Source organism: Neophocaena asiaeorientalis, unplaced genomic scaffold (assembly GCF_003031525.2).
Source record: "Neophocaena asiaeorientalis asiaeorientalis breed wild unplaced genomic scaffold, Neophocaena_asiaeorientalis_V1.1 scaffold91, whole genome shotgun sequence".
Lineage (NCBI taxonomy): Eukaryota > Metazoa > Chordata > Mammalia > Artiodactyla > Phocoenidae > Neophocaena > Neophocaena asiaeorientalis.
In genome coordinates, this window is record NW_020173198.1 from 4,610,605 (window position 1) to 4,682,289 (window position 71,685).

Genomic DNA, 71,685 nt, shown 5'->3' on the forward strand with positions numbered 1-71,685 from the left:
CTTGGCACAGTCAGCTACAAGAAGTGAGGTGACTTGGTCACAGGAGGGCATAAATGGACATCAGACTTTGTTAACACCTAGGTAGCAGCATCACAATGCAGTTAACAGGTGTTACCAGAACTCCAGAGGCAAAGGCTATAGAACCCAGAAGGGTTATTATCCAGGCATCAAGATGAGGGTAGAGATTATTCAATACGCTAGCTCAAGCAAATTTTGCCTGAAGGCTTGTTTGCAGCTGTTGTAGCTCAAGGTATCTTGTCAAGGTCATCTTTCCATTCTGGTATTTCCAACCTCCCTCTTTTAAGAAATTTATCTACTCGGGTCACTCTGGTCCATTGCCTGTACTCTATTCCCACTTACCTCTAGAACCTCTTTCCTTTATCAAGTCAATTCCTGCTCATTCCTCAAGCTTAACTAAATTTCAATCCCCTCCAGAAAGTTTACTGTGACCACTTCCAAATCCTCTGAACTGATAGCTCTCATTACCTGATACAATCAGGTGGAATTATACACTGTCTTATGACACCTATTATGCTACAGCCTTGTAGGAGAGCAAACATCACTAGTTTTACCTGTATAGCATTCTTTATCCCTTCTTCTGGGAGCAATATCCACCCGATTTTTCTCTGGGGAAAGAAGCCCTTCCAAACTCTTGGTCCATATGGCTGTTGAAGGAGGTCATCAAAAGGATGTGATCACCAGTTGACCCTTGAGCTGGCCCAGGGCAACCAGAGGCTCCTCACCCCTCTCCCCTTCCCTCGAAATGTACATTCTGCCCACAGTCCCACAGTGGGAGCCCTTTCAAGGATGCAGCCTTGAGATAGTAATGTGTTGTTGAGCCCATCTAGACTGAACACATGACTGAATCCAGTTAAGGTCTCTATATAGACTTTTTTAGGATTCTGGCGGGTGCAGACACCTACTCATCTTGTGGCCACCCAAGACAAGCCTTGTATATAAGTTCCCTCATGTGCTCCTAGGCCCTGTAGAGTGTGGAGATCCTTCAAATGCTCCTGCCCCTCATCCTGGGGAGGGGCCTGTGGCCTGTAGAGAGGGGAGTGGGGGAAATTCCCGTTGATGCCTGGTATACAGATGGGTCTAGCTGGGGCAACCCATCCACATGGACTGCAGGCGCTATCCAGCCCAACACTGGAGGGAAACAGGAATGACCTGCAGCTGCCAGAGGGCTGAACTCAGCAGTTTGTTGATCACCCTTGAGTCCCGGCCGTTAACCTTTTGCACTTTCAGTTGGGCTGTTCTACCGGGATTGACCCTACGGCTTAGAAAATGGGAAGCTGAGGGGCGGATGATCATGAATAAAACCTTGTGGGGTCAGGATACGTGGAAAGACATTTGCCTGCAAGAGCCTGGCTCAGTCCTCAATATCCTCCACATTCCAGCTCGGAGGTGCTGACACCCCAGGCAACCAGCAAGCTGATGCTGTAACCCAGGTACAAGCCCTAGCAGCTGATCCTTTAGTAGATACAGCAGATTGGGCGCCCAGAAAAAGTGGCTACTGTGGTGCCTGAGTGCGGTGGTACACTGCCAAGGATGCCTGAACACCCTTGAAATACAGTGACTGGAAAATACAGTGACTCAATGCAGTAAAAGCATGACCTGTGTGTTCTAAATAATACCCAAGACAACTGCCAAAGTCTAGGGTCATCCACTGGAGTTCCCCACTGTTGAGGGACTGGAAAATTGATTCTACTGGTCCCCCGCACTGAGTGAGGGCTCTCAGTGTGCCTCGGTTTGTGTGGATACTGGGTCTGGCCTAAGCCAAACTTCCCTCTGTCACCATGCAAACCAGGAAGCCACCACTAGGGGATTAGAGAAACTGACTACCCTGTGCAGACACCTTCGTCAAATAAACAGTGATCAATGGTTACATTTCAAAGGTCATGATAAGCAAGACTGGGAAAAGAACATGACATCGAATGGAGGTTCCATCTCCCCTGTAAGCCACAGGCGGCAGCAGTGGTAAAAAGAAAGACTGAAATATTAAAGCAGCAGATTAAATCACTCACAGGTAAAACCACCTTGGCCAGGTGGACTAAAGTACTGTCCCAGCTTTTAATACATTTGAATGATCAGCCAGTAGGGCCTTTCACCCCATTTGCCAGACTGGGGACCCCTGCCAAGACACTCAGTACCCTAAAGGTAGGCAGTCGCAGGAGACAGACATTGCCCTGACTCCCACTGAGGATCAACATGCTGTGCTGCTGAGAACACCAAGCCCCATCACACCTGGGGAAGGTGTTATCTACTGGAATTTGCAATGGGACGTCCCACTGGGATGGTAAATTACTTCACACCCCTGGGTAAGGGGAAACTACTCAGTCTCCACCAGGACCCTGTTGTCTTGCTGCAAGCCCGAACTGCGGAAACACACTCTACCTGGGATGGAACACGCACCATTGAAAGAGGGGAGAAGGTGGGGTCCTGGTCCGGCATATCCCACCGCCAGTCCATCTCCTCACGCCTGACAGTCTGCCTCTCCAGAAGCACGAGCAGGTCAAGTTCCTAAAGCTGCAACCACATCAACATCCAAGGGTCAGGCCACAGGTATAGTTCTTATAGAAAGGGAAGACCCCCCCATACAAATTCCTACGACATATCTGTCTTTTTGACCTTAGACTTCTGCTGCTCCTGTGGTGTCCGGTCACAGGATGGGCACCTGATGGAGATACCTTTCTACAGTGGGCCCACTTGTATGCCCAGCAAAGGAGTCACTCCACCTATGAGGTATGTGGGCAGCTGCCCCTCTCAGCTCGTCAGGACATGCATGGTGGGTGTCATCACTCCAGGGAGGGGACTGGAAGGCCCTAAAGCAGTACATTAAGAAAGGGCAAGCCAGTAGTGGGAAGCAGCCGCATAGCACAGGGAGATCAGCTCGGTGCTTTGTGACCGCCTGGAGGGGTGGGATAGGGAGGATGGGAGGAAGGGAGACGCAAGAGGGAAGAGATATGGGAACATATGTATAACTGATTCACTTTGTTATAAAGCGGAAACTAACACACCATTGTAAAGCAATTATACTCCAATAAAGATGAAAAAAAAAAAAAAAGGGCAAGCCAGGACTAGTACTCTTAATTCATCTGATATCACAAATATTGATCCAGAACCCTGGCCTGTGGCACCCACGATCAATAACACTGGGTATGGGTACTCTTTTTCAGTCACTCAAACTACACAGGCAGTCCATCAAACTGGTGACAGGAAGGGCCCTAAAAATACTACCATCAGAGCCATGGGTGGCTGCAAGCAGATTTGGGATGGGTTCATGTGGGTCACCTCAGGTTGTGGACATTTAAGCACCTGGGCAACTCTATGTTGGTAACAGAAAAATCACTCTAAAAAGAACCAACCCAATTGCATCAGGAATAGGGGATGGATATCACTGGAACTGTGTGGTCACACCACCCAGATACTTATTGGGTGGCCCCAAATGGGACCCAATGGTTGTGTGGCTCAGATCTTTGGCCATGGCTTCTACCTGTGGTTGGGCTGCTGCACCCTGGGTTTTCCTGAGCCCAGGGGAGAATCCAACCACAGTAACAAAAACTGCCAACCTCTCTCTCCTCAAGGCCAGATGGGCACGTTCTGTTTTCCACTGGTACGATCATTTGGCCTCCACTTTGTCCCCTCCATTGGCCTGAAGGACAGCATAGCACACATAGAAGCCCTTACTAAGTTCACCCAGCAAGCTTTCAATGACAGCCAGCAAAGCCTGTCCTTACTGAACACTGAAATGTGTCTAGTGAGAAAAGCCATCCTACAAAAGAGGATGGCCTTGGACGTTATTGCTGCCTCACAAGGAGGCACCTGTGCCGTTATCCAAACAGGATGTTGTGTGTTCATACCTGATGAGTCAGCTAATGTATCATCTTTATTAAACCACGTGAGGACACAAGTGATTGCCCTGAGTGATCAGACCCCCAGCTTAGGGAGGTTAACAAATCAATGGTTCAGGTCATGGGACTCTCAGTGGAAAAAAATTATTACCTATTTTGGGAATCACTTTCCTGATCTGTTTTCTCCTGCATGTGCCTCTATGGCTGCTGTGGCATCTGCCTCCAGTGCAGCCAGACAGCCGCCCAATGAGCCACCTCCATGATAGTGACACCCCTTTGCTGACCACTCAGGGCCCACTGTGGAAATAGGGGCCGGGTGGAGTGTTGGAGAAGGTCACCAAGAGAACGTGACCGCCAGTTGACCCACAAGCTGGTCCCAGGTAAGCACAGGCTCCTCACCCACTTCCCTGTCCTTGGATCCTTGGAATGTACATTCTGCCCACAGTGGGAGCCATTTCAAGGACACAGCCTTGAGAGAGTAATGTGTTGTGTTTTTTTAAATAAATTTATTTATTTATTTTTGGCTGTGTTGGGTCCTTGTTGCTGTGTGTGGGCTTTCTCTAGTTGAGGTGAGCAGGGGCTACTCTTCATTGCGGTGCACGGGCTTCTCATTGTTGTGGCTTCTCTTGTTGTGGAGCATGGGCTCTAGGTGTGCAGGCTTCAGTAGTTGTGGCACACGGGCTTCAGCAGTTGTGGCACATGGGCTCAGTAGTTGTGGCTTGCAGGCTCTAGAGCACAGGCTCAGTAGTTGCGGCACACGGGCTTAGCTGCTCCGCGGCATGTGGGATCTTCCCGGGCCAGGGCTCGAACCCACGTCCCTTGCATTGGCAGGCAGATTCTTAACCACTACGCCACCAGGGAAGCCCAGTAATGTGTTATTGAGACCATCTTGACAGTATTCATGACTGAACCCTGTTAAAGTCTCTATATAAACTTTTAAGATTCTGGGGGGTGACTTCAGAGATCTACTCATCTTGTGGCCACCCAAGATATGCCTCATATATAAGTTCCCTTGCTTGTTATCCCTGCCATCTACCAATCTGGAGTGACTGCCTCTTTTCAGTCTCCTTGTACAGGGACCAGTTTATGAACTAGAAGTGGCTCAGAGAGCTCAGCTCCAGGAAGGGACACGAGGCCCAGGCCTGACCAATCAGGTTCTCCATCCCCCCAGTCACAATGATTGGTTCAGGAATTGGCACATAACCCAAATCAACCAACGCCATGAACATCAGCCCCAAAGTTTTTGCTGGAACTATTGGAAAAAAAAAAGGAAGGGGTACTCTCTTTCAAAAGACCAGCAGCTACCCATATGGTGACGAGAACCTTCACGAAAATAAAGCCAACTCAGAAGAAAGGAGAGCTGAATAAAGGGAAGAATCAGATGCCTGAGGGCATGATCTGGATCTGTGGATACAGCTATGCCTAAACTTAAACTTTCCTTGGACATTTCAGTTATATGAGAAGACAAATTCCCTTCACTCAACAAATACTTATTGAAGGCCTACTGTTCTGGACACTAAAACACATCAGTTAACATTTTTTTAACTTAATATGGTATAAACCTAGATTTCTTCATTTGTAACTGAAATAGCTCTTGTCAAAAAAGACTTCATGTTGCTTAATTCTTGCACTGTCATTTAACATCCTTCATGTGGATGCCTCTTTTTCCCAAGTAGATCATGAATTCATGAATAGAGACCCTATATTATATTTCTCTGTATCACCAACTGTGATATGTACATAGTACATAATTAACAAATTATTTGTTAAATCAATAAAAGGCTATTACCCCTGGTGTTGTTGACTCAAATAGTGTAACTCAGAAGAAATGTCCAAGGAGACTTGCCAGTGAGTTCTGATTAGACCCTGGTGATTAGGAGGTATCTGTGCTCCCTGAGCACAAACATGGCATAATGATGGAATCAACACTGATCCACAAAAAAATAATGTATCAGAGGACTGATTCAAGATGTCAGAACATATGCATATGCCTATCTGCTCTCAGTCCAAATTCCTAGAAATGACCCAAGAAAAGATATTGGTAAATGACAAATACATAACATTAATAAAAATCAAGAAAAAGTACAGCAAAGGACCATAAATCCTGAACAGAAGGAAAAGAGGTAAAAAATGGGCAGAAAGGGGGCTTCCCTGGTGGCGCAGTGGTTGAGAGTCCGCCTGCCGATGCAGGGGACACGGGTTCGTGCCCCGGTCTGGGAAGATCCCACATGCAGCGGAGCAGCTGGGTCCGTGAGCCATGGCCGCTGAGCCTGCGTGTCCGGAGCCTGTGAGAGGCCCACGTACCGCAAAAAAAAAAAGGGTAGAAAGGGATTAGCTGTGAAGATGGGAGTGGTTTCAGGGATGGTCCACATTCAAAACAGGAAGCAGTGGATACCGAATGGTGAATGGAGTAATCGCAGACCTGAGTTCAGAGCAGTCAACTCACTCACTGAGATTCTTATGCCACTGGGGAGTAGGTAGCAACCACTTTTTCCTACAGAATAAAGCAGTGACTCTGAACACAAAGGAGGAAGACACAGGACATTGCCAAAAGTATCTTGCAGCTCCCAGGAGAGACAAGAAACATTCAAACCAGAAGAAAACTACCAGCTCACTCTACCTGGCAGCACACCAAGTCCCTTCTAACATTGAAGATAAGCTGATAAATCAAAGTCATCATCAATAGGTGAATATCAAATGTCAATCTCAAACATGGAGGGGGGGACAAGAACCCCCCAAAATATTACAAAATCTAGTCCATTCTAGTTAACTATCCTCCTCTTATTTAATCTCTCGACAGCCTTTAATAAAAATGGCCACTCCCTTCCTGAAACCCCTATTTTCCTTGGCTTCCATGACATCACACTCAAGTGGTTTTCCTTCTACTTTGGTGACTTCTACTTAGTCTTCTATGCTAGATTCTTCTATTAGTTAGCTAGCTGCTGTAACAAAATACCACAAACTGAGTGGCACAGCAGGTGTCAGCAGAGCCACATTCCCTCTGAAGGCTCTGTTCCAGGCCTCTCTCCTAGCTTCCAGCATAACTCCAATCTTCATGTGGACTTCTTGCAGTGTGTGTGTCTGTTTTCAAAGTTCCCCTTTTTATGAGGACACCAGTCATAATGGACTAGGGGCCTACCCTAGTCCAGTATGATGTCATCTTAACCTAACTAATTACATCTTCAATGACCCTATTTCCAAATAAGGTCACATTCTGAGGTACTGGGGGTTATGACTTCAACATATGAATTTCGGGGGGACATAATTCAACCCATGAAAATTCTCCTCCTCCACGGTCTGCTAAATGATGGCATGCTCTAGGGCATGGGCCTACCTTCTCTTCCCTTCTGTACTTATACTCTTTTCCTATATGTTCTCATCAAGTTTGATGGCTTTTAATATATGATAATGACCTCCAGGTTTATAGCTCCACCCATGGCCTCCCCCTTGAGGTATACCCACCTGTCTACTTGACACATATCTAATAGAGATCTCAAAATTATCGCATCCAAATCAGAACTAATCTTTTTCCCACCACCACTCCACTCCAAAAAACAGGTCGCTACCAGTTCTCCCCACATCAAAAACTGTAGTGCCATCAACCCAAATACCCTCAAACAAAAAATCTAGGAGCCATCCTCAATTCCTCTCTTTCTCTTATGCTCCATAACCAAGCTATTCCAAGTCCTGACAGTTCTACATTCAAAACATAAGGAACACATCCATTTCTCTCCACCTGTGTTGTCACTCCCAAGTCCAAGTCACCATTACCTTTTGCCAGAACTAAATCCAGAAGCCCATATCTGGCCACACTTCCTTCATTCTTGCCTCACTCCAATTCACTCTCAACATCATCCAGGGTGATTTTGTTAAAGTGTACATCAGATCTTGTCGCTCACTCGTTTAAAATCCTTAAATGTCCACTTTGAGAATCAATTACCGTGGCCTGCTAGGCTCTCGCGACATGGTCTGGCCCCTGCCCAGCACTGCATTTCACTCTGGTCCCATCCCTTCCCTTGCTCACTATGCTCCAGCCACACTGGTCTCCTTTCAGTTTTTAGAACACTCCACACTTTCCTGCCTTCGATGGCAAGGTCTTCATTCTCTTGCTATTTCCCCTTCCAGAAATGCTCTTCTACAAGCTGCACATCTATGGTTCCATCTCACCCTTCAGACTCCAGCTCAAAAATCAAACCTTAGAGAAACGTTTCATTGATCAGCCTTTCTAAAGTAACCTCTGCCTAGTTACAGTCTGTCCCATCATCCTATTTATTTTCTTCTTAGTATTTATAACAACCTGATATTATCTTGTTTACTTATATGTTTCCTTGTATGTTATTTTTCTCCTTCTCCAATCTCCATCTAGAATGTAAGCTCCTTAAGGGCAAGATTCATGTATGTCTTTCACCACTGTGTCCAGTATTCAACACTTTACCTGAAACATAATTAGCTTCTATATGTGCTTAATGGATGGGTGGATGAATAGAAAAATTAATAGACCCTAGAAATCATCTTACTCAAGTTGCTGTATGCTGAGTACTCTCTCAGCATCCTCTTTCCATAGTGGATCTAGCCCAGGAGTCTATAAGGGAGAGAACTCTCCCAAAGATACAGAGATGCCCTCACCTTCCTACAGAAATGGGCACACTTTCTATTGCCTTCATCATAAAGTCCAAATTCTCTCCAGCACGCGTGCCCAACTTCATCTTCCACCACTGCCTTCCCCCGTGCTAAGTTCACGGCACACTAACTTCATACCATTACGTGAAAATACCAGTCATGCTCATGACCTTGCCTCTCTTTGGAATGCCTCTCTATCCCCCTCCTGCTAAACATCACTCAGCTTCCCTCTATAAAGCTTTGTCTGGTAGCCAAAGAGGTTATACTCTGTACTATCACAGGCCTCATGCATCCCTCCACCACCACATTTATTCTAATATATGATAATTCTATGACTAATTTCCCCCATTTTACTGTTAATACTTTGAGTAAAAGGGTTATGTCTTATGTCTCTGTCTATCCCACTAGTGCCTAGCATGGTGCCTTAGAGAGAGATACAGAAAAAAAATGTTGACTATTATATATGCATATTAAGAAATAATTTTTTAAGAGAATTTTTCATTATTGTATTGCTCAATGGGGTGAAAAGAACTGGAACATATTAATGGTTGTTATTCTGTCAACTATCTGACCACCATTAGTGAACCAGTGGGAGAGGCAATTTTTAGTTTATGAAATGGAAATTTATTTCAATTAGTTATAATGTGGTTAAGAAATCACATTTGAAAATATTTATACTATGTCTGAAATAGACACACTAATACACACATACTCAACCTTTTCCCTTTTCACTCTCAGCTTGGATTTTTTTTAACGGAGCATAAGCACTGACAGCAATTCTTGGAACTGTTTAATGTATATTTAATGTTCACTTTTATGGTAACCCTACATTAAATCCCATTGGCCAAAAGCAAGTTATAGCTCTTCTGGTTGCTGGCCAAAGGCTGGTGGATCAGCACCATGGACAGAGGGAAATGGTGCCAAAGGTCAATCTAAGGCTACTTGTAAAATAACAGCTGTGACAGCAGATGTACTACCAACGAGAGACTGGTGTGAATGTTCCCCTGGGGATCATGGGAAGAGCGTGACATCAGGGTTGGGGTCAACTCAGAGGCTGGGGTCTTAAGAAAACAACCACTCCTCCAAGATGTCTCTGAGTAGCATGATCTGCTTCATTTATTGACCCATATCGATTTCAACAATTTTTCAACCATTTGCTCTTCTGTTCCCAAGGTGCCAACATTTCCAAGCTGAAGTAAACATAATACCTAACTAGAAACTATGAAGGACATTTGTTCTTTTTACCTGTCCAGCATCTATGACCCTTTTTTTCCTTTGCAAACCACCTTTCAAACAAATAAACTGTTCTTAAAAGATGACACTAAGGAATTGTTCATGCTATGGGGAAGCGTTTGTGATTATATTGAAGTTATGTTTAAGATGGAAGCCCCTGTCTTTTAGCAGTACATTCTGACAGCTACAAATGAAATAATATGATGTCTGGGATTTGTTTCAAAATAATCCAGGATCAGGGGAGTAGATAGAGATAAAGGAAGACAAGTTTGGCCATGAATTGCTAATTGTTAAAGCTCGAGCATGAGAACACAAGAGTTAATTCTCTCTACTCTTTTATATGTTTGAAAATTTCTATTAAACATATACATATACATGTGTGTGCATGTAACACTGAGAGGCCACAAAAAAATAAAAATAACAATGATTCCTGAAGAATGTATAATCCTGCACCTAAGAGATAATGCAGAGCAAGCTTTAATACCCTCTACTCCAAGAGGAGCTTTAAGGAGACTAAGCTATAACTGTCCCCTGCAGACTTGAGATTTCTGTCTCGCTCAAGATCATATGATGGACTAGGGAGTTCAGATGTCTAGGGATGTTCACTTTATTCTGGAGCAAGATGTCTCAGGAGAGTAGTTTCTAAGAAATGAAACCTTTCATGCACCTCCCCTGACAAGAGGCAGCTGGGGGCAGCTTGCAGTTGCAGGGGCTGAGGCTGAGGCTGAGTGTAGGGAACGGGTCCCTGGTTGTGATGATGGGCCCACGGTCAACACCTAAAGTCTGGGGTCAGAACTAAAACAACAACAAAGCATTCTTTAAACATAAGATGGGCTAGATAAGTAGAGGGAGTCGAGATATGATGCCAAGTACATAGGGAGAGGAGCTAAAACATGAAGAGGGTGGACAGGTACAAAAGGAAGACATACCTAAATATTTCCTGGATTGGGGGAGGGGGTTGGGGGGCTTTTCATGTAGTACCCACATCAGAAGCAAATAAGGAGCCAACACAGACACTGGTGGATAAAATAAGAAAGTGAATGTAAATTTGCTTCAAAATCTGTGGAACTGTGCACATATGGCAAGAATTACTCAGAGCTTATGGACAGCAGATGAGGTTGAGTGCCTACTATGTGCAAGGCATTGCTCTAAGCACCTGGCACACAACAGTTAAGTAAATAAAGTGCTGCTTCATTGAGCTAACAGAGAGATAGATAAATGTATTTGCCAATTATTTAAAAGTGTGATGATTTCACCTGGCTTTTTCCTTTAGAGAGAAAAGATGGCCTCCAGCTAGAAAAGATGGCCTCCAGCTCACTGCAATCCCCACTATTCCCCATTCCCTACTGTCTTTTTTAAAAAAATATATTTATTTATTTATTTTTGTCTGCATTGGGTCTTCGTTGCCGCGCGAGGGCTTTCTCTAGTTGTGGCGAGAGGGGGGGGCTACTCTTCGTTGTGGTGTGTAGGCTTCTCATTGCCGCTAGAGCTCAGGCTCAGTAATAGTGGCTCACGGGCTTAGTTGCTCTGTGGCATGTGGGATCTTCCCGGACCAGGGCTCGAATCCGTGTCTCCTGCATTATTAGCAGGTGGATTCTTAACCCCTGCACCACCAGGGAAGCCCTCCCTACTGTCTTATACTCTACTTCACTCAATTATGTTGTTTGCCTGAGCCCTGCAGCCTTTCGAGTTTGTGACCCCTGCCCGTCCCTGAGGTGCTTGTGACACTTGCCTCTCCTAAAAACACCAAATGGCTCAAGGAGCATATAAAAGACCCTGTTCTTAGCCGACTCAGAATCGTGGGTTGCCACTTAGTCTAAAGTAACCTTGGGCGGATACATCACCTCACTGAGCTGTCGATGTCCTTAACTCTAAAACGGATGTAATCTTACCTGTTTTATAGGATTTCTGTGAGGATTAGACCTTGCCTAGTCAGCTCTTACTCCTCCTTTGGATCTCATCCCTAGCTTTACCTCTTCAAAGAAACTTTCCCAGACCTCCTAAGTCAACTCCCTCTAATATACACAGATTCTAAGCATCATGTACTCGCCGGCAGTACCTGCCGCAGTTACAACTGTACACTAGTTTGTAGATTATTTGATTAACACGTGCCTCTCTCACCAGACTGAAAGCTCAAAAGTGGCAAAGGATGCTGTGTTTTTTGTTTGTTTTGTTTTTCTCACCACCTATCACCATGTCTAGCAAAAAAAAAAAAAAAAGTGACCAAAGAAATGAAATAAAGGAAAGTAAGCTTGTAGACAGCTGTGTAAAGACAACTTCTGGCATGTACTAGCTGCCCAATAGATTGTCACCTAATGCCTCTTGGCTGCTAGAATTTGCATGTCAAGTTTTAACTAAGACTTTCTCAGAAAAAAAAGTCACTAAGTTTTATTTTTTTAATAGTCTATCTACCCGCCAACCCCAGAACTGGGATTTTTGCTTTGCCCTCTGATATAAGCCAAATGCCTAAAACTGCCTGGCACCTAATCAGTAAAGGGATGGAGGGAAGAAGGGAGGGATGGGCGGGCACAGTTCTGGGGTTTCAGAAGTTGAGAGACTGGACAGCTCCTCCTGCCACCACCAGGAGGAAGCTGGGGCCTGGTCGGAGGAACCCTGAGCCAGAGATGACATCCTCTCCCAACAGTTTTAGCTACACCGACTTCCCCGGTGCCTGGGGCAGTAAGAGCCCCCGAGGCGAAGAGCAGACCCCGCTGCTCCGCAGGCAACGGACGGGGGCATTCATGGATGGGGACATTCACAGATGCGAACATTCACATATGCTCCCCCAGAGGAGGGCGAGGGGCGGTACCGTGTCCCTCCGCGAGGGCCGCTGTCCCGCCGAGGGTCGCCGCCTATAGCAGCCCTTCCAGCACGCGACCGTTCGCAGCGCGTGACAGAAACCTCCGCCAGGCAAACGAGTTCTCACACCCCGCGTCAGAAAGGATTTCGCGCCACCTCCTCATTAGCGCTCCTCAACCTCACAGTCTCTCCCCGCCTCCCAGAATCTCCGGCTGACGGAGAACGCCCACTCCCCTTTCTCACACTGTTCCACAGTCTCTTGCAAAGTGCCTGCAATGCGTCCGTCCGCCCCGGGGAAGAGCCGCCGAAACCCTTCTCATTATTAAAGTGTTTCAGCAGCGCATCGGTGCGCTGCGCGCTCTCGCGAGAGTCCACCGCGCCGCCCCCTCCCCCCAGCCCCTCGCCGACAAGGAAGCCTCTGCTGAGCCCCGCGGCGCGCGGGCGCGAGTGGCGCATGCGTGGCTGCTGCTCCCAGCGCCCCCCGCGCAGTCCGGGAACAGAGCAGACGAGGCTGCGAGGAGGATCGTGCAGCCGCCACCCTACGAATCGTTGTTTGGTCCCCGCCGCTTTTCTCCCCTTAGGGACAGGACCTATTCGCGGCTTTCCTCAGCGTGTGGAGGTTTCCTGAGGACGGCCCGGGCCACCCTGGCCCAGAAGAGCCGGGCGCTGGCCTCGGATAACGTCGGCCCCCACCAGCAACCCGCAGCGGCCTGGGCGCGCTGCCGTGCCCCGAGCCTCGAACCCGGGGTCGGGCGGGGCCTACGCATCCGGCCCCACCCACTCGGGGGCCTCCCCTCCCCCGGGCCCTTACCCGGGTTTCTGACACACCCCTTCCCGGCCCGGCTGTCCGCCCCCGCTCTCCTGTCCGCGGTCCCCTTGATTTTCTCCCAGTCCTCTAGCGTTGCTCTTTCCGACATTGCACTAAAAGATGCACCCTGGAAAACCACAACGCGGGGACACATCTTGTTAGGAGAAGAGGCTGAGTTCTTGGACCTTAGGGTACATGTTCACCTTTTCAAGGGCCTAGGGTAGATTTGATTAATCAGCCTGGGGTACCCTGTTCCTGCTGACACTGCCGTTTTCACTTCCCTGCCTTCCCACACTTCCAAAACCATTAGCAGGGAGCTCTCGAAGGTTTGGTTTCTTCGAGTCTCCTTTGAGCTAGACGTGAGGTTGACCCCCGGGTGAGAGCATGGCTGCATCCCTGGACCCTCAGATAGACGCGCCCCTGGAGGTTGAGGGATGCCTAATAATGAAGGTGGAAAAGGAGCCCGAGTGGGCATCGCAGCCCATTCTGGAAGGATCGGACAGCTCTGAGTCCGAGACTTTTCGCAAGTGCTTCAGGCAATTCTGTTATGAGGATGTGACCGGACCCCATGAAGCTTTCAGTAAACTCTGGGAACTTTGCTGCCGGTGGCTGAAGCCAGAAATGCGTTCCAAGGAACAGATCCTGGAGCTGCTGGTGATTGAGCAGTTTCTCACCATTTTACCCGAGAAGATTCAGGCGTGGGCACAGAAGCAGTGTCCGGAAAGTGGAGAGGAGGCGGTGGCCCTGGTAATACATTTGGAGAAAGAGACTGGAAGACTAAGACAGCAGGTGAGAGAGGGTTTTCCAAATGTTTGTATTTAGCAAGAAGGGGGTGGAAAGGAAGATGGGCAAGGGATGCATTGCAGGAAATGCAAATTATGGAAGGATAAATGGTAATAATGAAAGACCTTTAAAGGGAATCTACTTAAAAGGGATCAGAATTTCATATTAAATAGAAAAAAAGGCTTTGGTTGAACTGTTATCTTGCAAATGACACTAAACATTATGCATCTAAGTATTTGTTTTAAATCTTTGCGTAATGTTTCCCCCCAAAATTATATGAGAGAACAGTACATTATGCTTCACAGGATTTTACTTTTGTAGCTTGATCCTAAAGAGGGCTATTTTGCCCTGCCCCCCACCCAAAAAGAAAAGGAAAGAAAGGACTTTATCAGTTACCCCAGGGCCTCTTGTAATCCTTTAATATTCCAATCCGTGTCTTCTGAAGTGCCCTCAATGTCATCATCCTTGTCGCTCTTCTCCATTTGAATTGCTGATCCTTATTTGTCAGTGGCTTTGCATGCTCTTCTAATTGTTTTTCAACAGCCCTTTCAGTAACCTCATGAAATCCTGCAAGATTTGCACTTTCACCTTGCACAGGATTTGTGTAAAGATCTGACTATTAGCAAGTTGCTGTGTTGGTCAGAAATAGACACCAGATGTCGAGATTAATTTTCTAAGTTTTCAGTGCACTAGTGAATTAATTAGTGTTCTGAGAACTTTCATTTCTCTGTGAACCTAATAGATATGAGGACTCAAATAATGTCTAGTCTGATAACAGGGAGGCTCTGTATTTCACTCCTAAGAGATTTTGCCCCTCTGTATACTAATAAAGAGCACTCTCCTATTCCCTTATGCCCAGACTTCTGGACAATACTATTATCCTGATGCCCTCAGAGGTCCCATAGGGAATGGAGTGAAATTTTCATTCCTTCTCACATCTTCTATCCTTCTTTGATATCTTTCTTGGGGGAATTTGGCCCTGATCTAGCCCTCTTTAACTCCCTTTTCCCACTATGGCACTGACTTTATTTCCCAGGTTAGCAGTCCTGTGTACTCAGAGAAGCAAGCCCCACTTGGAGCAGCATGGAAGGTGGCAGACTTTCAGCCACAGCAGGTGGAGACCCAACCCAGAGTGATGTCTCTGGAGGGAGCTGAAAGCCTCCACTCAGGACACCAGGAGCAGCTGAACCAAAAGAGGGAGCTTCGGCCCTTACCCAAGAATGGTAAGAAGAACTCAGAGCATGCCCAGTGCAGAGACCATGGCAGATTTGTTTTGTAGCCCTAACACTGTGACTTGTTCAGCGTAGCGTCCCCTCAATACATATTTGAAAGTAAATTGAATATTGGGGAGAAAGGCTTCATTAGCTTCAAGACTTGGGAATATGTGTGACATAAGTAAAAGAGATCTTAAAGATGGAATCTGAGAAAGCATAGATTGCCCAGACTGGCCTTAAGGTCTCATAGTGTTATTTAAGAATCTCCATCCTGCAATCAGCTTGTGGTTTTTAGTCCTGCTGCATGTATAAGTGTGTGTGTTCTTGGCTGACTATATGCAACTTGGAAAAACTGTTAGAGGAAATGAGATTTTTTTTTCAAAAAGTGACTGACAGTAAGGCATCACGGAAGTGGCTTATGAGAGGGATAAACAATAAGACTTCATAGAGAAGAGACAACTGGTGTTCATATCTGCCCTAGATGTTAATGAATCAAGTCAAATACAAGGAAATGAAGACCCTGCCCTTCCCAGTCCACAGTGATCTCTCCATCCTCTGCAGCATGGTGTCAGGCTTAAAGAGAAGAGTGGAAAGATCACTGAACATACACTAGAAAGACATGGGTTTATATCCTTTCTCTGCCCCCTCCCTGTGTTATCTCGGGCAAGTAATATTAATTAATCTCTGTGTATTAATGCATAGAGATTAAGAAATTACGCTTTAGAGGTAGACAGTATGCGTTCAAAACCTACCTCTGCCATTCTTTATCTGTGTGGTCTTGGTCAAGTTACTAAACTTCTCAAACTTTCCATTCTGTCATCTGTAAAAGGAAAATACTAAGGTTGTTAGCGTAGATTAAAGGAGGCATCGTAAAAAGGGTCAGTGCATAATAGTGCTCAGTAAATGTTAGTTTCCATTCTCCCATAATGGCATGATTATTTTTAAACTTCAAATCTGTCTGACTTACAGAACCCCTCATCAAGAGGCAAGATTCACCACTTCGGACCCCACCTCCTTATCCCTCCTGAAATTCATATTATGATAGAATGCATTGCAAATATTAATGGTTTCTGGATTTTTCATTGTTTGTTCATCAGCATCAAAGTTCCCTTGTTCACATGGATTATATGCTGTCAGTTACTTTACCTGATAAATTCATGGTGTTTCTGGATTTTGCCATCTCAGGTGATAAGGAATTCCTAAAGTAAGGTGGTTTTTTCTGTTGAGGTCCTTACTGGGGGTAAGGAGGACAGAAAATTTGAGGGATAGATATCTCAGAAAGGTGAATTCCTTCTAAAAGAAGAGATAGGATTTCAGCCATGTGTGCCTAAGGGAATAATGTATTTCTAAGGAAGTGATTCAGTTTGATTCCATAGAAAGTGGTAGATCAAGCTTTTGAGTTCTTGGTCACAGTAATATTTATTCTTAAAGTTTTCCTAGATAGTGAATTCTAGAGGAGAAGTTAGACCACAGACTGCCTTATCCTATATAAGCTTATATATCTTCCTTCCACCTTTCTGGGGGTATATTTCCCTGTAGTGTTCAGTACTATGTATCTGTATACGCTAACATTTTTTAGGACAGTATTCACTCAGGGAATTAATTTGTGCTAGAGATAGCGAACTGGTAACTCACGTGACAAATCAGATTGTTTTGTTTCACCTACAAGGAGTTTTTGGTTTGGGGGTTTTGTTTGTTTGTTTTTAGTTCTCAAGGTTTAAGACTTGAGATTGTACATAAAAGTCCCGCTTTCTGGCTTCTCTTGAAAAAGTTAGAAGCTCTGGGGCTTCCCTGGTGGTTCAGTGGTTAAGAATCTGCCTGCCAATGCAGGGCACATGGAAGATCCCACATGCCGCGGAGCAACTAAGCCCGTGCGCCACAACCACTGAGTCTGCGTTCTAGAGCCCGAGAGCCACAACTACTGAGCCCACGCACCACAACTACTGAAGTCTGCATGCCTAGAGCCCGTGCTCCACAAGAGAAGCCACCACAGTGAAGAAGCCCACGCACTGCAAAGAAGAGTAGCCCCCGCTCGCTGCACCTGGCGAAAGCCCACTCACAGCAACGAAGACCCAACACAGCCAAAGATAAAATAAATAAAATTAAAAAAAAAAAAAGTTAGAAGCTCTGTGCCAGGGCAAAAATCTCACAATGAAGCATAAGCTGGAGCTGAACACTGGGTGTACCCTTTCAGTGGGACAGGTGCTCTCCAGTTCCCCACAGTCCCTACCTCTCCCCTTTCACGATGTCCTTTACCTGCTTACTCCCTAAAAGCATTTGTGTTTGTGCGCCCTGCTTTAGGGTACCGTGGTTTGGGGCATTGTTCTGAATTCATTGAGAAAATGACCAATTTATATTTGTCGGTTTTTTTATACATGCACATTTCATAAAAGGAGAAGCAGCATGAATAAGATGGCAGAGCCAACAACACTAATTGTTTCTTTCTCTTCCTACAGCTCGGCCTTCTCCCTGGGTTCCTGCTCCTGCTGTTGAATGGAACACCACAGATCAGGAAGTAACAGCCACACGAGTTCCTGTTGGGTCCCAGGTAAATTGTCATTGTTCTCTCTAGCCTAACTTCCTAGGATATTCAGTCACAATGATTTCCTCAAACTTTTATACTCCCTCCAAGAGACTTTTTCCCCCTTGCTCCTTTTCCAGAAGAGACTGCACCCAGCCATCTGAGTAATGGGATTCCTTGCTGGATCATCTCTCTTATGATGCTTTATAGTACCTTCTGCTTCATTTGGCACATAATATACACTTGGTTCTTTGATTTTAATTTTTATTTAGGGCCTTTCTGTGCTTCATCCATGATCATTCAGCCTTCAAAAACCCATGTGGTTATCTTGGTAGTCATTACTGTTAGTGTGTTACAGGGACCACTGAAAGATGTCCACATGGCAAGAGGTTTTTCCTACAAAAAGAGTGTGCGTCAGATTCCTGCTCACAGAGACCTCTACCGGGATATTAGAAAGGAGAGTATTGGGAACATGGTCTCCCTGGGTAAGGATTCTATCCCTTTTCAAATAAAAGATTTGGGGATTTCTAATATATTCACTTCTACCGATGATAAAATAGTTATAAATGTTATCACTTTAAGGACCTCCATGGGTTGTCTAGTCATTTCTGGCCTCTAGCATACCATGTTCTCATACCTCACTCATTCCTTTCTTCCAATTTATATTATAGATTTTTATACATTCTTATAATTTAGTGATTAAAACATTGGGGAGATTTATATATGATTGTCATATTATTGAAATATAAACTTACCTACATCCACTAGACTAAAAATTCCATAAAGTCATAAGGTCTTTTTAGGATTTGTTTTTGTTTAACCCATAGTAACCCCAACACTGTGCACAGAGCCTGACATATGGGTGGCGCCCAGCAAATATTCACTGAGTGGATGGAAATCTTATAAACAGAAGGAAAAAAGTAATTTCAATACAACCTTGATAGCGTGTTGTGAATTTTTTAAATAGCACAAATTTTTACAGGCACACATAACCACTGAAATGTAATTTTACAAGCAAACTTTTGAAGAGCTATATCATCTGCTTTAACAATAGGGCTAAATATAGTTCATTCATATGTAAGCTACAAGTCAGAGATTACTTATGAATAAAATTATAGGCCTAAAACGTGCACCAATACACACTATAGATACTATAAACCTTTGTTGTCTAATAGAGTAGCCACTAGCTACACGTGGCTATTTAAATTTAAATTTATAAAATTAATTAAAATTAAATAAAGTTTAAAATTCAGTTCCTCAGTGACAGTAGCTACATTTAAGGTATTCATGGGGCTTCCCTGGTGGCGCAATGGTTGAGAGTCCGCCTGCCAATGCAGGGGACACGGGTTCATGCCCCAGTCCGGGAAGATCCCACATGCTGCGGAGCAGCTGGGCCCGTGAGCCATGGCCGCTGAGCCTCCGAAGCCTGTGCTCCGCAACGGGAGAGGTCACAACAGTGAGACGCCCACGTACCGCAAAAAAAAAAGGTATTCAATAGCTGTATTGGACAGCACAGTTACAGAACATCATCATCAAAGAAAGTTCTGTTGGACAACAATACATATAGACCCTGAAGTACAGAGTTTACAAAATAGGCCATGTCAAACTGAATGAATAAAGATAAACTGACAATTCTTTATAATCAGAAAGTAATTAAAGCAGTTTAAAAAAATGATCAACTTAAGATGACACACCAGTAACAAAGCACTCTTCCCAAAACAGCAGGACCCTTGATTTTATTTTTATTATTTTTATTTTTTTTTAATTTTTTGGTCACACCCACAGCATGTGGGATCTTAGTTCCCCGAACAGGGATCAAACTTGCTCCCCCTGCAGTGGAAATGCAGAGTCTTAACCACTGAACTGCCAGGGAAGTCCCAGGACCCTCGATTTTAATTTTACTTAGGATCTCTGCACTTCATCACTGATCATTCATCCTTCAAAGACCTGTGTGGTTATCTTGGTAGTCATTGCTGTTAGTGTTGTTACAGGAGCCAGTGAAAGATGGCCACATGGCAAGTTGCCTACACAATAGCTGTTTCCTAGTGTTGCCTTGGATCACACGCATCCAGACCTAGTAAAATGATGAATTATAGGTCTTAGTAAAATCTGCCATGAGTGGGTTAGAGACCATACTATGGACATTCAGATTTAGCCCAGTGCCTCCATGTATAATAATTACATATGGAAAGGCCCAGGCCCACAGACACCTGGCTTGGTCTTTTATCATAAATTGTAAACTAAAGGCTTATGAGTTTAGCCTACAAACATATTTGGGCCTTGCACAGAGTTTTAATACAAAATTAGTTTATAAATCTGGATTTCCAGTATCTCTTAAAAAAATCAAATGTCAGGCACAATGGGCCCACCTTCTCTCACAGCAGCCATTGACCACAGCTGAGTGGAGGAGCTCGTGCTAAAATGCCAGGGCTCTCACTCCAGCCACCTCACTCCTTTACTTTGCCTGCCTGGTCCTGGTAGATGTTTGAACTTTCATTGTCCCTACACTTACTTCTCTCATGTGAAACTGAAGAGCAAATCTCCATCCCCAGGGTTCTTTCAGCAAGGATTTGATTTGATGCTGCCTCCCTAGGAGAATTCTGTGAAACTCCTATGTGTGTTTTCTATAGAAGGAAACTAAATGTTATTACATACTTATTAGGCATTGGACGCTTTACAGATGATCCTTTATTTAATATTCCCAGCACCTTGTTGAATAGATTATATTATTTCCTAGGAAACTGAGGCTCAGAGAGATTAAGAAACTTCCCTGGTCAGAAAGTAAAGTAAGTGGTGGAGCTCGGATTCCAATTTAAGACATGTTGATCTCCACCATATTGTAAAGTAAAAAATTAAGTTACTTTCCTATTCTTACGTCTCTTTCCCATTAACTTCGCCAGAATGTCTCCAAAAGTTCTTGACTTCTCATCTCCCATAGCCCTAGTGTATGTGTGTGTTGAGTGGGGGAGTGAGGGGATGTGGGGAGCAGGTGTAAGCACACTTTATAAGTAACGAATACTGGTTCATAGGAGCACGCTCTGAACCTAACACAATGTTAGATACTGAGAGGGAATTGAAGGTAATGTAATACGTGTTTCTTACCCTTAAAAGTTTTCCTTTAAGAACTAGCTGGGGAAGGAAGTGGTACACATATGAGAAGTGAAACGGTAGTCTTAAGTTAGTAGATGATTGTGCCAAATAACTCGTGTAAGAAACTAGTGTGCATGATCGTGATTGAGGAAGACTCTAGAGAAGGAACCGAACAAGACCTTTAAAGGATAGGTGTGAACAAGTGTTCCAGGAGAGCGTACTACAGCAGGAGATTGGGGCATGCAGTGATGATCTCTCTAGCATGAAATATGTTTCTCTTACTCTAGGAAACACAGTGTCTACAGCTAACAAGATGGCACAGTTGGAGCAAAGAAAGGAGCCATGGACAATAGGTCGACAATCCCCCAATAAGAGGAATGTCCTACAAAGCAACTATATCAAGGAAAAATCTGTTCATGCTATTCAGACCCCTGCAAGGAATGCAGGGAAAACACGGAGAGAGCAGCAGCAGTGGGGTTTGGAAGATGAAAAAATAGCAGGCGTGCATTGGAGTTACGAGGAAACTAAGACTTTTCTTACAATTCTCAAAGAGTCTCGCTTTTATGAAACACTTCAGGCCTGTCCCCGAAACAGCCAAGTATATGGTGCTGTAGCTGAATGGTTGCGAGAATGTGGCTTCCTCCGAACGCCAGAGCAGTGTCGGACCAAGTTCAAAAGTCTGCAGAAGAGTTATCGAAAAGTGAGAAATGGCCATGTGCTAGAACCCTGTGCCTTCTTTGAGGACATGGATGTTCTGTTGAACCCTGCAGCTCATACTTCATCCACGGATAAGCCAAAGGAGATTCTGTCTCTCCCCAGACTAAAGAGAATTGGTATCAATGCTAAAGAACAGATCAATCTGGTGGAGGAGGAAGAAGCCGCAGAAGAATCTGATGGTGATGGAATGGGTGTTGAGTTTATCCAGAAGTCTGAGCTTCGTGGTACTCCTGTCTTATTTCAAAACCTGAGTGGTAAGAGTGGTGCTTTTTTTTTTTCTGGTTTGAAAATGGATAATGTGGTCTTGTGGAAAAAGGAGTAGACCAGAAGTGACCAAACCCAGGGAATTCTGTCACACACACCTTGCCACTCATCACTGTAATTGGCCATGTAACTGAAAGTACTCCCAGGTGTTTTGTTACCCCCAGTGCAGTCTGAGTAACAGCCATGAAGGGTTCTTTTTTGGGTTAGAGCACAGCATGCGTTTTGAGTATTTGGGGTCTGTGGAAGGAAGACAAATGGAGTCCAGGATCCTAAGGATCTAACATTATCTGAGAATTGTTACAATGCAGTCAATTGTATTAGATTGTAACAGTCAAGGATACATTATTATACTATCAAGGATAGTCCATAAAGGAATATGTAACTAACAACAACAAAAAAAAAAGAATTAAAAAAATAAAGAAATTCAAAGAGAAGACAAGAAAGGAAAAGAAGAATCACAAAGTAGATGCATTAAATGGAAAAAAATCAGTAAGATGATAGATGTAAATCCAAATATATCATTAATTACAAATTTAAAAGTCTAAGATTATCAGATATATATTTTAAAACTATATTGCTTACAAGAGATACATCTTTTTTTTTTTTTTTTTTTTGGGGAATTAAAACTATATTGCTTACAAGAGATACATCTTTTTTTTTTTTTTTTTTGGAGCAGAGAAAGGCTTATTGCAGGGCCAAAGCAAGGAGAATGGGTGGCTTATGCTCAAAAACCCAGAACCACAAGAGATACATCTTAAACAATATTCAGAGATATTGAAATTAAAAGGATAAAAAAAAGATACTATGCAAAAGAAAGATGGTGTTGAAATTTGGGGCCTGGGACATGCAGAACTAAACCACCAGTTAGTAGCTATGTGACAGCTGACATATCATATAACTACTTTGAGCTTCAGTTTTCTGTCTAAAATATAGCTAAGAGTATGAGGGTAGTTGTTAGTGTTAAATGAGATAATGTAGATGAAGGCATTCTGCAGATGCTAAAATGCAGTAAAACACTGCCTGGTGTCACAGTTATTAGTAATGTTTCTGTACTCCACTTTATGAAAAGATGATAATTTCTTAGGTAGAATGGAAAAATAAACCAGGCCGGGAGATCTGAGACTGTACTCATGACTGTACCTATTCAAAACAAACAGATCTCAGGAAAAAGATGGGAAAATGCATTATACAGGTATTCATCATTCTGGAAATCCACAGACATGAGGGTAGGTGGTTTCAAACATGGAATCCAACGATATGACTGAAAGAGACCACCCAGTAAGACGGAGGCCAGAAAAGACTTTCCTACTAGATTATAAAACACCCAAAAAGCATGTTTAGCAAACTGTCTTCATACATATCCTGAAAAGCTTAATTCTGCTATAAAAGCAGGACATCTGCCTGTCTTACAGATGGTTTCATCTCTCAAAGTAGAGGACTCAGTAACATCAAAAACTACTCTGGACATAGTTCTGCTGTTCAAAGAAGACGGGCTAAAGAAATGATAGGGAATTTGGGGGAAAAGTTCCTGCTGGGTGTCCTAGCCCATTATTCCTAACAATTTTTAAAAGACAGACAGCTAAATCCTTAAGAACCATAGCAATGACAGATTTGGGGGGCTGCATTTTTATTCTACCAAGTAAACTTTGAGATCAGTTCATCAATTTTAATTTTAAAATCCTATTGGGATTTTGACTTTATAGATTCACTTGACAATTGATATCTGTACAACTTGAATCTTCCTATCCAGAAACATAGTGTCTCTCCATTCTTTCTAGTTCTTTTATGTCTTTCAATATAATGTTATAGTTATTTTATATAGACCTTCTCATTTCTTGCAAAGCTTATCCCCAGGCATATAATAGTTCCAGGGAATGGAATTTGTTTTCTTGTACTTCTTATATTTTGTAATGTATAGAGGCTTCAGACACCTTGTATCTTTGAACTTTATCCTTGAATGGCAGGTGTGCACTGGGGCTACGAGGAAACCAAGACTTTCCTTGACATCCTCCGTGAGACTCGGTTTTATGAAGCACTGCAAGCCTGTCATCGGAAGAGCAAGTTGTACGGGGCCGTGGCTGAACAGCTGCAAGAGTGTGGCTTCCTCCGGACACCGGAACAGTGCCGGACCAAGTTCAAAAGCCTTCAGAAGAGTTACCGCAAAGTGAAAAATGGTCACGTGCTAGAGTCCTGTGCATTCTACAAGGAGATGGATGCCCTGATTAACTCTCGGGCATCTGCCCCTCCCACTAGCACCCCAGAAGAAGCCCCGTCACCCTCAGTTCAAGAAAGAGAGGACATTGAGATTGAACCCCAGGAACCTACGGGCTGGGAACCTGAGGAGGACTCACAGGAGGCAATAGTTGAAGATTCCAGCAGTGAGAAACTGAGTGAGGAGGAAATTGTGCCAGAGCCAGAATTCCAGGGACCTCCAGGTTTACTGCAAAGCCCGAGTGGTAAGGATCATGAGGGGCTGTGGTCTAAAGAAGGAGGAAGTGGGATTTACTGACAGATCAGAAGAGCTGGCACATCGCTCATGAAGGTCTATTCATTAAGCAGATATTCGTGTGTCCTGTGCCATTTGAGGAAAAGGGGGAGGTATCGATGAATAAAACAGAGTCCCTGTTCTTATGGTCCTTCTGTTCAAGGGAGGAACTTGGATTCTCGTGATTTGGTTTTTGGGACCTCAGCCTCGGTTTTGGTGTGTATGGGGCAGATAATGTTTAATATCTCCTAGAAATATTGTGGGGAAGAAGAATTTGGAATTAAACGTGAGAAAAACTCAAAGAGGTGTGTCAGTAAGCTCAAAACAGAAATGTCTCAGTTATGTGTGATGTGCATGAGAAAAAGGATAGGCAGAGAGAAAAAGACATTTGGAATTAAACGTGAGAAAAACTCAGATCAAAGAGGTGTGTCAGTAAGCTCAAAACAGAAATGTCTCAGTTATGTGTGATGTGCATGAGAAAAAGGATAGGCAGAGAGAAAAAGACTTTATTCTGGTACTGAGCTCCACCTGCGGGTTTCCCGCTGACCGCTGGATGCCCTCACAGGCGTCTCACCAGCAGTCCAGGCTTAAAAATTTCAAAATTAAAATCAGCATCTTCCTTCCCACACTATGGCTCTTCCCTGTGTCCTCCCACAGGTCATCCAGACTTAAAAGATAGAGATTCTTTTGATGCCTTCTCTCTCATTGTTTACATCCAGGCAGATGATATGTTTTTTCAGCTGTTGTAGAACTCCCATCTGCCCCCCTCTTTAGTTACCATAACCATTACCCTAGTTTAGCGTTTCTCTGTCTCTTGCCTAAACTATTGTAAAAGTCTCCAAACCAGTTTTCTCCATTAGACTTGTATTAAGATTCCACAACCATCCTTAATCTGAGTTTGTCTTTCTAACCTTACCTGTTATTATTTTCCTTCCTGTACTCTATGCTTTTATTCAAAACAAACATTAGAAAAGGAAGTTCACACATATGCTCTCTGGTAGTATTTATACAGGAATTTGTTTTTGTATGGGAATGAAAGCTGAAATTATTAACTCTGTAACTGGAACTGTTAAAGTTGATAACTTTGGAAACAAAGTCCTTCTCTTGTGAATCTTGTTTTTTAAGGTGAGCTCCAGATCTGTCATCAAATGATCAGGCTCTGTCTGAGGCAACTACTAGGCTATAACTTCCTCCAAATCCCAGAACAATGTTGGACCCAATCAGAGTACTTCAGAAGATGACATTGTTAGGGCTTTTGACCTAAGTCAGTGGATTCATTGATGGCTGCCCTCCTCTTCCAGCCCAGGACACAGCCACCCCACTTAGGACTGAGGGATGTTGGCAGTTTCAGCTCAATATGTGGAAGGAAAGTAACGTTGAAATTAGCAAGTAGAAAAAAGACAGTACAGCAAAATGCATAAGAAGGGTTTGAGAATCAAGCAAACCTGGATTGGGCCTAAGTTACACAGTTTGTGAACTATTTATGGATCAAATAATACGATGTCTGAATTTACTTCAAAATAATCCGGGTAGAGGGAGCAGAGAATGTGTGGGAATAGAGATGAAACAAGATTGGCCAGGAGTATATCATTGGGTAAGTGGTTCATAGAAGTTCAGTTTATGTACTGTTCTCTACTTTTCTGTTTAAATTTTCCATAATAAAAAGTTAATACAAAAGCCACCCAGTTAATACGTGGCCAGGGTGGAATCATAACCAGAGCTGTCTGATTCCAAAGCCTGTGTCTTCACCACATCATGCTCTCTGTTCAGAAGACTCCTCGGCAAAGCTGGATCCGAGATGTACTGTGGGATGCAGATGAAAGAGTGAGGAGAAGATAATTCTGGTTGTCGAGCAGTGAGAATTAAGATTTGAGTTAGTGTGGTCTGTGTGTGAGACTGCCAGAAAAACAAAGTGACAGCAACATTTGAGAAGGAAGAAATACTCTTGGATAGAGTTTGACTAGAGGTTGATGAGCTTAGAAGTCCATTGAGGAATTTGGACTTGATCATTAGAATCTAAACACTAATGAAGTGTAGTGTACTTTCATTATAGATGAGAAATTTTGAAAGCAGGATGAATTGTAGTGGAATTTCAGGGAGATAAACTAAGTTGCTCCCACGTTAATCAGGATACAGATTGGGGATAATGGCTTGGATTATAATTAAATTCTGAAAACATTTCCAGAGGCCTGCTTTGTGCTGGGTATTATTGGCTATTCGTGGAACTGAAAGAAAATAAGGCCCAGTGAATCAGAAAGATTCTCCACGCCTGAGGCCAGTGAAGCACACAGGGATCCTAACAGACAAGGCCTGTAGGCCATGTTGTTTATGTTGATACATGACTGGTCTGTTGTCTTTTTTTTCAGATTTTGAAATTGGAAGTAGTATCAAGGAGGATGCAACACAGGTAATATATAAGGACGTGGAGCAGCATAGGGCACTAATAGAAAAGTCTAAAAGGGTTGTTTCTCAGAATGCTGACCCAGGTAAATATTGTAAAAGGGAATGCATCTCAGGAAGACAATGGGGCAACCTTCAAGGAGTCAGACAGGGAAAACTGATGTCTCAGCCTAGAGATTTAGGGAAAGCTGTCGTGCATCAGAGGCCTTTCATGGGGAAAAGGCCCTACCGACTTCTCAAATACGGAGAAAGCTTTGGAAGGAGTGCTCGCCTCATGTGCCGGATGACCCACCAGAAGGAAAATCCTTATAAGTGTAGTGTCTGTGGGAAGTGCTTTGGTAGAAGCAGGAGTCTAATTAGACACCAAAGAATCCACACAGGAGAAAAACCTTTTAAATGTCTTGACTGCGGGAAAAGCTTTAACGACTCCTCAAACTTCGGTGCCCACCAGAGAATCCACACAGGAGAGAAGCCCTACAGATGTGGAGAGTGTGGAAAATGCTTCAGTCAGAGCTCGAGTCTCATAATACATCAGAGAACCCACACTGGAGAGAAGCCCTACCAGTGTGGAGAGTGTGGGAAAAGCTTTACCAACAGTTCTCATTTCAGTGCCCACAGGAGAGTCCACACTGGTGAGAATCCCTACAAATGTGTGGATTGTGAGAAGAGTTTCAGTAACTGTACGAGATTTCGAGAACATCGGCGAGTACACACTGGAGAGAAGCCCTACGGGTGCGTGCAGTGTGGCAAACGTTTCAGTAAGAGTTCTGTTCTCACTAAACATCGGGAGGTTCATGTGAGAGAAAAGCTTCTGCCATACCCTCCAGCGCCCTATGCCCCAGAGAACCCACACAAGGGAAAGACTGATGAATTCAGGCAAACTGTTTGATGAGGATCTCTTCTCTTCCTAAATGTCCCCTTAGCCATTTTACCCTAGTCTCACTCTTGGAAGCAATCTTTTCTTAGCTATAAAGTGTAATTCCCAAGATAAGGTTGAGAATATAAATAAAGACTTGGATCCTGTCCTCACCTCTGCCTCTAACTTGATGTCTGTTCCTCTCCTTCTATGTGTCTCAACTTTTCCTTTAATAAAATGAAGAAGATACAGTGTCTGAGTGCAGAATGGAATTCGCTTCAGTATGTCGAGGCCACTGCCATGGGATCGCTAAACCCAGCAACATCCAAGATCCTTCAGTGTATGGGAGAGTTGTTATCAAGGAGATAAAAAATGCTCAAAGTTCTTTTCATTCTCTACCACATGCGATCCCGGATGCAACTTGATCACAGAGTTTCCTGTTCGGGTAGAACTTTCAGGAGCCTGATGAGGACCACGTCAGATCCATCTTGGTTTTGAAGATATTCACAAAAGGAGATTGAAGATTTTATAGTTTCCATCAGAAGTCTGTTGCAGTGTACCTTTTTTGTGTCAAGAAGTTGATCTAAATAGCTATGGTAGATTCCCTGTATTGTCACTGAAATAATGCCTTGCCCTCCATAGAGATGAGAAGCAACTGATCACCCATCGTCCTTTGTAGACTAACCGTTTCTGTACCTGAAGACTGAGAGCCTCTCGGCTGCTGTTTCTCCAGCCTATAAGTAATCCAGTTCCTGTTACTGTTTCTCCGAAGTCCTACGCTTACCTCTTAATTGTTCTGGGTGCCCTTGTCTGACTCTTCTGCACTACCATGCCCTCCTCAGACTGAATAGCGTGCGTGCTCGTGGTGTGTCTCATTAAAGTAGAATTTCAGACACATTCTAGTTCTGAATGTGTGACTTCTCTGGTTTTTACCTAGAATGACTGATAACGTTGGCATATTTTATGCCTCCCAACCCCACACTTCAGTATAATATTGTATAATTTTAGATCGTTTTCTAAAACTCTGAGGAGATAGGGAAGGACGTGAGGTAGAGACCTGAAACATTCAATATTTATAAGATCAGTTGGACTCCTTAGACCTGCTTTAGATCAGATAGCCACCTTGGTCCAGACCAGCACTCCAGAGCTGCTTGTTAAGTTTACCGTTCTCTTCTCTGAGGCTTCTAGTCCCTGTTCATGTGGTCATAAACCTCTCTGTAGAACCCTGAGTAATTTATACAGCTCTATACCTCAATGAGTGAAGGTGGAAATATTTACTGAAACTTCCAGGCCAGAACACTTTTCGTTTTCCACATTTACCAGTTGGTCTGAAAGATGTCTTTGACAACCCCCAGCACTGGCCCGATAAATACTGAAGGAAGGGTTCAGATGGGGAGACAGTTCACTTATGGACATTGCAAACCAGGGATTTGGTCATCCAAAGCTGTTAAACTCCAGGAAGAGGCCAGTGGCATTTATACCCTTAAGATGAAGGTAACCTCGGGGGGCTTGGCTTTGGGGAGGGAGAAGTCATAAGTTTAGTGGAAAGATAACCAGAGTCAGGGCTGTAGATCATTTTTTTGATCTTCTCTCTCCTTTCCTTTGTCAGATGCTCTCTTATTTGAAGACATCTGAGTATGTTTGAATCTTTTGAAACTTGTTCAACAAAGTACCAAGGAGGGTAGGCAGTGTAGAAGGAAATCCAACTCACGGTGCCAGAATCGGGCGTGGCCTGTTGGAAGGCAGGTGACTCAGGTAAACATTGATAAGCGTTTCGTACATTTGTTAGGATAGGGTTGTTCACGTCTCAGTAGGTTGATTTCCTCTGTGTTGTCTGAATTATAGACTTCTAATGGTAAGTGCAGTTTCATGTTGGTAGTGTGCCTAGCACAGTGAGGTGTGTGTGGTGCCAGTGGGCGTGTGCTTGTATTGTGTCGATGTTCTGGAATTCTAACTCTAAAGACGACGCACATTAATAGAAATCACCACTTAGTAATAGGTACGCAGGATTGATCATTATATCGAAGCATGATTCAGGAAAGTAGATGATTTACTCATAAATATTTATTAAGCACTGTTATGTGTAAGGCTGTGTTCTAGGCACAGTGAGGGATATGAAAATGAAAAAAGGCATGGTGTCTGTGCTCAAGGAACTTGCAATATGATGGAAGAAGTATTGCAGCAAAACGTTATGTCAATTATGTTCATGTCAATTACGGAACATAATTAGCTTATTAATGAAAAAATCACCTTCACTTGCAAAAAGAGTTTTTTTAATTGCCTAAAATCATATTCTCTACCTCTGTCGCTTCAATTTCCCCAGTGGTAGGAAAGGCTCAAGAACCACTCCTTCTCCAGTGGAATAAACTGATTCTGTCTGTCATATGTCTGGGATCAAGCTAAGGTGAAATTTGGGTTCCCTTACCTTTTCCCAGTTGTAAGTGGACTATTTGAACTTGTATTAAATTAACTTACTGGACTTTGCTTCTGAAGAAATAGGAAGTCCTACCCACCATCTTAGACCAAGGCAGTTTGTATTTTATCCTTTTTAAGGTGGAGCATGAAAGTCAAAATGAACAGTCATACTCTGATTACTGTGTCTCATTTCACATAAATTGCCTTTATGAAGACCCGTAGGAGAAGGTTTCTTCCTAGGTCTCAGTACCAGAGAAAGCTCTGATTCTAAAGCAAAAAAAAAAAATTTTTACCTTACAAACACTGATTTTTTTTTTTTTTTACAACTTACTGCTTTTCTTCTGGCTGCTGGAACAAAGAAACTTACAAAAACAGAGCTTACAACTCACCTCAACCAACTACTTAAATCTATATTTATCTAATACTGTATTTTTTCTTTAAAAATTACCCCAAATCCTATTTTTTTAAAGTGGTGCAAACAAGTAGTCATTTTATTCTCTTACCTCTTACCCGAGGCACTTTGGAACCTGGTTGTATCCCTGCGTAGGCTTATTTTGTTACTTCCACAAATGCCGTGATTCTTACTGGCATTTTTATTATACACGTACAACCTACTTTATTCATCTGGAAGGAAACCTTAGTGTTTTTAAAGAGGAAAACTTCACAATATGCTTAAACAGTTCGGGGCAGCCTGCATGTAGAATGAGCGTTAGACCAGAAGCCAAAAGACAAGTTTCATTCTTGTCGCTACCACTTTCTGAGTGTTGCTGGACAAATCAGCCTCTCTCTGGGCCTGATATCCTTATCTGAAGAGAAGTTGAGCATGATTGCCAAGACCGCTCTGGCTCTGATGTTTTGTGAGGCCATGGGGCATCATGTAGAGAGGAAAAGATTATAAGACCAGGCCACTGCCCTGGCTCGCCACCACAGGCAGCATTTCGGGCCGCACTGAATCCACCCCATACTTTAGCAAGAGGATGCTGTGAGCAGTCCGGGAGCTTGCTCAGTGAGGAGAAAGGACAAATCATTCATGTTCAACCGCAGGCAGCCCCTGAGTCACCTCGACAGGCAGTGGCAGGTAGCTGCAGTGGAGAAAGCCTATTTTGGGAGCTCTGGTGCCCAGTGACAGACACGATTCAACTCTGAGGGAGCTGGGGAAGCCCCAAATGCAAGGCGCGTCTGAGTGACTTGTGTAGTGATGAGCCTTTACCTCTGAATGCATTCCAAGTATAAATGTATGTCTACTCATTGTTTTGTATTAATGTTCACTTAGATGTCTTCTTGAAAACTTGTATGTGAAATAAATGTCTAAAATAAATGACTCCCGTTGGTTTTTGCCATAATTTGAAGGCTGTCTTCTATCAAGGAAAAAGGGAACTTATCCAAGGGATAATAAAAGCTGATCCTCGTAGCTCAAGAGAATTTCAGTTTCTTTCCAGCCCACTGTTCTCCCCGCAGCTAGCAGGGATCTCTTGGGAGTCCACACCTATTCCTGTGCTGCAGTCCTCTGATAGTTGTCACTGCCATTGTCCCAGAAAATGTTTGGCTCTAATTCTAGAGTGGAGTTAGTCTTGGAGGCACACACTGTGTGTGTTCTTGGAGGGGCACTCAACCACAGCCTCTGCTGCTGGAACAAGTCTTGACATGATTTCCCCAGATACGGTGGTGCCTTTGGTTTACTATTTGATTTAAAGAGTCCCAGTGGCTTCCACTTAGCCCTTCTTCCCATAACAACTCCAACTCCATGGGTCATAGAGTCAGTGTAGAGATTTTGTCACTTGCCGAGGATGTATTTCCAACTATACTCTTAGAAACTGTAAGAATCATAGGATGGATTTAGAGCCAGTTCACCTAGACATGAGGTAGATTCCAGACAAAGTGTATCTCTCACCTGGACTTTATAAGCAGCCAACTGCAATAGCACCCAAGGTTCTCAAGAATTATAACTGCTCAGGGTCAGTATCTGCGAGTCCCTCTACATCTTCTATATTTTCCTTGAGTAAATGGCCACAACGTTTTTAGAGGAAACAGAGACAAAGGCTCAGAATAGGGACTTCCCTGATGGTCCAGTGGTTAAGAATCTGTCTTGCAATGCAGGGGATGCCGGTTTGATCCCTAGTCAGAGAACCAAGATCCCACATGCCACAGGGCTACTGAGCCCACGTGCCACAACTAGAGAGAAGCCCGCGCACTGCAATGAAAGATCTTGTGTGCCACAACTAAGACTGAATGCAACCAAAAACTAAATATTAAAAAGAAAAAAATGGCTCAATATTCATGTGCGTTGTTACATCATAATTGTTCCACAAGATTACCTGATCTTCCATTCCTTTATAGAGATTTAAGTCTGTGAACTGACCCACGTGTGGGAGTTAGATGAGAGACTTTAAATCTCTAAGGGGAAAAAAAATCTCTAAGGCTACAAATTTTCAATTCCTATAAACCAGTTAAGGCAATTAGATTTTAAGGGAGGAGAATGAATGCTTTGTGTCTCAAACACCAAAAGGAACAAAGCTAGTCACAACCTCCAAACACCATGGTGGGTCCAGGGACTCAGAAGGGAAGCAATGGTTTTGGGTCCCAAGAGAGGCGAATGCCTGAACCCACTTTGAGGTGGTAGGACTCTGGAGGAAAATGGCAGTGTGGGGATAGAGGGGATGGGGGCAAGACCCGAAAGGCCCGGCCTTAAGAGTTGCTTGGATACATGAGCATGGAGCCGGTGGAGCACACAGGTGTGCTTGGTGTGGAAGTGGTGGAATTGTCAGTAAACAACCCCTCTTTCTAGAAACCACCCTGGCCGAGACAAGTGTGACCGACTCAGCTATAAAATGGCAGCTGCAGCAGGCACAAAGTAAAAAGTTAGAGCAGGAAGACCATGGGCAGATGAATGGATAAGGGAGATGTGGTATAATATACAATGGAATATTAGCCATAAAAATGAATAAAATAATGCCGTTTGCAGCACATGGATGGACCTAGAGATTATCATACTGAGTGAAGTAAGTTAGACAAAGACAAATATATCACTTATATGTGGAATCTTAAAAAATGATACAAATGAACTTATTTACAAAACAAGAAATAGACTCACAGACACAGAAAACAAATTTATGGTTACCAAAGGGGAAAGGGTGTGGGGAAGGATAAATTAGGAGGTTGGGATTAACAGATATACACTATTATAGATAAAACAGATAAACAACAAGGACCTACTGTATAGCTCAGAGAACTGTATTCAATCTTTTAATAACCTAAAATGGGGCTTCCCTGGTGGCACAGTGGTTGAGAATCTGCCTGCTAATGCAGGGGACACGGGTTCAAGCCCTGGTCTGGGAGGATCCCACATGCCACGGAGCAACTAGGCCTGTGAGCCACAACTACTGAGCCTGCGCGTCTGGAGCCTGTGCTCCACAACAAGAGAGGCCGCGATAGTGAGAGGCCCACGCACCGTGATGAAGAGCGGCCCCCGCTTGCCACAACTAGAGAAAGCCCTCGCACAGAAACAAAGACCCAACACAGCAAAAGTAATAACCTAAAATGGAAAAGAATCTGAAAAGGTATATATATATAAAACTGAATCACTTTGCTGTACACCTGAAACTAACACAGCATTGTAAATCAACTATACTTCAATAAAAATTTTTTTAATATTAAAAGTAAAATAAAGCGATTTCCCTAGTGGTCCAGTGGTTAAGATTCCATGCTCCCAGTGCAGGGGGCCTGGGTTCGATCCCTGGTCAGGGAACTAGATCCCCATGCTGCAAGTAAGACCTGGCACAGCCAAATAAATAATTAAATTTTTAAAAAATAAAATTAAAAGTTAGGACATGAAGGTAGAAGATTGGCATACTTCCCCTTTGGATTGCTTGAACTCTCAGAGTTCTTGGACAGTCTGGTGAGGGAAGATGCGAGAACATAATACTAGGCTTCTCAACAACACAGAATATGAGGACTCAAGCCGATTCTCACAAACGGAAATGAATCAGTACTTGTGCCCCAAGGGTATAAAGCAGCACATGCCTGCTGCAGTAGAAAAAAACCCTAGCGAGTGTGTCCAAAATCCTGGATTCTAATTGAGCTCTGCCACTAGATCACTGTGTGATTATAGTCAAATTATTTAGCTCGCCTCTCTGGGTTTTGGGATTGGACAGCATGAGTGCTTCCCAACATTTTCCCTTCAAGAGGCCCAAAGATCCTTATATGAAGATAGTTGATTGAGAAAATACATGCGTGCAAAGTCCGTTTAGAATCTTCTTGCCAGAGCTCCGCTCCCTTGCCATGATTCTGATACCTGCACATTTCAAAACCTTTGATTAGAGGGACTTCCCTGGCAGTCCAGTGGTTAACACTCCACTGCAGGGGGCACGGGTTTGAACCAAGATCTTGCGTGCCACACAGTGCCGGGGAAAAAAAAATTTTGATTAGACAATAATAAATATAAGAGCTATCACACTGTCCACTTACTAGGTATGAGGCATTGTGCTAATGCTTTACAAACACGTATCCTCACAAACATTCTGAGGCAGGTTTCCCCTTTTAAGGAAACTGAGGCTGAGAGAAGTTCAATAACTTCTTCAAACTTATACAGCAAAAAAGCCAATGTTCTGAGATTTAAACTTGGATCTTTCTCGGAATCCAAACTCGTAGCAACTGCTTTTTACTACTGCCATAGAGTTTCCAGCTCTAACATCCTAAAATTCTGTGACCTCGTTGTTCCTGAGAAGACAGGAGGTGGGGTGGAGGTAAACTTAGGTGATCTGGGTCAATTTTGGATTCTCCTCTGTAGGGTCAGAATGAATCTGAGAGTCCTTAGGACCCGCCTATGCCATTCTTTCAGTCAACAAGTACTCAGTCCCTTCTGTACAGCAGTGAGCCCAATAATGTGGAATCACAAAGAGGAATTAACATCGATCTTCCTCTTGAGAGCTTGTGGTCTAGAAATGGATATGAAGAGCGGGACTTGAAATCCAATTGCAAGTTAGGAGTGAGAGGAGTTATCATACACGTGCTTCTGTCCCCCTCTTCATGGGGGACTAAGGGGCAAGTAGTCAGGTGACATACTGTCCCTTATGAACCCTGCAGTCAAACGTACCTTATATTTTGGCTCCACCAATGTACTAAGTATGTGACTCTGGGTAATGTCATCTCTTAGGATCTCCATTTGCTCCTCTGGAAAATGGGAAGAGTAAGAGTGGCTACCTGTATTCATTTCCTGAGGCTGTCCCTAGAAATGACCACAACCTCGGTGACTTAAAAAAACAGGTATTTATTCTCTCACCATTCTGGGGGCCAAAAGTCTGAAATCAGGGCGTCAGCAGTCCACACTCCCTCCAAAGGCTGCGGGGAGAACCCTTCCTTGCTTCTTCTAGCTCTTGGTGACTCCTGGTGCTATCATGTGATACCATAACTCTGCCTCGGTCCTTCCATATGGCCACCTTCTCTGTGTCCTTTTCTGTCTCTTATAAGGACACTTTCATTGGATTTAGGGCCCACCCTAATCCAGTATGGTTCGTCTTGACCCTTACTTTACTTGGGTCTGCAAAGCCCTTGTTTCCAAACAAGGTCACATTCTGAGGTTCCAAGTGGACATGAATTTAAGTGGGGACACTATTCAACCCACTACACTACCTCATGGGATTGTTGTGTGAGGACTAAATGAAATATGCATGGAAAGCATTCTGCACAGTGCCGAGCACATAATAAACAATAAACGTTAGCTGTACACGTGTACGCATGTGTGTGTATGGCTGTGTGTATATACACGTATATATATATGTAACTATTTTGTTATTTACTAGATTTACCAAAGGTTGATTTCATTATTTCGCCAAAGGATGTAGTAACTTTTAATGTTTTTCTCTCTTTGTGAGTTTTCTAATGTGTTGTTTCTGATTTCAAACTTTTACTGAACATTTACTGCATGCTAGGTGCCGTGTTAAGTCCTTCCCATTGCATTAACTCATTGGACCCACACAATATGCCTGCTGCTGAGGAAACTGAAGCTCAGAGAGCTTAAATAACTTGCCCAGGCAGGGTCACACAGCTAGTAAGTGTGGTGAAGCTGGGATCTGAACCCAGGTTCAGCTGACTCCAGAGTCCTACTTCTTAACTGAAGTAGGTCCATCAGCGCGTACGCTGGGTCTTGAATTTGCCTTCATTGAGTTCTTTGCCTTTCCTCTCTTCACTTGGGTTCTTTGAGCACATCATTTACCATCCTTTCCTATCAGCCTATTCATTTGATCTACTGGATAAATTACAAGTTCTTACTAGATGTTCTTCCAGCAAAGACTCATCCTTTCCTGACTAACCCTAACGGCTCTTCCTATTATTGCACAGTTTCCCTGTTAACAATTCTGTTTGTTCTTAACCCCATGAGTTAATGTTCGCTATTTGTCTTTTCTTTTTTTTTTTTGCGGTACGCGGGCCTCTCACTGTTGTGGCCTCTCCCGTTGCGGAGCACAGGCTCCGGACGTGCAGGCTCAGCGGCCATGGCTCACGGGCCCAGCCGCGGATCTTCCCGGACCGGGGCACGAACCTTTGTCCCCTGCATCGGCAGGCGGACTCTCAACCACTGCGCCACCAGGGAAGCCCCTGCTATTTGTCTTTAAGTGCAGCTATATGTCTTAAGATTACATGAACAGTATAAGAGCCCAGACTCTGGAGCCAGACCACTGGGATTTGAATCTCAGCTCTGCCACTTCCTGAGTGACCTTGAGTAAGTAATTTGACTTCTCTATGCCTCACTTTCCTCATATATAGCATGAAAAAAAAAATAATAACAATAATATGTACCTGTACAGTTGTGAAAATGAAATAAATTACCACATGTTTCGAACACAAAGCAGATCCTGGCATGTAGAAAGTGCTCAATTAGTGTCAGTAGCTATTTTTACAATTACCTTCACATCATTGAACACAGGTTGTCTGAGTAGCTCTTCTCTTTAGGTTTGTTGTTATTGAAATTTATTATTCTCTTTTTCTCCAAAATGTCTTGGATATTTGGGTAGTGACCATTTTCTCAACAGGCAATCTCTCATTGCATTGGTAATATTCTCCAGTGAGTATTTTCTTCCTTTTTACTCAGGTGAGTATTTTGCTTGTCTGGTAGAAGTGGGTGATGTTTTTGTTCGTTGTTGAGAATTATTTTTCCCTAGCACCCCTTTGCGGTGTTAGAATGATCACCTTCCATAAATTACCCATAGATTCTTGTAGAGAAGATACACACTATTTTTAAGGTGTGAACTTCAGAACGTGCCTTTTTATTCTTTTTTTATCCTTAGTTATTCACTATACTCATATCTTCCATCTAAATGCCTCTGTCTCTCCAGACCTGTATTATGCCACGTTATATATTTCCTTGGGAAATCCTTGCAGCTCTGGTCCACCCCCATACCCACCCGCATCCCCAGCTGGAGTGCCATGAGTGGGTCAGTCCATGTCCTGGATAGCTTTGGGCACTAAACCATGCCCTGGAGTCTGCACTGGGCTCTTCTGCAGGGTCTTGAGGTCTGTGATCTGGAACTGATTCTGACCAGAGTCCAAACTGGACTCCAGAACGGACTCTGAGCTCCGGACAGAGCTCCCTTGGCGCTGGCTGAGAGGGAGACGGGCTTTGGGTTGGTCTGCACTCTGAGTACCTGCCTTGGCCCTGGACTCTAAGCTGGGCTCGAGCTAATTAGACTCTGGACACCTAAAGCTCAACCCAGACTTTTGCTTCCCCCCCAGTGGTGTCCATTTCTGAAAGGAAAGGCCAGCCAGTGGGCACACAGAAGGAAACATTGGACTATTTATTGCAAAGCTAGATTGACAGCACAGGCCGCAAGGAAAAAGACCAAAGAAGGCCCTTCTATAACAGAGGAATCGGGGAACAAGAGAAGGAGAAAGGGGAGGAGGGAAGTGAGTGGAGACACATAAACGGCCACCTCTTCCACCCATTCTTCTGCTCCTGGGACCTTCCCTGTCAAGAAAAGCTCTTCTGTTGTGCTTGTTGCTATCTGTCTCTGGGCATTGCTGGCAACACATTCCCCAGGCTGAGGTCTCTGATGAGCACAAAGGAATTCGAAAGAACCAGCACATCTGAAAAGCCAGACCCAAGTCAGGGGAAGCGTATCAGTCACTTCTCAGAGCTCTGCCCCGGCAGGAAATGCAGACCTGTCTGGTCTGCAGTCCAGGACAGGTCCACTGAGGGCCCCTAGGGCAGCAGGAATTCCACCATCTCAGCTTCACCGCCCCTTAAGTATTAGGCGGGTTTTCCCATCTCCAATGAAGAACCTACAAAAAAGGTGGCCCAGTGAGGTCTCTGCATCTCTGGGAGAGACCCAACCCTCCATCAAATGTCTCCAGGCCCAGAATTCTCCAGAGAGACGCCTTCCTGAGCATCTCCAGCCTCAAGAGCCAGATCTCCCTGGGGAGAGGGAGAAACTCTTTCCTGTTGGGTCTCTAACCCTTTTCCTGAAGATCCCCATCTCCACCATTCTGAAAGCATCAGAGAATTACTTGTGATGCTTTTCATTAATCCATAGGCTAAGCCAGGACTGCAGACAGGCAGCGATGCAAGCAGTCTAGATCAGCTCAGCCCAGTGCCTGTCCTCGTCCAGACAGCGGGCACTGTACCTACTTGTATCCCTGCACAACCTGGAGCAGAAAGGAAGGACACTCTGGATCCTTGAGGTTCACCAGAAGAGAGCTGGAGGAGAAGCGGTCAAGCGGATATTATCCTTCTGATAACACTATCAACCTTCTTACCCATTGCCCAGCTCCAGGGAGCACTGCTCACATTGTGTCTTACGTGATTGGCATCTCATGACATGCATGCTCTTGGGGACACCACTAACATGGTGTTCTATGTGGACAGGGTCCCTTGAGTTGTACAACACCCCTGTGGGGAGCTCTTTCTCCCCTACTTTCAGTCCATACAGTTGTTCAGGTGAGGCTGACCTCACCCCAACTCCAGGATAAGATTCATGCTCCAGACATAGCCAATAAGAGTGCCTGGCCCCATGGCTAGAGATCGATTCAGAGGTAGACATGGCCCAAGCTGGACCAGTCCAACTCAGAGAACAGCAGAGCCAGGACCTTTGTAAGAGCTGTTGTTCTGTTTCCAGCTATTAACCTGCTAGGATGTAAGTCTGGAGTGCCTGGTGGGCATCTTTGCCTCTACTGGAGAGCCTATCCAAGCATGAAATCTACCCAGAGGACAGTAGAGCCTAAAAAGACCAAGCCCTGAAGACACTGTCTGAGCTCCCACCAAAGCCAGGGCCACTTGTGAACTTTTCAATTATGTGAGCCAACGAGTTCCCCTTTATGATGAAAGCTGTGTTCAGGTGGATTTCTGTCACTTGCCACCAAAGGTCTCAGAGCCATAATCTTTGCCTCTGAAGAAGGCTTCCTCTTCTCTTCTCCAAACCCAAGCGAGACCCTAGCCCTCTAGACCTGGATGTTCTAGGAACTGTCACCATGCCCACCAGATGGGCCATGACCCTGTGTCACATTCCTACCTGATGAGCACTCCTACAAGCAGGCTGGCCAGGAGCGGGCCCAGCCAGTAGATCCAGTGGAAGTCCCAATGGTTGGCCACCACAGCCGGTCCAAAGGCACGGGCAGGATTCATGCAGGCTCCAGACACAGCTCCCCTACAAACACCCAGCCACAATGGTCGGCAGAATCTCAGTCAAGGAGCTCCGACTCACCCAAGTTCATTTCCCCAAGTAGGCCTAAGTCACACGCTACCCAGAAACCCCCTCTAAGCTACCATATCATGGCAATCTGGGAGGTTCCAAAGTGAAAGGCTTGACCCCCTCCCCAGAGTCCTCCCTACAGTCTGCCACTCCCCACACACCCTTCTAGAAGAATGGGCAGCAAGTAGTGCCTGTTCAGTGATGGCAGGAAGGAAGATGGATCTACTCCTCCTCCAGAGTTGATAAGGCAAAGTAAGCAGTTTTCAGCTATATGAACTTTGGGGTCAAGCAGACCTAGATTCAAAACCCAGCCCAGCTATTTCTAGCTATGACCTTTGTTTAACCTCTCTGTGTTTCAGCTGAGATGAAAGTACATACCTCATAGAGCTCATGTTTCTCCAAGTGCTAACTCTAATCTAGCTGACCTGGTTGAGGCCTTCGTTGCACCACAAGCTAGGGACCCAGCATCTCCCGAAGAGGGACTGTTCCCCAAGAGCACCTCTCTAGTCCCGGCGTCTGTACCTTGCCCCATTCACTCAAGCTGGGGTCCTCACTCAGGCCTCACCCCTCACAGACCCCACCTGTGGCCAGCAGCCAAAGCCAACTGGATGAGTCAGTAGGCTTACAAGTGAACCAAAAGCCACTAGGAGGCATCAAAGCACTGCCACAGCTCTGCACATGCATTTCCCCAGACTCCACCTCCTAAAGGATGACTTAGGGCTGGAGGCAGAGCAGAGAAAGGCTACACTTGGTCCTGTGTCCAAGAAGAAAGGAAGGAGTTGGCCTGTAGGAAGGAGCTCCCTCATCCCCTATATTTAGCAGGGGCCCTTGTCCTAGATCTCTCATTTAATTTGCCACTTCCCAATGACCTTAAATAAGTCACTTGTGTCCTCTCTGAGCCCCAGTTTCCTCATATATAAAAGGGAAGAAATAATCCTTTGTCTCCTTAATGCCTTCCCAAGCCTACTAAGAGGCTCTAGATAAATGAGACAACGGGTGTGGAAGCTCTTTGTAAGTCTGAGGCTAAAAACTGGCTGCCTGCTGGCAGGATAAACACAGTCCACAGAAATGGTTTATTGATACTACAAAAAGTAGAAAATTCACATAAAAATCCAGTCTTCTGACTTCCCTAGAATGAAATTAGAAGGGTTGCCCCAAGCCCATATTCCCACACAGCGATAACTTATCAGAGGTGCGTGGTGGTGGCCTCCTTAGATGCCACAGTCCCCACCATTCCCTGTTGTGTGCCTCCCGCCAGCCCACTTCCCCCGTTTACATTACCTGTGTGGCTTCTATTGGCAACCCTCAGGTAAGCTCAGCAGACCTGCCCTCCTCCAGGGGCGAGCCTCAGCCCAGGTCTAAGCACTGTGGTCCCACAGCCAAGGGGCACTCACCCTGCTAGGATGTCCACGGTGACAGAGAAGCCGATGGAGAATGGGGCCAGAGGACCCTGCGTCTTCTCGTTTATGGTGCCCAGGCATACAGCCAGTGCCAGCAGTGCCGTCAGGATGATCTCTGCCACCACTGCCCCCGTCACTTGCCTGGGCTCCTGGACCGTCACGAAGGCTGCCCCAGACGCGTTCCAGAACCTCTCCTCGGAACTCACCGCCTGCAGTGAGCAGTGCTCAGCCTCATGTTGCCGGTGGAGAGACAGCTGGGAGCTGACGGGAGGGGCCCCATCCTTTTGAACCAGGGAAGGGTCCTGTCCAATGTGCAGTCAGACATATCTGGACCCACATCCCAGCTCCACCAGTTCCTACAGTGCGGCTTTGCCTGAGCTATTGGACTTCCCTAAGCCTCATTTTGCTCTTCTGTAAATGGGGATAACCCAGCGGTGGCTCCAGGTACTGTAGGCCTGAAGGGTATGTAACTTATATGACCCTCTTTGAGAAAGAATACTAAAATACCTTATTTTTACAAACTCTGCAAACACACATACCCAGGTAAACACATTACCAGCCCCCTAAAAGGCCACTTCGAAGGGATGAGAAGAGCCCTGAAGCTTAAGCCCCATTGGCTTCCCAGGAAATCGGCCTTGGGGTCATCACGACACCTGGGAAGGGAAGACTGCAGTGCAGACAAGCTTCTGGACCCGGGACTCAAATCCAGGCTCAGTTGCTCCCCAGTTCATTTGAACTTGGGCAAATTATTGCCTTCTCTGTGCCTCTGCTTCCGCCTCTGTAAAGTAGGTATGGTCATGGTAATAGCCCTGGGCCCAGGTGGGGAGTGCTCTTTAAGGACTGATGCAGGCTTCTAGTCAAGTTGGAGATTAAATGAGAGGATTCTACCAAGTGCTCGGGGAGGGGGGAGGGCACCCAGTGAATGACCACTTCTGCCCCACACTGGTCTCCACCATGTTGGACAAGTTTACAAGTGACCAGGCCTGAGGGAGAGTCCCAGCACTGCTTTCCACTGGGAATCAGAGCAGCAAGGTCCGGGCCCCGTTCTAAACAGACAGGGGAGCAGGGTCTCAAATGGGGGCACAGGGAGACCAGGGCAGGGACGACAGCAAGATGGGATTCGAGACCAAAGTCTGCAATGGGCAGCGCTTAGAGCCACAGACCAAACCCCAGGCAAGCCAACAGGGTGCCCCCTTCACCCCTTCCCACCTCCCCACTCCCTCCAATCCCACCCCCAACACAAGCCAAGCAAGGCTTCCAATTTGAAGGGTCCCTGGTTGAGACTTCAAAACAGCAGGAAGGAAAGAGAGAGAAGGAAAGAAGGAAACAAGGAAGTCAGGCAGGCAAAGAGGGAGGAGGGAAGTCCTTCCATGGAGTTACGTGTAGAGCTATAGAAATTCTGTGGCTTGAGAGGAAGAGCTAGCCTTCCTACCGCAATGGGAGGATTCCAGTAATTTGAGCATTAACTCCCATTTAAGGCAGAGTAGCTCAGTTTAAAGGCAGGCAAACTGGAGAACACACAGAGAAGTCAGTTCAGGAGTTTCTCGAGGAGAATAACCCTGTGTATCCTGTACCCTCAGACAGTGCTTAGTGAGATGTTTGTAGCATGAATGAAGTGAATGAATGAATGAACGAAAAAACTAGAATTGTCTAAATCCAGAAGTGGACTCAGGAACAGAAACCTTGAGTCCTGAATTCCGCTTCCTGGTCTGTCTAGGGAGGGCTGTGTCCAGACACAGACAGAACAGGGTGGGTTTGGAGGAAACCAAAGGCCCTTTGAGTGTCCCCTCCAAGGTAGAAAGGTCCACCCAATCTCATTGGAGGCAACAGGAAAAGAACTGGACAGGACTTCCCTGGTGGCGCAGTGGTTAACAATCTGCCTGCCAATGCAGGGGACATGGGTTCGAGCCCTGCTCCGGGAAGATCCCACATGCCGCGGAGCAACTAAGCCCACGCGCCACAACTACTGAGCCTGCGCTCTAGAGCCCGCGAGCCACAACTACTGAGCCCGCGAGCCACAGCTACTGAGTCTAGAACCCGTGCTCCACAACAAGAGAAGCCACTGCCATGAGAAGCCCGTGCACTGCAAGGAAGAGTAGCCCCCACTCACCCCACAACTAGAGAAAGCCCAAGCGTGACAATGAAGACCCAACGCAGCCAATCAATCAATTTTTTAAAAAAGAACTGGACAGTCCCCACTCCTTGCCCCTCGCCCACCCCAGCAGCCCCATCAGAGCAAAAGCCCCCAGCCCAGCCCCCTGGGGGATCACCCACCTTGGCCAAGGCGGCCCCAATCAGCCCCCCACACAGCTGGGAGATCCAGTAGGGAAGGAGCATGATCAGGTGGAGGCCTCCGACCAGCACGGCTGCCAGGGACACTGCAGGGTTGAAGTGTCCACCGCTGTCACCCACAAAAGCAGAAGGAGTCGTGAGGCCGAGGCCCAGGCACTGGGTCCCGGCAGCCCCACCACCTCCCCAGGTGGCCTTGAGGGGCCGGAGTCTGTCAAGGGCAGCCCAGGTAGAAAACAGGCACCAAATTAAGCCCACTTTCCCCGAGGTGCCAAGTGGTGGGGGAGAGCCTGGGAGGGGAGGGCAGCACCATTCCCGTCCTACACCCAGACCCCAGGGTGGCCCAGACAAGAATACGGTGGGAAACTGTCCCTCGGCTCTTTCCAGAGCCCCTAAGAGCTGCATCCAGCCCTTCAGAGCCGTGGCCACAGGTCAGAATGAGACCCCAGGCTTCAAACTCACAGCCCAAGACAGGTATCCTGGCCTCCCCTTAGAAGAAACCAGGCCCTGAACAACAGCTCCTGATTGAACTCAACCAATGAAATTTTTTATTGGTGGAACTCAACCAGTAAAATTCCTATTTTTGGTCTGAAAGTGTGACTAGTGTTGCCTGTAAAATTGAGATTAGAGGTTCCTGGAAATGGCACTGGGAATCAGGATCGAGGCTAGAGGTTCATGATTAAGTTGGGATTGGGATCTGGAGTTTGGGATGTGAAGGGAATTAGACCAAGTCAAACCTAGGCCAAAGGGCTGGTTCAACTTGGCTGGTCCTTCCAGAGGTCACGGGCCAAGAGCCTTCCTTTTCACCAAGATGCTCAACCAGTCCAAGCCTCAGAGCCTAGAGGGCCCCCCAATGCCCTGCTACCCCCATTGGCATCCCATCCAGTCCCACTCAGATGAAGGAACTATCCTGAGAGGCTGGCTCACCAATCCCGCTGGTGCCTGGGATGGACACACCCAATAAGAGGGACAGTGACCCCAAGGCCCCCCATGTCAACCCAGATGTTTAGAGCCCACCAATGCGCCTGCCCACCCAACGGGCACAGGGCACTGAGCTGAGACTGGACAGAGGACCCTGGCTCTGGACACAGGGACTTTGTCCAACACGCTCACACTTCAGGACCAGCTGCCCCAACTTGTCAGGTGCAGCTCTGTGCACAGGCCCTTGGGTGAGCTTCCTGCAGGATCAGGAAGCACCAGCTGATCTCAGACTTGACCGGCAGGGAGAGGGGCAGCCAGGCTTACTTGGCCTCAATTCAGGTCCATGACCAAACTTAGCCTGGGCTCTGCCAAAGCAGAGAGGTGAAGGTGGAGGTGAGGTGGCCTCCTGCAGGAGGGAGACTTAGAACCCTCTCGGCCATCAGCCTCGCCACCAGGTCCCGCAGCCCAAACGGGGAGAGACACTGTCACTCAGAGTGTGGTTCTACCAGAAGGCTGGGACACTTCACACTCATTAACAGTAGAACAATCAAGACACCTTCTTAGCTTACTCATCCATGGCTTGCTCAACAAATACTTATTGAACACCTACTCTGGTGCTAGGTGCTGTGTCGGGCGCTCCAATAACCTCAGAGTCAGTGCTGGGCACACGGTAGGTACCGAATAAATATTTGTTGACAAAAAACAGATGGCTGAATAAAAGGCTGGCATTTCAGGTAGGCAGTCTCCTGCAGCGCAAAGTGATGTTCTCTCCTGCCAGCTGGCCTGGGTTCAAACCCTAGCTCTGCCACCGAAGAGCTGTATGACCGTGGGCAACTTACATAACCTCTCTGTGCCTCAGTGATCCCTACCTCGTAAAGGCTGTTGCAAAGATAATTAATACATGTTCATATAGAGTGCTAGCATATAGTTAGTACTCAATAAATATCAGCTATTATTACCATCCCCTTTTATTTCACTGAACATAGAGAGGTTCAGCTAATTGCCCTGGTCACCCAGCTAAGCAGTGACAAAGGTTGCCTTCAATCCCAGACCCATCGTCGAACAGAAGACTCTGTGTTTTTCATCCCACCTGCAGCTTCCCTTAGATATTTAAAGAGAAATGTTAAAGTTCTCTTTCTATTCTGCTTTTCTGGAAACAGTATTTCAATTTCCTTACTCAGATCTGTTTTCTGTGTGAGATTAAATACAGACCAACCAGGTTCTAGAGGCCCCTGACAGACACTCCATCCAAGACATTTGTCATTGTGGTTGGTTCTCCTGGGAGCCCACGACCTCCCGGTGGAGCTCCTGTCCAGGGGAGGGCTATGCAAGGGGAACTCTTCAGGCCTCCCTGCCCCCCCCCCGGCGGGTTCTTCTGCATAACTCTGCCTTACCCTAGGCTGGAGCAAAATGCCCCGTCCTAAAGGTAACAATAACACAGCAACCAACAGTGACTGAGCGCTTACTATAGACTAAGCTCTTCACATCATTTCATTCTCGTGCCTTCCCCAGGAGATGCTGGGTTTAGGACAGACAGCTTGGTTTGCCTCCTGGCTCTACCATGGGACTCTGGACGAGTTACCCGGCCTTTCTCCTTCATGTGTTGGCTTGAGAAATAAGATTTAGAAAATACTCCCACTGTTCGCATTTCATAGGTGGGAAGTTTGGGTTTGGGGAGTGACTTGGTCAAAGCCACAGAGCTCATAGGCTGAAGAGCCAGGATTCAAACCCAAGCAGCCTGACCCCTCGCCCAACCCACATTTTGCCCACACTGCTTTTGGGATCCTGGGCATGTGCCCAGGGGTCCCTGCCCACAGCTCTGCTCCCTGCCTGGCTCCCCAGGTTGGCACCAGGCAGAGTGCTCAGAGCTGTTCCCACCTGATACTCCCCAGCGTGGCGATGACCAAGCCCAGGGCCAGCCCATGGGCCAGTGCCGGCTGCAGCAGCCCAGTGTCGGTCCCGTTCTCGATGACCGACAGGCAGCCGATGAAGATGAACAGGGCAGAGCCCAGCAGTTCAACCAGGCAGGGCTGCACAAACCGCTCGTACCAGCACCCACGCCACCTGCCCCCCTCGCTGGGCTCCTTCACCTTGACGCCACCAAACTCCAGGTCACACATGGATGCAGCTGCCTGAAGGGGGGGAAACGGAGGGGGACACGGATGGGAGGAGAGTCCAGAAAGAAGCCCCCCAGTGCCCCAATCTTGAATTAATTCTCAGCAACTGCTTGGATGGCCAGGCTGCAGAGGAAGAGGCCAGCAGTGTACTCACCTCTGCAGACATCAGGGCGGAGGTGACTCAGGACGGGACTCTGGCCTGCGCTGGCTGGAAAACCCACACCTGCTCTCCCGGACAGGACACTCTTATCTCCAGGACCGGGGCTTCCAGCCCACTACAGGCTCTGCCCCTTTTAAAGGGCTACAGAGGCTCCCGAGGGTGTCAAGAAAGCAATAAAGCCCAGTAGGAGGCGGCCCTGAGGCCCAGGAGAGGAAACACTTTTTAACCTTAGCCAGGCAGGGCAGGGGGTGGCCAAGGATTGCTGAGCTTTCTGCCAGCAAAGGCAAAAGGCGTCGGCTTCGCTGCGTCACCTGGGGAGGGCTCCAGGTCTGCCCCAGCAGGAGATGGAGGGCCCTGATCGCCAGCTCCCTTGGTCACCACCGGGGCCCAGAGGAGACCCACGTGTGTGAGTGAACACAAGGAGGGTCCCGCCAGGGAAGTAACGGTAAACTCATCTTCAGTGATTTTTCCATGGACTTCTAAGGACACCTCCTTGTGTCTGAGGCCCCGGCACCTCCACAGACTCATGCTGATAGGCTGATCCAGGACTGAGGGTGTAGACGGATGACCATCTCTGGAGATTGCAGAGGCAATGGTAAAGCCTGTGGACTTTGGAAACAGGCTGCCTGGATTTCAATCCCAGCTCTTCCGTGAACCAGCTGAGTAACCTTGAGCAGTTGCTTACCCTCTCTGCACCTTACTTTTTCTCCCATGCAGCATGGATGATAGTGGTGATACCAATGACATTGGGTTGTGTGGCTTAAATTAGTTAAGATCATAAAGTGTTATGACAGAGTCAGACACACGATAAGCACAATACCAGTGCCTGCTGATTTAGAATATGTATTTATGTGAATATTTACTGAGCACTTTCTAAGTACTGGTCTAAGTACCTTATATGTATTATCTCATTTAAACTTCACAACAACCCCATGAGGTAGGTACTATTATTACAGCCACTTTACAGATGAGGAAGTGGAAATTCGGGAAGGTTAAGTTTCGCAGGATCACACAGCTTTTGTGATTGTGGGCTAAGTCACAAAAGGACAAATACTGTGTGATTCCACTTATGTGAGGTACCTAGAGTAGTCACATGCATAGAGACAGAAAGTAGCATGGTGGCTGCCTTGATCTGGGAGGAGGGGAGAATGAGGAGTTACTGTGTGATGGGTACCCAGTTTCAGTTGGGGAAGACGAAAAAGTTCTGGAGGTGTTGCACAACATGGATGTACTTAATATCACTGAACTATACACTTAAATGGTTAAAATGGTAAATTTTGTGTTACACATATTTTGAATTGAAAGAAAAAAAAAACCTGTGGGTAAAGCCACTACACTCACAACTGAAAGAAAAAAAACTTGTGGGTTAAGCCTTTCTAAGATGATGGATGGATGAATGGATGGATGGATGGATGGATGGATGATAGAAGAAGAGATGGATGGAAGGATCGGCAGATGGGTGGATGGATGGAAAGAAAGAAGGAAAGAAGGGAGGAAGGGAAGGAAAGAGAGATGGGTTTCCTTACTCATACATTCAAAGATGCTCATACATTCAGCAAATATTTACATACCTACTGTGAACCAGCCACTGTCCTAAGAGCTGGCAGGAAATGTAGCAGTGATCAAGACAAAGATGCTGTTTCGATGTTCATACATATAACTATTATCTGAGCATTGTATGTAGAGATAGAGAAGTAATGTCAGGGATAAGAGAATTTTAATGAAAATTTCCACCATTTATTGATAACTCATTACCCATCTAACGCTGTGCTAAGCGCTCTGCACACGTTCACAACAGCCCTGTAAGTCCTATGACTTCTTATCCCCATCTTCAGATGATAAAAATGAGGCACAAAGAAGTTGAAGAACCTGCTCAAGACCGTGTAGATGAAAAGCATCTGCTTCGGGACAGAAGTAGACGCCTCTGGACAAGGGTTTGACAGTTTGCTGAGAGCTCTTCGCAGCTCGAGGCCCTGGAACGCAGCGTCTCTATTGAACATTTGCATATCTCAGAAGGTTTGGGGGCTGCTCTCTTGCTGGTTATCTCGAGACCTGTTCTCTCCCTCCTCTGCACCCACAGCACATTGTACAAGATGTTTCTTATTCCCCTCCTCCCTGCAACATAAGATGGTTGTCCAACCCTCAACTCCCCCATCTCCCTCATTCTTTGCCCAAGTTCTGCCAAGTGCTGCTCCTGGAATATTTCTCTCCTGTTTTCACCCAAGCCTTCATCGGTTCTTACTTAGGCTCTTGAAAACAAATTAAATATTCACTATACACCTGCCAACTGCAGACCCTGCACTGGACACCACACATGCATTCCTTCAATAATTAATATTCACAATAATCTATTATTTTCCCACTTCACAGGTAGGAACTCCCAGCTGGTATTACTACAACTCCTCATCTGGTCTTCTTGTTTCAACCAATTTCTTTTTTTTTTCTTTAATTGAAGTATAGTTGATTTACAATGTTGTGTTAATTTCTGCTGTAAAGCAAAGTGATTCTGTTATACATATATATATATATATATATACATTCTTTTTCATATTCTTTTCCATTATGGTTTATCACAGGATATTGAATATAGTTCCCAGTGCTAAACAGTAGGACCTAGTTGTTTATCCATTCTATATAAAATATTTTGCATCCATTAACCCAAATTCCCAGTCCATCCCTTTCCCACCCACCCCCTTGGCAACCACAAGTCTGTTCTCTATGTCTGATGCCTCACCCAATTTCAATCCATTCCTTTAAAACTGGCAACCAGCAGGGCACAGTTTGGCACTTGGGTCCAGGTCTGGGGATCAAGCTTCTCCACCTGTGCCCCCTAGCTTCTCTCTCAGCCTCAGTTTCCTTGTCTGTAAAAGTGGGCTAACGGTGGTACCCAGCCCCGTAGAATTGGTGTATAGATTAAGGGAGACAATGCCCTTAGTACACTGCCCAATCCAGAGCAGGTGCCCAACAACCAGTAGCTCTTATTATGGTTCTCATTAGTCAGAGTAGGTGCGTAACAAATAACCCCAACATTTCAATGGCTTAACATAGTAAAAATTGATTCCTTGTTCACAGAATAGTCCAGAGCAGGCCCTTCATCACATGGTGACTCAGGGAGCCAGGCTACTTCCACCTTGGAGATCCACCATCTAGGTCCTCAGATCATCTGCACCAGCCAGCCAATGGGGGAAGAGAATGCGGAGGACTGTGCAGGGGTGGTTTGTGGGGTAGGCCTAGAAATGGCAAATACCACTTCCTTCCATATTTGATTGACTAGAACTCAATCACATGGCTTCACCTGGCCACAGAAGAGTCTGGGAAACACAGTCTAGTGGTGTGACCAGAAGGAAAAAGAAAGGCATTTTGTGAACGCCCAGAAATTTCTACCACACCACATGGTGGTTGCTGTTGTTCCCCAGCCTGTCAATCTAATCCTATCCTTCCCTGACTTCAAACTTTCTAGCACCTTCTGTGGCAGTCAATGCCAAACTCAACTCCCATAGCAGCCACACAGGTCTACCCTGGACTCAACTCCTGCCACATGAACCACCATAAAGGATTTGCCAGGTGAGCCCTGCACCCTCACCCCCTCCCTGCCCATGCCATCCCCTCTGCTTGAAGTTCTCTTTTGCCCTCTTGGCCAACTTCTACTGCTCACTCAAGTCTCAGATCCAGATATTTGTCGTCCCTGACTCCTGGGCCAACTAGCTGTCAGTCCTTGCTGCATGCCCCTCCCCCACGAGAGCCAGGATTGGACTCAGTAGCTCCAAAACCAGTGGTTCTCCTGAGAAAATCTGAATGTCATTCAAGCAAAACAATGTATTTCCACAACGTGAGATTTTTGTGTGGCCTGATGTCTCCATATGCAATGCACTGGTCTCCCAAACCACCAGGATAACCAGTACACTAGGGAAATGATGTCTTCCTAAGAAATTGTTTGACTGGAAAACTTTTCAGCCTTCCAATCCCAGGTCTGGTTGACATGACCAAAGCCTCTAATTTTTATCTTTGTTTGCACAGAAACATTTTAAGACATCTCTGCATCTGTCGGCACCTGTCTGCCATCCACCACCAGGTCCAAATAGAGTACAAAAGCAGGTTGCATCTTATCCTGGCAAACCACTCTATCCTCCTTTCTCATATTGATGGCTGCACACATGTGCAGGACATGTTCACTTATGTCATGGTCCTGGCACCCATTGCCATCATTGTCATGGGCCTTGTTAAATTGTGCCAGGGATATTCTGAGCACTTGCAGAGTACTCTGCCCTTTCTCGTACTCAAGTTGGGACACCCTTAATTTTGTAACAGAAGAAATCAAAAACCCAGAAAGAAATTTGCCCCTGGCCATTGGGATTTCTATGCCAATTATGACACTCATCTACATCCTGACCAATGAGGCCTATTACACAGTTCTGAGCATTTCAGACGTCCTTGGCAGTAATGTCATGGCTGTGACATTTGCTGACCAGACATTTGTCATGTTTAGCTGGACCATTCCCATTGCTGTTGCCCTGTCCTACTTTGGGGCCTCAACACGTCTATCTTTGCTTCATCAAGGTTGTTCTTTGATGCACTGTTGTGGGGAAAATGTGATGTTGGTGCCATGGCAGCCACCTTGAGATCATGAGGTGCAACTTGCCAGAAGTGTGGATCCTTGATGACACCACCAAGGCCCCAGACAACCCCAAGACCAGCTACTCCAGACTTCTTGTTAAATAAACGTGCACTTCCCAGAGAGCACCCTAGAGAGAGTGAATTCATAAAGTGGCTGTGGGATATTTTAAATTTTCAAGGGAAATAAATTGATGCTCAATATCTGTCAGACAGGGTGTGAATTACTAGCTCAAGGTAGTTCACAGTTTTCTATTAGATGGCCCTACATTCCTTTCAATTACATCATATCTTTGCAAACCTGGTTTTATGGGTGTTGCCATATTAATAATAATAATTAAGAAAAACACGTGCTGCATGAAAATCAGTGTGGAAAATGAAGTGAGAGTGGCAGTGTCCAATCTGACTCCAAGGCCTGAGAACCTGTGCAGTGCCCCAAAGGCATACATATCCCATGGTAAGCAACTGTAGTATTTAAAAATGAAAGTTATTAAGAATGCAATTAAATTGAGTTATTTAAGAATGAAATAAAACAGAAATAAGATATTTTTCCTTTCAATGTATGCATATTTTCTTAAATGGCCACTAAGTAGTTAGGCCATAAATACTAAGTGTTTTTTTGGACCTAACTAATAAATACAACTATTAGGTATTCCTTTTGTCCAAGGAACACCATGAACCAAGAAAGTTTGGGAGCCTCTGAAACAAATAATACATGTCCTTCTCTTTCAGGCACTGGGGGTTGAATTTTCTATCCTTTGCAGCAGAGAACATTTATGGCTGATAAGCTCCCTCCCAATATACCAAAGACACTGGGCTTTCGGTCTAATAATTTCTTCTTAAAACAAGTCACTATTTGTAGTAATGCAGATGCTTGATAATTCAGGCTGATGCTGAGATTTGTGTGCTGTGGACAGTCACAGAAACGTAAAGCAGAACTGTTACTGACCTGGGTTCTTGGACTCTTTAATCAATAGACATTGATAAGAGGCCAGACAAGGAATTCAGGCAAGGCTTTACTGGGACTCCTGCTGCAGCAGGAGGGACGAGCTGGTTCCATAAATAGGGTGAATGTAAGGGCGCACTGGTGGGTCGGGCCAGAGGGGTAGCTTAGGTGGTCTGCCCAACCCCCTTGGTGGTGCTGTGTACAGGATCATGCTCAGGACCCTGCTTTTGCCCCCAGCACCTCAGAAGTGGCAGCTGGATTTTGGTCTTTTTGTATCTTGCTGTTCATAATTTGCCCCAACTGCACATACTCACAGTTATTTTTAGTCCCGTATAGTTTCTTTGTATTTTGTTGCTCCAGGAGACATTTGTCCAGGATCAAGCACTGCAGCAAAGGATCCCAGGTCCCAGCCTGTCTCAGACCCCTCACTGTCTTCTGAAACTGGTTTATTTCTATCTAAACAGCTCTGCCGTTGTTTTCAACGTATGACCACTCACTTGGAGCTCAGGGCAAGTTTGTTGTTGGAAATGAGTCTAGTTTTCACCTTTCTCACTGCTCAGATCACAGGTTTAGTTTGAACCTGAGCACCTTCCTTCCTTCCTTGTAGAAGCCACCAGCACCCTATTTTCTGCCCTGCAGTGTCCAGTTCAAATGCTGATGTCTCTGGAGTCACTGGTAACCAGACATCAGACATGCTGGCTACGTCAGAACTTATCACAGCCAAAAAGTCACTGGACTGAAGGAGCAGTCCACTAAGTCTCATCAGTAAGGGCTCATTTGCTCGCCATCTGCATGTTTGGAACAACAGTTAAAATGGTAGTAATAATGTCCACTATTTACTGAAGAGCTTGTCACTATGAGCATGTTTCATATGATAATCAGAATGTTCTCATGTTGTTGACTTTTTTTTGGGGGGTCTATCATTTTCTCTACTTTTGGATAGTAATGCTTATTACAATTAAATAGCTCTACAGAAGAGGAAATCCAAAAGGTCAGCAAACATGAAAAGATAATAGCCAGAAAAAATTCAAAGGAAAACAACAGAACAGAAAATTTTTAAACGTGATTAACATCCAGTACCAACAAAGAGGGAGAAAATAGGCAAAGCCATGCATTTTTGGGGCGAGTGGGCATTACTACAATATTTTGCAACACAGTCTTGCAATATTTATTAAATATGTAAATTCACCTACCCCTAGGCCCAGCGAGCCTTGTTTCAAAAATCGATCCTATAGAAATAAAAACTCCAATTAGTAAGAGTATATGTACAGGGACATTGATTTCATTATCGTTTACTGGTAGAGAAAGCTGAGAACTATCTGAACGGTCATAATTATGAAAACATCTACCCCAGAACGAATGTCTATTTTCAGTATCCTGAACATCCCGTTGTTCTACTCAGCATCAAGCCTTTGGACAGTCTGTTTCTTTTACCCAAACTGCTCCCTAATTCTGACAAAAACTTTCTCATCCTTCAAGTCTCAACAAAGATATGATAATGTTTTTAAAGGGTGTAAGAGAGAAAGTATCATGAAAATGTGAAGCACATGCACTGGCTAGCAATTGGATGAATCTCACAAACAAAGTGAAAAAAGCCAGATGCAAAAGAGCGCATACAGTGGAACAGAAAGTTCGAGAACAAGCAAAGCCGACTGTGCTATTAGCTTTGGGAGGTCGTGACTCGGACGGGGCACATGGAGGCTTCGGGAATCTATCACTTTCTATTTCTTGATCTGGATGCTGGCCACAGGGTGAGTTCACTGTGTGAAAATTCATCAAGCCGATAACGATGTGTGTACTTTTCTGTGTGTACATTGTACTTCAATAAAAAGTTAAAAATAAACCCAATCTATATTAGGAAGTTACCTTCTGGATATAACCAAGAGGAAATCTGTAGGTGAACCACCGGTACCTAAGAAGAGAACACTGAATTCAATCTCTACGTTGTCGCCTGTAACATTTTATCCCCATAAAATATAAAAATGTGCTAATTTAGAAATTGCCTTTTAAAAATCAGAAAGCTTTCACTCTGCTGTTTTTCACTCCAATAGTTGAATTGTCATCAATAACAATACAAGTTAACAGTCAGCAGGCCCTATCCCAGGGCTTGTACTGAGCATTTAACAAACATCACCCTGCTGGCTCCTCATGACAGTCCTGTGAGGTGGGTGTTGTTCCCATTTCTCAGATGAGGAAACTGAAGTTCAAAGATCTAGTGACTCACTAAAGGTCAGAGGTAATTAGGGTCAGAACTGGTTTGCTAACTCCAGAGCTCATGCTTTTACAGAAAAAATATCTCTATAAGAGGTAAAGTAGCTAAAAAAAGAAAACAGAAATATCTTTTGAGAGACTCATTTGGGTTTTTAAAAATTATTTCTAAAACAGCTCTATTGAGGTACAACTTATAGACAATAAATTACCGGTCAAGTATACCACTGATGCTTTGACATGCATATACACCCATGAAACCAGCTCCATAATCAAGACAGTGACCATGTGTATCGTCCCCCAATTTTCCTCATGACCCTATTCCTGTTCTCAGGCAATCACTAATCTGTTTTCTGCCACTATAAATTAGTCGGAATTTTCTAGAAATAGAATCAAATAGAGAGAGAACAAACTAGTGGTTACCAGTGGGGAGGGGGGAGAGGAGCAATATAGGGTTGGGGAATGGGAGGTACAAACTATCAGATGTGAGATAGGCTACAAGGATGTATAGTACAACACGGGGAATATAGGAAATATTTTGCAATAACTGTAAATGGAGTGTGACCTTTAAAAATTGTGCAAAAAATTAAAAATTAAAAAAAAAGAAATAGAATCAAACAGCATGTGTTCTTTTTTATCTGGCTTCTTTCACTCAGTGTACTTATTTTTGATTCATCTATCTTGTTGTATGTCCAAACTTAATTTCTTCTGGTTGCTGTGTAGTATTCCATTTTTCTATACTACAAAGCTACAGTAATCAAGACAGTATGGTACTGGCACAAAAACAGAAATATAGATCAATGGAACAGGATCGAAAGCCCAGAGATAAACCCACGCACGTATGGTCACCTTATCTTTGATAAAGGAGGCAAAAATACACAGTGGAGAAAAGACAGTGTCTTCAATAAGTGGTGCTGGGAAAACTGGACAGGTACATGTAAAAGTATGAGATTAGAACACTCCCTAACACCATACACAGAAATAAACTCAAAATGGATTAAAGACCTAAATGTAAGGCCAGATACTATAAAACTCTTAGAGGAAAACATAGTTGTTTTTTTTTTTTAACAATGCCATTTCTTCTACTAAATATTCAAAAGCCTCACTAAGATTTTTGGAGAAAAGGATCATTTTTCATCAATGGCACCTGGGACAGTCCCCAACCAGGAAATAAGCCAATGTAATAAATTGTGAAAATTTATCAGAAATAATGAAATGAGACATCAGGGCAACCACACCCTCAAGGAATGGTGATGGTGGGGAATTTTTATATGCTGTCTGGGGCCAGGGGAGAAGGGATATATATAATGTAGTAGTCAAAAGCACAAGTCCTAGAGCCAACCTGCCTGGTTTCAAATCCAGTTCCATCATTTACTGGCAGTGAGGGCGTTCCAAGGAGAGAGACGGTTGCCCATGTCAGATGCTACTGAGAAGTTGAGACAGCCAAGGACAGAGAAAGGGTCACTGGGTGTGATGGTTTCAACGTCACTGATGTCCTTCCCAAGGGCAGGTTCAGTTCAGCAGTGTGTGTAGAAAGGATTACCAGAGGTTTTAGATGAGTGTGTGGGAGAACAGGAGAGGCAGCGAGAGGCAGTCACTCCAGGGGGACATGAGTTCCAAGTCCCAATTCGAAAAGCCAAAACCACACTTTGGAATGCATGTCTCAGTTGTGGGAGGTATGGGAGAGGGAGGGCATGAAAGCTAACCCTTGGTGAGATCCTCTGCCCCTGATACCCGCTACACTCCCGTGAGAAACTGTAAGGTTTCTATAATGTTATAAGATAACCATTCCAGCATGCGGTGCTTCTCAACTTCAGTATTTCCAAATACATCACCTCCCTGATTTCTGCATGTCCATACAGTAGCTCTACCATTATTTTCTTAGTAACGGTCTTTAAATGGGCTCGCTTTTAAAATGAAATTGACAGGTACTTTAAGGGATATTTTAGAACACAACCATCAATAGTAATGGCATATCATTAGCCTTGAACAGAAGGTACTCCATAAAACTAAATGCAAGGAAAAACAGAAATGTAATTGAAGCCAAGCAAAGTTTTAAAAATTCTAGCCAAATGCTGTTGCTCCCTCAGTTGGAGAAAACGCTGTAACACTCTGACCTCCACCTGTGATCAAAACCAATGCTAAGGGGGAAGGGGGGTTGGGGGAGGGAAGTATTGGGATGTAGGGATTGGCAGATGCAAACTATTATATACAGAATGCACAAACAAGAAGATCCTACTGGATAGCACAGGAAACTACATTCAGTATCCTGTAACAAACCATACTGGAAAAGAATATAAAAACGAATGTATACATATGTATAACTGAATCACTTTGCTGTACAGCAGAAATTAACACATTGTAAATCAACTACAGTTCAATTAAAAAACAAAACCCAAACCAAAACATTAGAAACAGTGCTAACATGGTAGTGTATACACACATAAAAATGAAACAAGTTACAAAAAAAGTACTCACCCTTACTACGGACGATGTGCTATGACATTCTCCATTCTAGTCCGTATCTTTTTAAAATAAGAGACTTGATTCCCTACATGGAGTCACCATCCATTAATGGCCTAGTACACAGTTTCAAAAACAATGGATTAGTAAATATGGCATTAGTGTTAAAGACACACCAGCACCAGCCTGAGATCTTCAACTTGGACTTCTTAAGATCTGAAAGGTCCTTAAGACCTTACTGAACAGGCAGTAACTTTCTCACCAGGTGATTCAATGTCATTTCACGCTGTGTCACCACCCGGACCCCTGTCAACAGGCGTGCTGCTGTATAACGGGGGACAGGTCACACTGTAGGGAAAGCTGATCTAGAGACTCTGCAAGTCTCTAGTAAGGGGCCGTGATCTCTCGGACGGGAGAGGGCCGGTGGGCTGCCTCACTGCCGCTCTGCACACACAGGCTCAGGTTCACAGCCCCAGTCACATCACCAAAAATCTCATTAGGTGTGGACAGGCCTTATGTCTTTGAATTGGAGGCCAGGTCTCCAGGGCCCCTTTTAATCTGTATCATAACTGTATTAGTTTCCTACTGCTGCTGTAACAAGTGACCACAAACTCAGCGGCTTACAACAACACAAATTTATTCTCTTACTGTTCTGGAGGTCTGAAATCTGAAACCAGCTTCACTGGGCTAAAGTCGAAGTGTCAGCAAGGCTGGCTCCATTTGGATGCTCTGAGATGTTCTCTTTCCCTTTTCAGCATCTGGTGGCCGCCTGTATTCCTCCACTTCCACCCCTTCCCCACATTCAAAGCGCATCACTCCAGTCTCTGCTTCTGGTGTCACATGCCTCCTTCTCCTCCGACTCTGACACCCCTGCCTTCCCTTATAAGGAAGGACTCTTGTGAGGACATCCGGCCCACTTGGAGGCTCTTGGGTAATCTCCCATCTCAAGATCCTTAATCACATCTTCAAAGCCCCTTTTGCCACATAAGGTAACATGTTCACAGTTGGAGGGATCAGGGGCTCATCATTCATCCTGCCACAATGACCAAGGTGAAGGCGGATTTAAGCAGGAAAGGGCAGAAACGGGAGCAGAGACGAGCTCCAACATCTGGTCAAGGTGCCAAGTGCAATGTCGGGTGCTGCAAACGGGAGCACACAGGAGTAAATCCCGCAACGGACGAGCTAAGTCTGACTCACAGGGAGCGAGCCAAGGTCAAGGTCGGGTTAGGACCTCTGGTTCCAGCTGACACAGAGGTGAACCACAGCCCACCCAGGGGAGCAAAGGATAAACAGCAGAGGACCAACACACCGGCAATGGCAACTGAGATTTATTTAAACGGTAAAAGCCGACAGGAACAGGAACTGGTACAAGCACCTCGGTCAGTGAGGTCTCTCGGCGAGCGGGGAGACTGGTAGCCGAGGCCTAACCACCACTCAGGAAACTCGGAGACTCAACTCCGGAAAGGTCAGTGGCTTCAGCTCTGGCTCAGCACGAGTCTTGAACAGATCAGTAAGTTATTTCCTTCAAGCCTGGGAGGAAACACACAGAAGCTGTGAAGAGGCTCTCACGGATTGGGGCAAACAGCCAGCGGTGGGAGAATGTGACCCCCGGATCCCAGGCCCACAGTGACCGGCTCTGGGGCACCAGCCACACGTGTGATCACCGCAGCCCCGGCCTCCTGGTTGTGTAAGATGAGACTTCACAAGGCAACAGGAGGTTGGATGAGACTGTGTTTATGGGTGGTTTTGAAGGGATTGAGAAATGTTTTAAGAGTTTACGGGCTCCCTGCAGTAAACCTGAAAGTCTATCCTTTAAACGCTGAACTTTTTTTTTTCTGAATAATACTTCTCGTTCAGACAACTTGTTTAAGGAGTTCATTCTTGAGTGTTCTGCTTTTTACCTTAAACATTTAAAAATTAATATTGGCCTGTTTTTGGTGAGAAAGAAGCCAAAGGGCTAGTGACTAGCCTTAGCAATTTTGTTCACCCTTTTTTTTTTTTTTTTTTGCGGTACGCGGGCCTCTCACTGTTGTGGCCTCTCCCGTTGCGGAGCCCAGGCTCCGGACGCGCAGGCTCAGCAGCCATGGCTCACGGGCGCAGCCACTCCGCAGCATCTTCCCAGACTGGGGCATGAACCCGTGTCCCCTGCATCAGCAGGCAGACTCTCAACCACTGCGCCACCAGGGAAGCCCCACCCTTTTCTCTTTGAGTCAAATTCAGTGATAAAAGACTAGAGTAGGCAATTTATTTCTTCACATGTCTAGTAATTTTTTTATCGTACACTGACATGGCAGATAGCAAGCTGACGAGACTCTGAATTCTAGTGTCTTCCTCTGAAGAGCGCTGAGTTTTGTTCTGGCAGGCAATTATCTTATTGGAGAATCATCCTGATCTTCTACAGTCTTGGCTGCAGGGTTGTTTTAGTATGAATCTGTCTAGGTTTTGTACTAGAGCCTATTCTTTAGGACTTGGCCTTTTAAATGCTGAACTTCAAGCAAACACAGTTCTTTCTTCCCCACACACATATAAGTACAGTAAGTCCCCTACATACGAATGAGTTCCATTCCGAGAGCGCATTTGTTAAGTCCAATTTGTTTGTTAAGTGCAACAAAGTTAGCCTAGGTACCCAACTAACACAATCGGCTGTATAGTACTGTACTGTAATAGCTTTATAATATTTGTCACACAAATAATACATTAAAAACAAACAAAAAATAAAGAAAACATTTTAAATCTTACAGTACAGTCCCTTGAAAAGTACAGCACTACAGTACAACAGCTGGCATACAGGGGCTGGCATCGAGTGAACAAGCAAGAAGAGAGAATTACTGACTGGAGGAGGGAGAGGAGGTGGGAGATGGTAGAAATGAAGGATCGTCAGCAATGAGACGGAGAGCAAGCTGCAATTTCACTCACGCATGACGTTGATGGAACGCAAGTTTGCATCTTTGAAAGCTCGCACCTTGAAGGTCTGTATGTAAGGGACTTACTGTATTGATACAACGAAGCAGCCAGGCGCAAAGTGGGGAAAAGAAGCCCCTTACATAAAAATGCTCAATACATCGCTACTTTACAGAAACTAGAATTAACTCTGTGCTATTACAAACCACCTATATTTTTTAAAGTGTGAGAAACTTAAGTAAATTCAGACATAGCCTCATGACAGAATATTTATAAAGCCATTAAAGTGCAAGGGGAAATGCTTAGAATATTAAGTTAAAGAGATCAGGAATCAAGGTTACATAAATAGATAAATTCAACTCTGCTAAAAACAAAACAACATCTAGAAAAAGAATGGAAGGGAAAAGCTGCCAGAGGTTATCTCTGAGTGATGGGCACACGGGTGATTTTTTTCTTTGCCATACTTTTTTAGAAGTTTCCAAAGTCCCTACTAAAAATTACACTGTTTTGAAAAGTGCGGGAGGACAACAGTACAAAACACACTAATAAACGATTTTTTAAATAAAAAATAACTTAACTGGATTTTGTGGGCTGAACTGCCCAGCTGGGTAAATTTATAAACTAGCGGAAAGATAAGCCCAAGGGGGATGATTAACAACCTGGAATTTTTACACAGGGGACAGTTTGTGACTCTGCCAAGTTCTTTGTTTTGTATGGACTACCTGCCTAAAGCCATGTGTCAGACACATCGATAGGAAGCTTAAGGGCACCTATGACATTAAAGGCCAGGACCGAGATCTACAATGGTCTCCACTGGCTGGAGAGCCGCCCAAGGGCTATCTCCCAGGGGAAGCAAGGTCAACAAGGGGCAGCTGTAAAGGAGGAACTCGATCAAGATCAAGGCAACAAGAAACACTGAGACAAGGCTCCATGCTCTGTCCCTATGGCCCTACTCTTCCAGGCCGGGGAAATTCATCTTAAATATAAGAGAAGAGAGAAATTCAACCCACAGCTACAGGGGTGTTGGAGAGATATAATGATCTGTGTGTTTAACATCTAGTAAACCTGGTTACAAGTTGATTAAAAAGACAATCATTGGGTCCTTTTATTAAGATGATTACAAGACTCAAAGTCTCTTACCATCCAGCTGAGAAAATTCCACAGTCTTCTAAAGGGCTGTTGTTTTTTTTTCATATATGTGGTTTATTTAAACAGTTCTCCTGGGTTTTGTGCTATAAAAACACGGAGGATATAACAGCTGATTCTCTGGCTATGTTCATGGATCGGATCCAGGTATATATATACGTCCCCTAGTTCTTCCTGGGTCAAAAATTCCCGTCAAGTCTTATGTTCTCTGGAGACAAAAAAATTCCCCCTTTCTAGGTTAAATCAATACAAGTGAAGTCACCTACCCAGTTCACTTCCTCCTTTGGTGGCCCAGCAAAGGCAGTAATGCTGCATCAGTTGTTCAAGAAGCTCCATTTCATCCAGGAATTCAAGGGACTCTATTCTGTGGAGAGAATGAAGAGACAACAGTACAAATGTATCCAATCAAAAATGAAGGTCATGACCCATGCTTATAGTCATGGAAAGGTGTTCAGGATATACTATGTGAAAAGAAGCAGGCTACAGAATAGTATGCATGGTGTGGGCCCATTTTAACTTATTTTTATTGAAAAGGAGAAAAAAATCCCATAAGCAAAGTCCAAAGTGACAAATGACAAACTAGAAAAAAAATGTTTGCAATAGAAATGACAAGGGGTAGATTTCGTTGTTATATAACGAGCTGTTACACTTCAATAAGAACATCTTTTAAAACTTATTTAAAAGATGGGTAAAAGACCAGTTCACTGGCAAGGAAAAACAAGAGCTTTTCAACCTCATTTATGTGAAAAGAAATGTAAATTAAAACACATGAAATGTTTTCAGCTAACAGTTGACAAAGATAAAAAAGGCTGATACATCCTTAAAAATAAATAAATAAACATTTTTTTAAAGGTTGATATACATTTTACCAAGGACATGGGAAAGAGGTGCTCTCCTGCATTACTAGCAGGATGACAAAATAGTATAACCTCTCTGGAGGGCAATTTGACCACCTCTATCAATGTTTAAAATGTACGCCCTTTCATTCTGCAATTCTGCTTTAAGAATTCACCCTATAGGTGTTCAAGAAATCTCACTGCAGCATCACAGCTGCAATGTAGTACAGCAAAAAGACAAAACAAAAAACAAACTTTAAAGTAGAAGAGATGGGTTGAATAGATTAAACACATTCATACAATAGGATACTGTGCAGCCATATAGGGTAGGTTTATATGAATTGACATAGTACATTACTATCTATGTAAAGAAAAAGTGGGGGATATATATGGTTATACATACATGGACTAATTTTGGAAACTGCAGAAGAAAGTGGTAATGGTGGTTGTCTCTTGAAACAGAAGGTGGCTGATGGTAGTGAGGGTGAGTAACCAAGTCTTTTGTTCTGTTTTCACTCTGTACTACTTTATTCTGGTTACATTTTTTCCCCATCATCTGCTTATATGACTTTTTTCCAAAAATCATTTTAAATGTAAACTTTTAAATATATACACACACAGAGAAACATACGAAAACAGCTCTTTAAGATGTTTTCTGTTAAGATACGCACACACTGGGGCGGTGGGGACAACGCAGGCATTTCCAAAAAGAGTAAAGAAGAAAAATAAAAGGTGATCCATATTCCACTATTTACAGCCCTGTTAACATGCCGGTATTGCCATTTGTCCAGGCTGTGTGTGTCTGTGCTTGTGCACATGTGCATGTCCATGAAAGTGTATAGATGTACACGCTTGTGCATGTTTCTGTATTTGTGCTTAGCTCCCACCCTGGTGTGCAGGCCAAAGAGTCACATCTGAAGTAAGGATGACTGTCCAAGGAGTCCTCTGGTGGCTTCCCAGCTAATCTTAGCAGAGGACCTCAAGGCAGGCTTCCTACTGTGAGAAGGAACCAGCATCACGATCAAGGCTCCATCACCGTCATGACCAAGTTCAACTATCAGGACACACTAGACTGTGAAGCTGTTCCCTAGAAGGTGAACTCCGCAAAGGCAGGCATGACGCACAGTAGGCATCTGTTAAATCAACAGGCCTGCCTCCGGTTTCTTTTCATACGGAGTATCTGGCAAAAGCCCTTGACAAATGTAGACACAAACTATGAGGCATCTGCAGAGCTGGGAGGGCTGGTCGGCCTGGGGTGGACAGACCGAAGCCTGTCCCGCCTCTTTACCCACCTCTGTTAGGACAAAGGCTGCTGTTTGCAACATAACTAAATGCCCAGCTATAGACATTACTTTTTAATTACTTTAAAATTATTATTACCAAGGAAACAACCTAGGTGTCCACTGACGGATGAATGGATAAAATGTGGTATATATACTGAGATTTACAATGGACTATTATTCAGCCATAAAAAAGAATGAAATCTTGCCACATGTGACAACATGGATGGACCCAGAGGACATTATGCTAAAGGAAATAAGTCAGAGAAAGACAAATACTGTAGGATCTCTCTTCAGGTGGAATCTAAAAGAAAACAAACAAACAAAACAATTGGTAGGTGCTGGAGGTGGGCGGTGGGAGGGCAGGCAGGCAAAATATGTGAAGGGGGTCAAAAGGAACAAACTTCCGGCTGTGAAATACGTAAGTCACGGGGAAGTAACGTACAGCATGGTTATTATAGTCAATAATGCTGTATTGCATATTTGAAAGTTGTTAAGGGTAAATCTCAAAAGTTCTCATCACAAGAAAAAAAAATTCCGGGAAAGTAGTGAAGATTGCTGCCACGTCCTGCCTGCCATTTGCTGCACACGGTGGGGTGTTGCTGCAGGACCTTGCTTCAGATGTGATGGCCTGCACTATGCAACCACTGGAAACTTCTTGCTCATCATTTGCCTGAAATCTTGGCTTGTGTTCACCTTTTTAAACAAAAAATATGCACCAAAAATGCCCACAAATTCAGCTACTAAATCTCCTTTAAAGATCTTCTTTAGAAGATCTTTTATTCTTTGGACTAACTGTGAAGAAACTGATGGAAGGTTTGTTTATTATGTTCTAAATGGAGTTTTGTTTACTACTCAAAATAAAGTGGTTCTCCTTAAAAAAAAAAAAAATCCTGTATGTGCAGTGACTGATGTAACTGGAGTTATTGTTATCATTTCACAATATACACAAACATCGAATCATTATGTTGTGTACCTGAAACTAATGTTGTCTGTCAATTACACCTCAATTTAAAAAACTGTTATTAATATATATCCACACATAAATAACAGGTACCACTAAACAGGATGTGGTAACCCTGAACATCTTGACATGTAGAGATAAATACAATCTATTGTTAAGCTTTTGAAAGGATGGTGGTTTACAGACCAATACATGTAATATCAATCTACTGATTCAAAAACTATAAATCTATATATTGATAAATATTTATCTTTATATACACATAGAAAAAGAATACACCCCAGCTCTCTCTGGAGGGTGCTACAGAGCTCACAACTGCTCTATACTTCATGCACTTTACACTGCTCGAAAATTGTTTTATTAGAACAACGAGCATGTATTTCTTTTGTAATGAGAGGAAAAGTCCACTTAAAAATCCATAAGCAGACTTTTCCCCCTTTAGGAGCCCTTGGGCAATGTCATTTTCCTGCTTCTCCAAAACACAGGGATTGTGCAAGATTTCCACTGCAGAGGTGTAACTGCTTATTTCAACTAAGATAATCTGTTTGGGCATAAACCTTATCTTGGCTAATAGCTAATAAGTTACTCTCAAGGAGCTATCAATGTTTAATCTACATTAGCAGCAGTTTAACTTGTTTCAAAATAAGTCTAGTTCAGGGTTGAATTTTTTTGTTTGTTTTTGTTTTAAACATTAAAGGATACAGACAATGATGCCTTTAATTCACAGTTATCTGCCATGGAGCAAACTCTTGCCAATCCCATACCTGCTCACTTCGGCACGAGGTAATTTGCTGTACAATTCCATCATGTCGATGGCTGATGCCGATTCCCACCCACTCGACAGGAGCCGTTCTTTCTAAAATGTGCAGTGGAGAGAAAGGGAGAGGACAACGTGCTGTCATATGACCTGAGACACTCTTCACGCACACGGAATTTCCCTCAGAGGACTCCTCTTTCAAAAGCCCACCGTGGCCACTATCACCTTTCTTTTTTTTTTTTTAATTTTCCCATTTTCTATACTGAACACGCATTGTTACAATGGGGGAAAATGCATACTAAAGTATAATATTTAAAGAGAAATAAAGGAAGAAACTTTTCTATAAGCAACAGTTTTTTAAAGTACCCCAGTGGTAACGTGACACAAGCCATGTAAAAACTAACGTATTTAAATGGGGGCAGGGGTGGGAAGTGTCACTTTAGCAAAAAATTCTCAAAGGTGGGGGAGTGCTGGGGGCGGGAACTATTACAGGTTCCAAGAGATTTAAGGGATCGATCAGTCAAGTACAAAGTGGGAACCATGTTTGGATCCTGATTCAAATACACCAACTATGAACATTTTTTTAGACGACTGGGGAAAACTGGAGATGAATTGGGTGTTAGGTGCTATGAAGGAGTTTGTGTCGACTTGTAAGGTGTGATAATGGTATCATCATTATCCTGGGGGGTAGAAGGTCCTCACTTTTTTTTTAAATTTATTATTTTATTTTTGGCTGTTCTGGGTCTCTTTTTGCTGTGCGCGGGCTTTCTCTAGTTGCGGCAAGCGGGGGCTACTCTTTGTTGCGGTGTGCGGGCTTCTCATTGCGGTGGCTTCTCTTGTTGCGGAGCACGGGCTCTAGGCACGTGGGCTTCAGTAGTTGTGGCACGCAGGCTCAGTAGTTGTGGTTCTTGGGCTCTAGAGCAGAGGCTCAGTAGCTGTGGTGCACAGGCTTAGTTGCTCCGTGGCATGTGGGATCTTCCCGGACGAGGGCTTGAACCCGTGTCCCCTGCATTGGCAGGCGGATTCTTAACCACTGCGCCACCAGGGAAGCCCAGAAGGTCCTTATTGGTAGGAGAGTCACCTGAAGTATTTATGGGGAAAATGATATACTGTCTGGGATTTGCCTTAAAATATTCCAATGACACCATCAACAAAAATTTGGAGGCAGGGGGATAAATCAAACGATGATGACAAAATGTTATTAAATATTGAAGCTGGCTGATGGAATATGGGTGTTCATTTTAACTATTCCCTCTACTCTTATGTTATTTGAAAAACGGCATAATAAGAAGTTAAGATAATAGGGGGTCGGAAATGTAAATCTGCATCTTCCATACCAAGATGGCAGGACAGGGCTTGGATTTCCCCCAGCACGATGAACCAGTAGCCCACGTGGAGCCCTAGCTGCCTGGAGGCGGGCACTCATGAGGGACTCTCACATTCTCTTATCTGTGAAGGGAGGGTGCCCTTTCTCGGTTGGCTAACGTTACAAGAGGATGTCCTGGTCTCTGCCCTCTGACCTGAGACTCTAACGACTTGCAGGTCTCCACTCCCGCCAGGTCACACTGTCGTCTCCGCAGGTTCTCAATCATGATCTGCCCAAACCGGTCATCCATGTTCACCTGGGAAGGGACAGAGGAGGCTGGGCACTGCCACAAGGATCTCTTTGTTTGTTAAATATGCAAGATTAAAACAACATCCTATTTCTAACCAGTCAAGGCTGATAATACCAACTGCAGGTCACAGAATCCTGAGTGCCATGCTGATGGAGTAGAGCCCCTCGAAAGGCAATTGGGCAGTGTCCATCCATTGCAAACACTCAGTCTGGGATCCAACAATTCCACTGCCAGCAACCTGTCCTATAGATAGACTCACACGTGAACGCAAAGATGCAAGCACATTTACTGCAGCATTATGTATGATAGGAAGAATCTGGAAAGAACTTAAATACTCATCATTTGGGGTTAAATTAATTCTGGCATGTTCATATAATGAAATACTATATAGCTGTGAAAACAGGAAAGGAAGATAGATAGATAAACAGATGGACAGATATGAAATGATCCCTAAGATAAACTCCTGAAAAGTAAGGTACAGAGGAATGTGTATAGTATGCTTCCATCTGCCCTTAGGGAAAAAAAAAAAAAAAAAAAAAGGAAACTCTTTCTACATTTATATATGCATAGGAAAATTCTGGAATACAGCAAGGTTGCTTCCCAGATTAGAGGCTGAGGTCTTGGGTAGATAAGAGACTTACTTTTCTTTGTCTACCCTATCGACCTATATGATTGTTTGTTTTATTCTGCATGTGGCATTACTTTTTGAATAAAAAACTGGTTTATAAAACATAATTTATATATGTGTACAATGTCACAAAACAAAATATTATGTACATGGGAATTCCCTGGTGGTCGTGGATAAGAGTCTGTGCTTTCATTGCCGAGGGCGTGGATTCGATCCCTGGTTGGGGAACTAATATCCCACAAGCCGCATGCAGTGAGGCCAAAAAATATTTATATATTATGTACATTATTGTATTGATAGCATATACACTGTTACTTTGTCATATACAAGGTATCTAAAATTCAGCACTTTAACAATATATGAAGTGATTCCCGGATTCATAAGCCAACACCAACGCCAACGCTACAAGACAAAATCCAACGTCACTCTTTTTTAGGGGGATGCATAAGGCTTATGTGGCACTGATGATAGGACTGCACACTATTCATTCAGGATACAAGCATATTTGTGAGCACAAACGCCTTCATTTTATTGCCTAGGCTTGAATCCTGGCTTGATACTTAATAGCTGTGAGCTGTGAGCAAGATGCCTAACCCCTTGGTTCAATAGTCCTCTCACCTGTAAAACTAGGATAGTACTAGTACCCACCTTGAGGTTGTTGTGATGATTAAATAAGTTAATATATATGAAACTCAAAGAAGAGCGCCTGCTATACAAGTCATCAGATTCAAAGAATGTGCAATAATTATCATTACTGAAATAACCGTCATCCGTGTGGTTTTGTCATTTAACCACTAATTAAAAAATAATACATGCTATGTGAGCAATTGACAAATGTGAGGATGATGATTCTGTACTTGTTAGGAAAGAACTGAATTAAGTTAAAAGTTTATTATTCACAAAATGAAGGTGTTGGGTAGGGTTTAACCCCATCTAAGGACAGCTGTGGTCAACATATTGAAAACTCACATTCTCAGGCCTGTTCCAAAGTGACAGTGTCTCTAGTCAAAACTCACTTAACCCATTGTCTCTCATGTGATGTTGGATAAAGGTTTGTTGAATAAGAGAATACAAAAATGAAGCAGAGTGAATGAAATGGTACACATCCGAAATGTGTGGAAACATGGGAAGTGGAATTCCTTTTCCCCCAGGTATGGTATCCTGAAAGCAAAGATAGGTCACCAGGATTTATCCACATCAATACTAAAGACCGATGAGGCCAGCTACCATTATATCCATTCATTAGGACAGAAGACTCAGTCTGAGGAATGCCTCCAATTAAACAGAAAAGGAAGAAAAATCAAACAACCAAGAACCACCTATACAGGAACCTGGACTGGGTAAGGGGTGGGAAGGAGGCCAGGAGATCAAGGTCTAGCCTTAGACTTCTTCATAGCTACGTGACATTGGGCAAGGTCCTGTACTGCCCTTATCTGTAATAAAATATAAAAATAAAATAAAATGAGGTAAAAAACAAAATAAAATCAATAAAGCTAAACTAAAATAAACAATAAAAGTAGCTAAAGTGTATTCAGTGCTTATCATGAGTCTACTGCTGTTCAACATCTCATGAATTCCCATAATAATCCAGAGAAGCAGGTATTCTTTTTTTTTTAATGAATGCACTTGCCACATTTAATCTGAATTATTTAGACTTGAGAGGTAGGTATTCTTATCCTAGGTATCTATGTATCTAGATACCTAGATACCTAGGTATCTAGGTAGGTATCTCTCTCTATCAGAGAGATCCAAATAATAGCTAACTTAATAATAGCTAACTTAATAATAGCTAACTTAATAATAGCTAACTTAAGAGCCAGCAATGCTGTAAATGCTTGTGCACCTATTAACTCATTTATTAATTATGAAGTCGGGATATTATTATCCTCACTTTTCTGATGAGGAAGCAGGCACAGAGAGGTTAAGTAACTTGTCCAGGTCACACAGCTAGGCAGTCTGCCTCCAGAGCATGGACTCCCAACCACCAAGCAATTCTGCTCAGGTCACACAGTCAATAATAAGAGCTAGGGCCAAGATTCAGATCCAATCTGAATTATTCCGAAGCCCTAAAACATAACTCCTTTCGACACTGGATCAAAGGAGAAAAACAGGGAGCTCGTGGGCCAAGCTCAGTGATTTTAGAAAGTAGGAAATTTTACATTAAAATCCTGCATTTCTAACCTTTCTTGAAAAACTGGGAGTTCAGGCAACTCCAGGCTCACTGCACATGGTAACAGTTGGCTGGAACTGAATGGTGGGCACCCCATGAAATGGGACATGGATGCCCCAGTCCACCACAGTCCCCGTCACTCCACACTATATAACAGCTAACCAACTGCCTGCATCTGCATCACCACCTGTCTCTGAAGGCATCTGAGCTGCTACCCCTACACTGATGACAGCCACCTGTCTCTGAAGGCATCTGAGCTGCTACCCCTACACTGATGACAGCCACCTGTCTCTGAAGGCATCTGAGCTGCTACCCCTACACTGATGACAGCCACCTGTCTCTGAAGGCATCTGAGCTGCTACCCCTACACTGATGACAGCCAAAATTCCTTCCACCAAAATCTATGACTTTACAGGAAACACAATGATAGGAACTCAAACAACTTTCTTACAGGACAAGACAGAAGTTCCAAAAACTCTGGCTAAAAGTTGGCCGGCAGTCAAGAACTCAGGAGTACTAGGTTTGCGGGAACCGATTAATAAAGGAGATATGTGAGTGGCTGGAGGCAAAAGGAAAAGAGTAAGTGAAAACATTCCGAGGGTGCTCAGAGAGAGAAAGCCACCACTGGAGTCCCAAGCAGAAGGCAAGTTTCTCGTGCTTCCTTTTACCTGTTCGTAGTTTATGAACATGGCAGTCTCAAAACTCTTGGCTGCCCACTTGAGAAGGTTTGTAGACTGCTCCGGAGTCATGTAAACCAGCACACACTCAGCTATCAGGAGGGTTGGCAATCTTAACGAAAGAAGAAAAAGGCACATAAATATGTTTTCATCAAAATGGGACTCTCAAATTGCACTCACATTACAGGGAGGGCACTTCATACCCCAGGAAAACCAGAAGCACTAGTTTTCACATCAACAATCAGTGCACCGGGGCCCAAAGTTTTACACTGTAAAAAGGTGAGCAATCAGCAATGAGTTTTGTCTTGCTGGTGAAAATGTGTTAAATGTGTGTGGTAAACTATAAAAATAGCTAGAGTCTTCCCTACTGTGCACCCACAGTGCGGCGATGTGAACCCGCAGATTCTCCCACTCAGGAGGTGAAGCTTATTTCCCTTCCCCTGGAATCTGGGTTAGTCATGTAACTTGCTTTGGCCAATGGAACAGCAACAGACAGGATACAAGCAGAAGCTCGGAAATGACTTACACACTGGTGCTTGCTCTCTTGCTGTACTTGGAAACCTGAAACCACCATGTGAATGAACCCAAGCTAGCTTACCACTGGAGGGGAGGTCCTGTGGATGAGAATGAGGCAGCCCAGCTGACCTGCCCACTGTCCACACATGAGTGAACCCCAGGGCACATCACCTAAACCTGGCCCCCAGCAGACGAGCCACCCACCTAAGCCCAGGCCAGGTAAAGACGGCTATATGGGAGTTTTTTGTATTATTTTTGTAACTTTTTTGTAGATTTGAATTATTTAAAAATGAAGTTAGACATTTTTACAATATATTTTCTAAGAGGCAGCCATTAGCAATATTAAAAAAGAGGATTAATATTTTTCAAAATATAAGTGAAAGCAAAGCAAAGACAAGACAGTCCATAAAGGAAAACAGAATACAAATGAAACCACAAGGAGGAATACACAATTCGAACACTTGTCTCAACAATTGTTTTTCATCCATTTTATAGATCTCCAAAAGCGAGGCAAACTTCCCTATCAACAGCTAGCCCAATTTATACCCAATTACTTCCCTAACCTTCCAGCACATCTGCCAAAACAGATGGTTACTGCAACTATAGTTAGAGTCAGAGGCAACTGACTCAGGGCCTATCACGAGCCAATTCCTGTTCAACTGTTTTTGCATGCTGTTACTTGATCTTCAAAACCATCTTGTGAGATAGTCTTTAGTCCAGTTAATAAATGAAACACTAAGGCTCAAAAAGATTTAAAAAAACAAAACAACCCACTCCCCCCTATTAAACAACTAGTGAGCAGGAGAAGTAAGACAGAAACCCAGGGTGAGATTCTAAGACTCGTGCTCTCCTTATTCTGAGAGGGCTCCAGGCCCATCAGTATCAGCTTTAACCAATCTACTGCTGACTTCACAAATCCATGTGCCCCCAAGAAATCCAGTGGTGTCCTTGAAAGTTAAGACTTCCCTTCAGCTAAAAGAAAACACACTACTTGCTCAACATCGCTAATTATCAGAGAAATGCAATTCAAAACTACAGTAAGGTACCACCTCACACCGGTCAGAACGGCCGTCATTAAAAAGTCTACAAATAACAAATGCTGGAGAGGGTGTGGAGAAAAGGGAACCCTCCTACACTGTTGGTGGGAATGTAAGTTGGTGCAGCCACTATGGAAAACAGTATGGAGGGTCCTCAGAAAACTAAAAATAGAGGTAGAGTTGCCATATGATCCAGCAATCCCACTCCTGGGCATATATCTAGACAAAACTCTAATTCAAAAAGATACATGCACCCCTATGTTCATAGCAGCACTACTCACAATAGCCAAGACATGGAAATCACCT

General features: G+C 44.4%; 3 protein-coding genes across 3 annotated transcripts in view; 1 reads left to right on the forward strand and 2 right to left on the reverse strand.

Moving 5' to 3' along the window:
* The first annotated feature begins 13,692 nt into the window (after positions 1-13,692).
* ZKSCAN2 (zinc finger with KRAB and SCAN domains 2) lies at positions 13,693-28,524 on the forward strand. The gene is made up of 7 exons (XM_024744524.1): positions 13,693-14,103; positions 15,134-15,320; positions 17,768-17,859; positions 18,191-18,317; positions 21,210-21,893; positions 23,868-24,359; positions 26,755-28,524. Exons 1-7 carry the CDS (start codon positions 13,699-13,701, stop codon positions 27,675-27,677), a joined length of 2,910 nt encoding a protein of 969 aa, XP_024600292.1. The 5' UTR covers positions 13,693-13,698; the 3' UTR covers positions 27,678-28,524.
* A 9,731-nt stretch (positions 28,525-38,255) lies between these two features.
* Positions 38,256-46,701, reverse strand: AQP8 (aquaporin 8). The gene is made up of 6 exons (XM_024744619.1): positions 46,618-46,701; positions 46,225-46,478; positions 43,411-43,537; positions 41,131-41,345; positions 39,557-39,691; positions 38,256-38,330 (listed from the first exon to the last, which is right to left on the reverse strand). Exons 1-6 carry the CDS (start codon positions 46,627-46,629, stop codon positions 38,282-38,284), a joined length of 792 nt encoding a protein of 263 aa, XP_024600387.1. The 5' UTR covers positions 46,630-46,701; the 3' UTR covers positions 38,256-38,281.
* Positions 46,702-58,161: 11,460 nt separating this feature from the next.
* Positions 58,162-71,685, reverse strand: part of LCMT1 (leucine carboxyl methyltransferase 1) — a 55,383-nt gene continuing 41,859 nt past the window's right edge. The window contains exons 7-11 of the mRNA XM_024744663.1: positions 69,818-69,938; positions 66,256-66,357; positions 64,743-64,834; positions 61,165-61,262; positions 58,162-58,381 (exon numbers count right to left, since the gene is read on the reverse strand). Of these exons, the coding sequence (XP_024600431.1) occupies positions 58,359-58,381; positions 61,165-61,262; positions 64,743-64,834; positions 66,256-66,357; positions 69,818-69,938 (436 nt within the window). The 3' untranslated portion in view covers positions 58,162-58,358. The remainder of the gene's footprint in view (positions 58,382-61,164; positions 61,263-64,742; positions 64,835-66,255; positions 66,358-69,817; positions 69,939-71,685) is intronic.

Coding starts and splice junctions, on each gene's coding strand:
- ZKSCAN2 (XM_024744524.1), top strand. CDS start 13,699: ATGGCTGCATCCCTGGACCCTCAGATAGACGCGCCCCTGGAGGTTGAG. Junction 14,104..15,133: donor CTGGAAGACTAAGACAGCAG/GTGAGAGAGGGT, acceptor TTTATTTCCCAG/GTTAGCAGTCCTGTGTACTC. Junction 21,894..23,867: donor CTTATTTCAAAACCTGAGTG/GTAAGAGTGGTG, acceptor CTTGAATGGCAG/GTGTGCACTGGGGCTACGAG.
- AQP8 (XM_024744619.1), bottom strand. Junction 39,692..41,130: donor ACCGTGGACATCCTAGCAGG/GTGAGTGCCCCT, acceptor GGGTGTTTGTAG/GGGAGCTGTGTCTGGAGCCT. Junction 38,331..39,556: donor CTTGTAGGAGTGCTCATCAG/GTAGGAATGTGA, acceptor CCTTTTTTGTAG/GTTCTTCATTGGAGATGGGA.